Source organism: Beta vulgaris, chromosome 1, assembly GCF_026745355.1.
Source record: "Beta vulgaris subsp. vulgaris cultivar EL10 chromosome 1, EL10.2, whole genome shotgun sequence".
Lineage (NCBI taxonomy): Eukaryota > Viridiplantae > Streptophyta > Magnoliopsida > Caryophyllales > Amaranthaceae > Beta > Beta vulgaris.
Genome location: NC_079202.1, coordinates 33,118,583 through 33,190,671, shown reverse-complemented (window position 1 = coordinate 33,190,671; position 72,089 = coordinate 33,118,583). Strand labels below are relative to the sequence as shown.

At 34.6% G+C, this 72,089-nt stretch overlaps 3 protein-coding genes and 1 long non-coding RNA gene across 6 annotated transcripts in view; all 4 read right to left on the bottom strand.

Moving 5' to 3' along the window:
* Window positions 1-8,577: 8,577 nt before the first annotated feature.
* On the bottom strand, window positions 8,578-12,669 carry LOC104897862 (uncharacterized). Of its 2 annotated transcripts, XM_010684822.4 has the most exons (3): window positions 12,009-12,669; window positions 11,272-11,327; window positions 8,578-9,650 (listed from the first exon to the last, which is right to left on the bottom strand). In XM_010684822.4, exon 3 carries the CDS (start codon window positions 9,648-9,650, stop codon window positions 8,925-8,927), a length of 726 nt encoding a protein of 241 aa, XP_010683124.1. In that variant the 5' UTR covers window positions 11,272-11,327; window positions 12,009-12,669; the 3' UTR covers window positions 8,578-8,924. The 2 variants fall into 2 exon arrangements, with proteins under 2 accessions (XP_010683124.1, XP_048500441.1); XM_048644484.2 differs by lacking the exon at window positions 11,272-11,327.
* A 3,755-nt stretch (window positions 12,670-16,424) lies between these two features.
* On the bottom strand, window positions 16,425-39,504 carry LOC104897872 (imidazole glycerol phosphate synthase hisHF, chloroplastic). 2 transcript variants are annotated; one of them, XM_010684834.4, is made up of 19 exons: window positions 39,165-39,504; window positions 38,978-39,060; window positions 35,571-35,665; window positions 34,583-34,686; window positions 34,000-34,169; window positions 33,798-33,912; window positions 33,644-33,702; window positions 33,518-33,556; window positions 33,097-33,195; window positions 32,095-32,157; window positions 31,950-32,012; window positions 31,500-31,582; window positions 30,259-30,367; window positions 30,128-30,181; window positions 28,702-28,789; window positions 27,093-27,130; window positions 24,945-25,050; window positions 24,042-24,208; window positions 16,425-16,800 (listed from the first exon to the last, which is right to left on the bottom strand). In XM_010684834.4, the coding sequence occupies exons 1-19, from the start codon at window positions 39,358-39,360 to the stop codon at window positions 16,741-16,743; spliced, it is 1,791 nt and encodes a 596-aa protein (XP_010683136.1). In that variant the 5' UTR covers window positions 39,361-39,504; the 3' UTR covers window positions 16,425-16,740. The 2 variants fall into 2 exon arrangements, with proteins under 2 accessions (XP_010683136.1, XP_010683144.1); XM_010684842.4 differs by having other exon boundaries at window positions 33,647-33,702; window positions 39,165-39,503.
* A 9,813-nt stretch (window positions 39,505-49,317) lies between these two features.
* Window positions 49,318-57,898, bottom strand: LOC104897885 (11-beta-hydroxysteroid dehydrogenase B). Its single transcript, XM_010684853.4, has 6 exons — window positions 57,541-57,898; window positions 55,480-55,672; window positions 55,251-55,336; window positions 55,025-55,156; window positions 54,723-54,887; window positions 49,318-49,821 (listed from the first exon to the last, which is right to left on the bottom strand). The coding sequence occupies exons 1-6, from the start codon at window positions 57,721-57,723 to the stop codon at window positions 49,522-49,524; spliced, it is 1,059 nt and encodes a 352-aa protein (XP_010683155.1). The 5' UTR covers window positions 57,724-57,898; the 3' UTR covers window positions 49,318-49,521.
* A 10,005-nt stretch (window positions 57,899-67,903) lies between these two features.
* Window positions 67,904-72,089, bottom strand: part of LOC130590645 (uncharacterized) — a 6,145-nt gene continuing 1,959 nt past the window's right edge. The window contains exons 2-3 of the long non-coding RNA XR_008968486.1: window positions 68,907-68,963; window positions 67,904-68,128 (exon numbers count right to left, since the gene is read on the bottom strand). This is a non-coding gene — a long non-coding RNA (uncharacterized LOC130590645). The remainder of the gene's footprint in view (window positions 68,129-68,906; window positions 68,964-72,089) is intronic.

The following is a 72,089-nucleotide window of genomic DNA, read 5'->3' as shown; positions in this document are numbered from 1 at the left end:
AAGGAAGGGCTTCGGTTAAAAAGGCCCTAGCTTAGGGCTGCGTTTTTTGACAGCAGCCCTTTCCATAGCAGCCCTTCAACATAAAGGAAGGGCTGCGGTTTTACACACAAACGCAGCCCTTTTGGTGTAAAAGGGTTGCGTTTTTGGACTAAAAACGCAGCCCTTCTTCAAGTGAAGGGCTTCGTTTTTAGTTCAAAAACGCAGCTCTTTTAGACAAAAAAAATAAAAAAAATTGAAATAATGTAGCCAATCAATTATGCTGATGACACAGACATATCATATGAGCTTGCAGAAGTAAATTACGTTTGATAAAGCAGCAGCAACAACCAACTCCGTGTAAATGCAATTTAATAAAACTTCAATCCTGAAATTAAAATTTAGATTTTTATTGATTCTGATGAATATCATACAACTAAAGTACTGTAATATACAACTGAAATTAAATAACAGATATAATTAACCTAAATCTTTAAATGCTAACTTGAACTTCAGCTTCTAACTTTAACTTGAACTTCCATCTTCAACCTAAATCTGTAAAAACCAAAATCAAAACAGAAGCAATGAACCCAAAATTCCAGAAAATTCAGAAAATGGAGAGTATTTTTAAGAAAAAAAATCCACAAATTCAAAATGAACGAAAATGAAGAAAAATAAAAAAAAATGAACGCAAAAACAAAAGAGAAAAATTATAGATCTGAAATTACATGAACATTAATCAAAACAAACATCAAGAAATTATAGATCTGAAAAACGAAAAATCATCACTTGAGTTCGACGATGACAAAAAGATGGTCGGAGTTCGACGACGATGACGATGAAAGGACGAACGACGAGGAACAGCCCGGCGCGGCAAGGTCAACAAACGACGACGACAAAAGGTCAACGAACGACGACGACGAAAGGTCAACGAACGACAAACCCTTGCAGCGTGAAGGAGGGAATTTTAAGAGATTAAATTTGTCGACAATCAAGTGTGAAGAGTGTTGAGATTGAAATCGAATTCAAAATTGAAAAGTTAGGGATCTGAAAAGTTAGAGAGAAAGTGTATGTGTGTGAGAGAGAGAGGAGATCTTAGGTAAGTGAAGCTTCAATGGCGATGAAGTGAAGTGAGGAGGAGGGGTTTGGCGTTGTAGAGTGCAGTGTTGTTGTGGAAGGAGGGAGGAAGGAGGGTGAGAGAGAAGGACGTGAGAGAAGAGAGAGAATGAGGAGAGAGAATTTAATGAAAGGAGAGAAAATTTAATGAGGGAGAAGGAACCGCGTTTATAGTGCTGCGTTTTTAAAAAACGGAACCCGATAAGCCATAAAGGGTCGCGTTTTTTTTCAAAAAAAAAAGCAGCCCTATAAGCCATAAAGGGCTGTGTTTTTTAAAAAACGCGACCCTTTATGGCTTATAGGGCTGCGTTTTTTAAAAAAACCGCAACCCTTCACTAAAAGGGTTGTGGTTTTCTTTAAAAACGCAGCCCTTCATAAAAGAAGGGTTGCGTTTTAGAGAAAATGCAGTCCTTCCAACGCATCCCTTCCTTTTTTTCCCCTAGTGACACCCACAAAACTTCACCTCGAACGCTCGCAACCCTCGCCCCTCACTCGTACCCACTCCTCGAGTCTCGCACTCGCTTCGCACACACACATCGCAACACCCTCTGATGCTCGCACACCACTCGAAGGCTGACGACAGTTCATGGGAGTGAAGAACAAAAAGTGCAAAGGAGGAGGAAGAAGAGTGACGAGGGAGAAGAAAAAAGGAGAGAGAAAATTTTGAGGGAGGGGAAGAGGAAAAAGGCTGCCTCGTAGTAGTTAGGGTTTTGCTGATTTTTTTTATTTTTATTTTCTTCTTCTTCTCTTCTATTTATAGGATGGTAAACCTAGGTTTTATAGGATTTGTTCCCAAATTAAATTTCTATTTCTTATTTTATTTTTTTCGAAGATAAAAAAACCAAATCATAATATAATTAGGTATAATAAGTAGGTTGTATAATTAAGTTATAACTTTAGGCTTACCCAACTTGTTTTATTCTTTTGTAAATAATATAAAAATACTTTTCACTTTATTCTTTATATTATCTTATTTATAATAGAATAACTCCCAAAAATACGGAGTATTACAGGCTTTCCCCCTTATAGGAAGTTTCGTCCCGAAACTTTGAGGTAGTTAGTATTAACGACAATCTTTTGCACTTCTAAATCCCAATATTTCACAAGTGTTTTCTAACTTTCGCATGTAAGCAATAAATACACATAATTAACAGACTTTAGGTTGAAAGCGCGAAATTCTATCACATTCTTCCCCCCTTAAAAGAAAAGTTACGTCCCCGTAACTCACTTACCTCTTTAAAAAGCTCAGGGTACTTCCGACGCATCGCATCTTCTGATTCCCATGTGGCTTCTTCAGTATTTTGATTTCTCCACAACACCTTCACAATTTTGACGTCCTTATTTCTCGTACTATGCACCTTGTGGTCTAGGATCTTGATGGGTTTCTCTTCATAGGACAAGGTTTCATTTAACTCGATGTTTTCAGGTTCTAGAACATGTGACTCGTCGGGTACGTATTTTTCGGAGTTGGGATACGTGAAACACGTTATGCACCCTTTCTAGCTCGTTGGGTGATTCCATGCGATAAGCTACTTCGCCTACTCTTACCAAAATCTCATATGGTCCTATGAACTTAGGGCTTAGCTTCTCCCTTTTTTCAAATCGCATCACTCCTTTCATTGGGGCCACCTTGAGCAACACCTTTACACAAAATTCATAATTCTCTTCCCTTCACTTTTGATCCGCATAGGATTTTTGTCTGACATGTGTTGCCTTAATCTTCTCTTGAATGACTCGCACCTGATCCACAGTCTCTTGAATCATTTCGGTACCTAACACTACAGTCTCACTAATGTTGTTCTAACACAAAGGACTACGACACTTTCTCCCATATAGTGCTTCGAATGGAGCCATTTTAATACTAGCATGGTAACTGTTGTTGTTTGAGAACTCTATGAGGTCCAAATGATCTTTCCATGATCCCTGGTGTTTTAAGCCACATGCTCTTAGCATGGTTCCATGGTCTATTAAGGTCTTTCTGTTTGATCTCTATCGCTGGGTAAAAGGTTGTACTCATCAATAGCTCACTACCAAATGCTTCCTGGACCTTTTTCCAGAAATTCGAAAGGAATCGTGAATCCTATCCGACACTATACTCGTGGGTACTCCATGCAATCAAATGACATGTTTAACATATGCTTTGCCTAAGGCTTCCACACTCCAGGTGTCTTTCATGGGTATGAACCTCGCAGTCTTGGTTAGTTTGTCCGCTATTACCCATATTGTGTTATTGCCTCCCCAACTCCTAGCTAAGGCTACAACGAAGTCCATGGATATCGAATCCCACTTCCATGTTGGAATATCTAGATGTTGAATTTTTCCTTGAGGTCTTTTGAGTTCACTCTTAACCTTCTGACACGTCGAACACTTGGAAATAAACTCGGCTACTGCCCTCTTCATCCCAGGCCCCGAAAACATCTTTTTGAGGTCCTTATATAACATATTCCCCCTAGGTGGATGGAATAGTTCGTGTTATGACCTTCACTCATTATCTTTTGCTTCAACCCCTCACATTTTTGCGGTACACACCACCGACCCTTATAGTGTATACTCACATCTTCATGGATTTTAAACCCTTCTGCTTTGCCCTCCTCAAGTTTTGCTTTGACTCGCTCAAGTTTTACATCCCCAATCTTACTCTCTCTTATTTCATCTAGAAAGTTAGGCTGAATGGTTAGGGCACTCAATAACTTTTCTACTTCCCCTTCATTAACCACTTCTATTTGAAGTTCAAAAAATCCTCCCAAAGTTTGTCGGCAACTACCAAAGTATTCAGGCTATGGCTAGATTTATGACTTAATGTATCAGCAACGACGTTGCTTTACCCTCATGGTATTGTATGTCTAAGTCATAGTCCTTAATGAGCTCTAACCACCTGCGCTGTCTCATATTAAGGTCTTTCTGGGAGAAAACGTATTTGAGGCTTTTGTGATCGGTGAAGATTCGACAGGTCACCCCGTAAAGGTAATGTCTCCAGATTTTTAAGGCAAAAACAATTGCGGCCAACTCTAGGTCATGTGTTGGGTAGTTAACTTCATATGGTTTCAGTTGTCGGGATGCATAGGCTATGACTTTTTCATTTTGCATAAGAACACAACCCAACCATTCTTTGACACATCACTATAAACATCATATCCCTCATTCCCGTTAGGTGAGGTTAGCACAGGTGCTGAAGTTAATCTCTCTTTGAGCGTTTGAAAGGCTTTCTCACTGTCCTCATTCCAGTTGAACCTACAATCTTTCTTCATTAAGTTGGTCATGTGCTTTGGTATTTTTAAAAAGTCTTTCATAAACCTCCTATAATAACCGGCTCAACCCAAGAAACTTCTTATATCTGTGACATTCTTATGTGTAGGCCATTCACTCACAACTTTTGTTTTTTTCAAGATCTACTGACAACCCTCCTTAGAGACGAAATGACCCAAAAATAACACTCTTTCTATCCAAAATTCACACTTCGAAAAATTTGCATACAGCTGGTTGTCCCTAAGTGTTTGTAAAATAACTCTCAAATGACCCTCATGTTCCTCCTTGCTCCTTCAATAGATCAATATGTCGTCTATGAACACGACTACAAATTTATTGAGGTAGTCGAAAAATCCTATTCATGAGGTCCATGAAAACAGCAGGTGCATTGGTTAACCAAAAAGGCATGACGGTAGTTCCCATACCTAGTTCTGAAGGTAGTTTTAGGTATATCTTTATCAGCAATCCTCAATTGATGGTAACCCGACCTTGAGTCTATTTTGGAGAACATCCCTAAACCCTGAAGTTGGTCAAACAAGTCATCTATCCTAGGTAATGGATATTCGTTTTTCACAATGACATTGTTCAACTCACGGTAGTTTATACACAACCTCAAAATACCATCCTTCTTCTTCACAAATAAGACAAGGGCTCCCCATGGTGACATACTAGGTCCAATATACCCTTTTTCGAGTAGTTCTTCCAACTGGTTTTTCAACTCGTTCATTTCTGCTGGAGCCATTCGGTATGGGGCTTTGGAGATAAGTCCAGTCCCAAGTACTAGGTCAACAGTGAACTTTACATCTCTCCTTGGAGGCATACCAGGTATTTCTTCAGGAAAAACATCTTAGAACTCTCTGACTATAGGCACATCCTCACGTCTCAATGGATCATCCTCAACCCTTCTTACTGAACACATAAATAAAGGTCATTCTTTGTCCATATAGCTCTTAAGTTGCAAAGCATTGATTTAGTCCGCAATTCTCGAGGTATTCTCCTATATGACACCCTTTTTCCCGAATGATCTCTCAGTTGTGCATCACAATCTATCATAGCCCTATACGTCCCAAGCCAATCCATTCCAAAAATGATGTCTAGGCTCGATAAATTAAACTTTATTAGATCGGAAAGAAAGAAACCCTCCCCTATTTTCAGCGACACATTTAGGAATCTCTTAGAGCAATTAACAATATCCCCATAAGGAATAACTATAGGCATAGAAAGTGACTCGGACTCAACCAGTGCTAGAGTTCTAACAGTTTTATGGGCAATCAAAACAAAATGATGCTCCAGAATTGAACAATACTTTAACAGGAGTAGAGTTAATGGAAAAAGTAGTTGTGACAACATCCGAGCTTCCTCTTCGCTAGTCGTTATCATATACAAGTTCCCTTTGCCATTATTATCATTGTTGTTGGTCACATGGTTCCTATTTCATGTCTGATTGTTGGTGTTGGTTGGTGGTTTGGAATGATTGGAGTTTCGTGACCCATCGTATGCATTTCCACCATTCTCATTCTTAGGCTTGTCTCCGTAGTTCCCTTTCTTTTGACCATTGAGGTTAGCTTTATTTTTTGAGTAACACTCATACGCTCTATGCCCTAGTTTCCCACATTTACAACACTCCACCTTACACTAGTGGAAAAAACCCCCACCTGATGCGGTCAAAATTGGCCTTTCAGATGCGTTTTTGGTCCGCATCAGGTGGGGGCGCAACAAGTGACTAATCATTTATGATGCGGTCCAAAACCGCATTAGAAAATGATAATCTGATGCGATTTAGAGGGAAAACCGCATCAGATTAGGTGCCTTTGCCAAAACTCCAAAAGTTACATGCTGCCTTTACCAATAACAATAGCCTAAAAACAGATTTGAGTACCAAAAAACCATATACATACATATATACAATAACAATACATATACATATATATAACTGAAAAAATACATACACAATTCCAATTGAACAATGAAAAAAAATACATATATATACCTGAAAAAATACATACACAATTTCAATTGAACAATGAAAAACACGTACTAAAAACATAACGAAAAGTAACAAAAATTACAGAAATTAGAGAACCAAAATAAAAATAACGAAAAAAAACTAGATGTAACTAAAAACCATAAATTACATAAATATTTCCAGTTTCCAGAAAACTTATATATATTATATATGTATACATACCAAAAAATATATACCAAAATTTCCAGTTCAACAATGTAAAAAAACCAAAATTACAAAAAAACGAAAAAAAAAATCAGATCTAACTAAAAATTACAAACGAAAAAACGTATTTAAACCAACTAAAAAATCAGATCTAACGAAAAAAACAAAAAAACGTATATAAGTGAACGAAAAATACAAAAAAAAAATGAACTAGATCTAACTAAAATTATAAACTACAGAAATTGAACTCATAAAAAGAAAACTATCATTAAAATGCTAAAAATCGATTAAAAAAACCCTAAATGTTACTAAACACTTGCCGAAAACGACGAAAATCGAGGAGATGCATCGTCCGCTTCACTTGCGCAGCTTCGTTCACGAAAATGAATGGCTCGTAGCGGTTCGTGGCGGAAACGACGAGGAATTACGGGTACTTGCTGGAGACGACGAAGAAACAACGAACCATATACAAGTCATAATACGACGAGCCATATACAAGTCATAATACGGTGAGAAAGAAGAAGAGAGTGAAAGAGGGAAGTGAGAGTGCGTAGATCGAAGAAAAGGAGAGGAGAGGAAGTGAGATTGGGAGTTTGAGAGAGGGTGGAGGGTTGGTGGCTGGGATTTAGGGTTTCATAAGAGAGGAGAGAGGGAAGAGGGTGGGTGAGAGTTTGGGAAGAGGATGAAAGAAAACTGAAATGGGATAAGAGAAAAGGCCACACGTTTTTTTTTAATACGACGAATGGGCTCAAGGGAAATGGGCCACACAAAATTAAAACTGGGCCACGCGGTTTTTGGGCGATTTTTTTGAGCGAAAATTTTACTGATTTTCTGATGTGGTCAAATAAACCGCATCAGATTTTTTAAAAACCGCAACGGTTTTTTTAATCTGATGCGGTTCAACAGGACCGCATCGGATTTTTCTGCCAACTTTTCCTTCTCATTTTTTGGTTGCTTTTCGGATGCGGTTTTACGAAAATCGCATCTGTTACTAAGTTACATATAAGGTTTTTTGCACTAGTGTTATTACCCTTGCAATCTCTCCCGGGATGGTTGTTTGGCACTTCTTACACCTGTACACACGCTCAGATCTACAGTTGTTGGTGTTATTGTTGCCGTTATTATTATTATGGTGAGTGTCGTTGTTATTGGGTCCCTTACCAAAGTTTCTTTAGGAGTTTTGGTGGTTTTGGTTCCCATGGTGTTTCTTTTCAATCGATGAACCTCGGAGTTTGGATTCTCCTTTCGTTTCTCACCTTGTTTATCCCCTTCCTCTCGTTTCCTTATGGCATATATATGAGCAGCTTTGCCAAAGACACGGTCTAACGAGATGAAGGTATCTCCCCCTAGTCTCCCTTGCTAGTCAAGGGTGAGCCCTAATTCAAAATGCGAGGCTTTAGCTTCCTCGGTATGAGTAATTTCAGGAGCAAATCTCATTAGCTTGATGAATTTGCGGTAATATTCCTCAACAGACATGTTCCCTTGTTCTAATATCATAAACTCCTAGGCTTTCTGCTTTTTAAGGTATAGTGGCTAATATTTATCCCTTAGGGCCTTCTTGAAAGCTTCCTACCAAAGCTAGGTTGTTTTGAAAGGTTATCCTTAGCTTGAGTCCACCAAAAGTGGGCATTTCCCTGCAGGTAATAGCTAGCTAAGGGTACAGTCTTGTCATCTGGGCAGGTGAGGGTGAAGAAAAGCTTATCAAAATTCTCAATCCAATTTTCCAATTCCTCGACCCCCCTTTCTCACTCAGGTGGGTTCCTACGGGCAACCTTTTCAGATAAGTCCATATCCCGGTTATCACCTTGGGCTAGGTTAACTGTAATTTGCACTAGGTCGCGTATTGATTGCTCGACATTCAGAGGAGTTTTAGATGTGCCTCCCGATCGAACCATTCTGCGCTGAAAATAATGCAACGGCTAGTTCAGTGACATACACATAATCATTATTCACTTAACCATTACACATTTGCACATTCATACAACACGTTTTTATTGCGAACAAATATTAAGTCTCTATTAACTTGCAATATAAACATCTCAAGTAAGACGTCACATCCAATAATAAAATAATGAAAAGAAATTTATTATTATTGAAAATGGAAAATCTATTGTTTCAAGGAAACATAATATAAATAAATAAATAAATGAATAAACAATGTTAACTTACTACTTAGCATGCAAGCCTTATTAAAACTGAAATAAATAAATAAAAGAAAAATAAAATACTATAATCCTAATTATATTTTCAGAGAAAACTAGGGACTATAATGGTGAGCTTCGTCATCTGACTCATGATTGTCAGTTTCGTCCTCAACAAGCTCGTCATCCTCTATAAGTTCCTCTTCCTTCAGGGGTTCTTCCTCTTCTTCCGTAGGCTCCTCTTCTTCTTCTACGGGATATTCATCCTCTACGAGTTATTCAACCTCTACAGGCTCTTCCTCAATCGGATCCCCTTCAGCAGGCTCATCTTCATTAGGATCTCCCTCTTCCTCGTTTCCTACATCCAGTACAGGTGCCACTTGATTTTCTTCAATCACTGCAATAAAGGTCCTAGTATTCTCTTCATCATCGAAAATGTAGGTAAGAGTCCTAAGGTCTGATGTTGTGTAGTAATTCTCGGGTATGAACTCATCCTCAAACAATTGGTACCTTGCTCTTTTCGCAGCTCTAGGTGGCGTTTGTGTCTCACGCTTAACTCCAGGATTCTCAGAATTCCCATCTACAACACTAGCTCCCGAACTTTCCCCCACATGATAGGTTCCTTGAATTGAAGGTGATGAGGTAGAGGAGTCACAACCTCTTTTTTCACGGATTTTCCACTCATTCTCGCAGTATTTGAGGTCGGTAATGAAATGCTCAATAGTAGGAAGGTATTGGTTCCGGTAGGTATGCTTCTCCCTGTTAAAGTTTCCCTCTTCGGACCATAAATCCCCATATCTATGATGTACGAAACGGTAGGGTTCTACGTTAGGGACATAACGAAGCATGAAATGTATCTTCTCCGATTCAGTCCTTAGCCTCGTATCTCCCTGCATGATCCTATAGTCCATAGCAGCTTGCATTTTATAGGCCCAAATGTCCCAATCTTCGGCTATTCGGTGTTTCATCAAGTATTCCTTAGATCCTATGTCGTAAACCATCTGCGAAATTAAAGAAAGGAAATAATCTAAGTTTTGGTTAATTAAAGGTTTTAAAAACATGTATTATATATATACATATATAAGAGATAAAACGATTATTTTAAACTCTAGGACTCCTCGAGCACGTTCAAAATAATTTCAACAATTAAAGGATTTCGTGCTAAAATATTTAAAATAAGGTTCTACAATTCCCTTTTTGAAACATCTTTTATACCAATTCAGAGATACTTAGTGCTCCTAACCAATATATTTGTACCTATTCTTGTACATCATCATAATCTATTCATATTTCGACTTAACCAATTCAATCAAACATACACAAAATTTCATATAATTACGATTGCAAGGCAAGAAAAGAGATTACAAATAAAATCATTCATATGATATAATGCACGTAAAAGTAAGCTATATGCTCCTATCTCATACTACCGATTTTAAAAATTATTTTAAAACATCTTTGAAAATAGGAACTTCTGACTCTGATAATAGTTTTGTAACACCCCAAAATCCATACACGTCTAAACTACGTTGCATCAACTTTAGGAATGTTATCGCCGCGGTGAAACGCAAGACTTTTTGAAATAAAACATTATTATGAAAACTAAACTGTAGCGGAAATAAAATGTTAACCACAACTCGAGAATCATCATTGACCCCTTTTATTCAAACCGCAAACTAAGTAAATTATAATATTTCTATAATGTTCAATCAAAACATGTAAAAGTTTAAAAATCGGTGAATATCGCACGTATGCCCAATCTCATGCAACAACACCAGCATACTTAGTCTCTCCCAATTGAAGCATCAACGGTTCATCACAGGTCAATAAACAAACATAAATAACAAACAATCAGCTATGCTGAGTACGTACTAAAACTTTAATTTGAGATAATATACTAAGCATAATCGAAATAATAAGAATCGTTCCTAGACATGATACTACGAAAGTATTACATTTATAATTTAGTTGGCAGCGAACGGACACCATCATCTTACTAGAATGATACGGGCAACTTAATCCTTGATAGACAGTTTGGTCTATTAAATGAAATGCAAATACGATTTCGTTCCATCCCACATCCATCATCTTTGTATGCATATCCCCAAAATTGTATGGAGCCTTCCAGCTACTTAAATTATCAAAATTTATAAGGACACTATTGTCGTCACAGTAGGCTTGCATAGGAGTGTAGAACAAATCACACTCCCACCATTGTTCATTATTTGTAAGGTGTCCGATTACAAAATTATTGCCAAAATCCTTCCTTACTATTATCCATTCACATAACATTAAACACATAATCATTTAATGTTCTTTCTTAAATACATTGCTTAATTCTTTAATTCTTGTAAGATCCTTACTACACAATAACTCAAAGTATTTCAATCCAATACTTTTCATGCTTATGATAAAAAGGAATTACACATTCCAAAAAATCCAAATCACAAGTCATACAATTAGGAATACATACAAATTTTCAATCCATTTCATGCTACTAATGAACAATCTCATCAATCATAATCATATAATCATTCTCTATCATAATTCTAGGTTCCAATGAAAGAATTCATAAGTTAACATGATACTAAAATATCCAACTGAACTAGTACGTGTACGTACCTTGTAACGAAGAATATTCGCTGACTATTTAAATGCTCCGCTTATAAAATTAAGACCTAATCGAATAATGAAATATTTCAATGCTACATCCTTGATATTATTAAAATAAAAACAACTTGACTAACTATGTAAAACTTAGTGTTTCGAAATATAAAAATAATCCATCTTGTTGTTTAAACTTCCTTTTTCATAAACATTATTTAAACTAACATCTTTGAAAACTAATAATAATATGTTTACAAATATGATTTTAGTTAGCTTACATCATACTTATTCATAATACCGAAACTTAAATCAATATACATAGGTATAATTTAAATCAGAATTGAGAATTAAAATCTTCCTAAGAACTAATATTATAATCAAGAATATGATTTCTTTAACTTTTACTATATTTCATTTACAAGCTCAAATTAAACCATTATATCTTTAACTTTTACTATATTTCATTTACAAGCTCAAATTAAACCATTATATCCAAGTATTACCAAAAATCAAATTTGAATAACAAGATTATTATAAGAACTATAACTATAGCTAAAAATCTGATTTCTTTTACTAATTTTATAATTTAGTTATACTTACAAACGCTAATCAAATTTACAAACTTAAATCAACTTACAAACTTAATCAAATTACCAACTTAATCAAATTATCAACTTCATCAAATTACAAAATCAGTTTATACAATTTAATTTAACGTAGAAAAAAGAGAAAAGTTATATTTGTTTATATACCGAACGCGCTGGCGACAGAATCCGGCAACACACTAGCCACGCACCACCGCTCGGACGCACGGCACACAACTCGACTCGTAGCCTCGCCTCGAGTCTCGCACAACCCGTCGCACTATGAGCCTCGCAGCGTCGCACGCCCAGCACACACACGATCGCAAACACGAACCTCGCACAGCCCACTGCTCGCTCGACGGCGCACACACACCGCACAGCCTCACACTCTTGGTTTGCCTCGCCCGCACACACCCACAAAACTTCGCCTCGAACGCTCCCAACCCTCGCCCAGCACTCGAACCCACACCTCGAGTCTCGCACTCGCTTCTCACACACACCTCGGATGCTCGCGCACCACTCGAAGGCTGACGATAGTTCAGGGGGGTGAAGAGAAAAAGTGGCGAAGGAGGAGGAAGAAGAGTGACGAGGGAGAAGAAAAGAGGAGAGAAATTTTTTGAGGGAGGGGAAGAGGAAAACGGCTGCTTACTAATAGTTTGGGTTTTGTTGATTTTTTTTATTATTTTTTCCTTCTTCTCTTTTTTTTTTTTTTTTTTTGAGGGGCCTTCTTCTCTTTTATTTATAGGATGGTAAACCTAGGTTTACTAAGGGTGCGTTCTATTCAACTTATTGGCCCTGAATTTATTGGACCTTATCTGAACAGAATTTATTGAACCTGAACTGAACTTATTGGAACTTATTAAACCTGATTGGACCTGATTCAAACTTATTGGACCTGATTGAACCTGATTGGAACTTATTGGACCTTATTGGAACTTATTGACCTTATTGAAACTTATTAGACCTTATTGGCCCTGATTGAAACTTATTAGACCTTATTGGACCTGATTGAAACTTATTAGACCTTATTGGACTTGATTGAAACTTATTTGACCTTATTAGACAAAAAAAATTGATCATTAATAACATAAATATTACCACTAACGTAAATACTATCCCTCAAAATTTTTTATGGAGTAATAATTATTATAATTCGTCCTTTAAAAAATAATGATTATTAATTATCTCTTATGATAATTAATTTAACAAAAAAATTTACTAATTATATATTTGTCTATACATAACTTTCGCCACTAATATATCTAACAGTTTTGTTTTGATTTTATAAAACACTAGTAGAAAAGCAAAAATTTTAATATGAATAATAAAATAATAGACATAATAAAAATAAATAATAAAATAATATACATAATACAAATAAATAATAAAATAATGTAATTATAATTATTATTGCAAAATATTGTAATTATAATAATAATTATTATTGTTAACCTAATTATTTGACCATGATTATAATATTATTTAATATCAATATGAATAATCAAATAATAGACAATAATATAAGTATAATAATATACATTGTGGTACTTTAAGAAAAAATTCTAATAATAACATAATCAACTAATAGTAATATGAATAATAAAATAATAAACATAATATAAATAAATAATAAAATGATAGACATAATATAAATAAATAATAAAATAATAGATACTAATACAAGTATAATACTATATAATCATTGTGGTACTTTAATTAAAATTCTAATAATAACATAATCAGCTAATAGTGATATGAAATTATGAATAACAAAATAATGGACAATAATACAAATGTTTATTAAACATTGACATTTGGACCGTATTGGACCTTATTAGACCTGATTGGAACTTATTGGACCTTATTGCACCTGATTGGAACTTATTGCACCTGATTGGAACTTATTGGACCTTATTGGAACTTATTGCCCTTATTAGACCTTATTGCAACTTATCTGAACTTATTGGACCTGAAACTTAATTTTTTAAGTTGAACAGAACGCACCCTAAGATTTGCTCCCAAATCAAATTCTTATTTTCCATTTTATTTATTTCGGAAATAAAATAAAATGAAAGCATAATATAATTAGGTATAATAAGTAGGTTGTCTAATTAAGTTATAACTGTAGGCTTACTCAAATTGTATTTTTTTTGGTAAATAATATTAAAATACTTTTTGCTTTATTCTTTATATTTTCGTATTTATAAAAAAATAACTCCCAGAAATACTGACTATTACAGAAATGGTTGTCATTGACCAACTAAGCTAAGTAACCTTTACATTTTATAGGTTCAGTACTTCAGTAGAAACTATTTGCAGTTTTTAGATCATAAGGCTCCCGCTTCAACCCGCATTATTGCATCCTGCCAACAAAGAAAATATTACTTGCTCCTTCTAAAACAATTGTAACATATATCATTGACACATTTTTTAAAGAAACCTATGTGAAGAGAAAATAGAGATATTTTCCGTCCCATAATAGTCAGAATACTTTTCTTTTATATTTATCCCAAATTAGTCTGACTACTTTCATATATGGCATGATCCCACTATTAATATATTATGTCTTTTACAATCCTTTGACCCACTCTCTAACTTTAATCAATAAAAAGTTACTCAACTTTATCTCTACTCTAATAAAAAATACAGTTTTTTCACCATATACCCTGACAAATTTTTTTTACACAGTATATCCTTTCAAGTTTCCAAATTCATCATATACCCCTCATTCTTCGAAAAATACATCAACTCACCCTTTTGACTAATGGTGTTATACTTTCGTTAGTCATTATGCCCTAATTCTCTCCTAATTCTATTAACTACCCTAAATCCTAAATAACCCTAAAAACACTAAAAAAAACCCTATACTAACTATTCCTAAAATCCCACCACCCCCACCCACCGGATTTTCGCACCCCACCCTACTCCACCCCCACCGGATTTTTGCACTCCACCCTCCCCCTCCCTCATCCCCACCGAATTTACGCACCCCACCCCAACCGGATTTTCGCACCTAACCCTACCCCCGCAGTCATGCACCTATGTCCCCCCTCCCCACATGCAGTCGCGAACCTGTGTCCCCCCTCCCCACCTGTGGTGGCTGGTGTGTCGGCGTTCGTTGGTGTTATAGGGTATATTAGGGTGTGCCGGTGTTCGTTGTCGGGGAAAGGGGAGGGGGTGGTGTTGTCGGGGAAAGGGGAGGGGTGGGGTTGCCGGGGAAAAGGGAAGGGGTTGTGGCTAGGGTGGGGCCTGGATGGTTAGGGTAGGTTTAGGGTTAATTAGGATTAGAGGACAGATTAAGATAGGATTTAGGATTAATTAGGCTAGAGGGGGTTAGGGTTTAGGTTAGTTAACTTAGGTTAGGAGGGGATTAAGGGTTAATGACTAACGGACATTAACGTCGTTAGTTATTAAGGGTAAGTGGATGTATTTTTTGAAAAGTGAAAGATTTATGGTGAATTTGGAAACTTGAAAGGATATATGGTGCAAAAAAAATTTGTCAGTGATATATGATGAAAAACCGTAAAAAATATCACACAAACTCCTATTACCTCTACTTTTTAAATAAAATAATATTTGATAACCATGCTACAACTTATCACCTTAAAATATGTGTCTCAATAAATGTTCACATATTTATGAGACGAAGAAAATAGATAAAACATAAAACCCGTGTGATAAGAGACAGATAGATATAAAATATCACCATTTAAGAAAATGTTACGATTAATATCTAACATACAAGTAAGGAAAATATACAATAAGAAAAGAACGGAGGAAGTACTAAATAGAGCCTATGCTAACCAACATTTTCTTAATGCGTGCATTGTGCTCCCGGGAGCACAATGAGAACTGTACTCCCACAATACAAAATAGAACATTTACGAATACGAAAACGAACATTTATGAATACAAAAACGAACATTTTACTGTTAAAGTGAAACATTATAAAATTCATTTACGAAAACGAACATTTTATTGTTGAAATGGAACATTACAAGAATTCATTTATGAAAAAGAACATTTTACTATTGAATTGGAACATTACTAGAATCCAAATACAAAAATGAACATTTTTTGTTGAAGCGGAACATTACTAGAATTCAATTACTTAACTAGAACATATGCTTATCAAATATAGAACTTATTTTTTAGTGAAAATAGAATATAATTTTTGGTGGAAAATAAGCTTTAAAAGAACATTTCTTAAAATTGAACATTTGCTTATCAAAAATAAAACAGATTAACAAAATATAGAACATAATTTTTTGCTGAAAAATAAACTTAAAACGAACATTTGTTGAAATAGAACATTTGTTTATTGAAAATAGAACATTTTTTACGAAAACTAGAACATATTTTTTTTTGCTGAAAAATATACTTAAAATAAACATTTATTGAAATAGAACATTTACTTGTCAGAAATGGAACAAATTTACTGGGTGCATAGTGTGCACCGTGTTCCCAGGAGCACAATAGAATTTTCAACATTTCCTGCTTAGTTTTTATTAAAAATACCAACTTTATGCACTACTACAGAAGTGGGGAGCCGGAGAGGTAAGAAATTTTGGGTTGCACAACATAAAAACCGAAAAGATGTAAATCAATATCATAAATTCACGCTACCAACTCGGAACTACTGTGGTGATTGATTATGAGTAATTCAAATTGTACGAAAAAAGAAGACAATTACATGTATTAGTTTACAACATACAGCGCTTTTATAGAAATTCCCATTTGACTTCTACACAAAAAAGAACCTTTCCTTGCAATTAGACAAGGCTCACAAGCAATGGAGCATCTTGGTCAAAAAAATTATAGAATTTCCCATTTGACTTTTACACAAAAAGGATTCTCCCTTGCTCATGGGGTTCCAACATGATAATAGGAGGATTCTCTTTCACATTCTGACTTCAATGCGTTCATTAATCAAGTGCTCCTTCACAGATTGAATAGGTACCTGCAGACAAATACCGTGTCTCAACATGCCCATGGACCAAGAATTAAACAAATTAAAGCAGATTAAGTTGTAACGTAAACAGCAAGAGACGTGAACTTCACCAAGATGGGACCTTTATTAACTAGCTTTTACTTTGATTATATAAATACTATAAGGGGCCGTTTGGTTCACAGGGGGGAAAGGGTAAGGGTTTAAGAAACAGAAACAAGGAGAATGGAAAGGCAAACCCTTAGATTTACTATGTTGTTTGTTTAGGATAAAACCCTTAGATCACCACCTCTCCACCTCCACACCTCCACCACCACCACCACACTTTTACTTCAAAATAAAATCAATTTGCTGCTACCCCCGCCCCTTTTTCGGCGCCGCCTCCCCACCACCGTCCACTCTTTTTCAGCGGCGCCTCCCTCACCGCCTTCTTCTTCTCTTGGCGTTGCTTCCCCTTCCCCTTCCCCTTCTCCTTACTTCGGCGTTGTTGCCCCACCCCTTCTCTTTTTCGCTGTTGATTTTGGTTTAGGGTAGTGAGTGGGTTTTCGAGGATATGGGTTTTCGGGTTTGGTAGCAGTAGTAGTGGGTTTTTGGGAATGGGGGTGGGTTTTTGGGTGCGGTGGTGGTGTTTTCGGGAATGGGGGTGGGTTTTTGGGTGCGGTGGTGGTGTTTTCGGGAACGGGGGTGGGATTTCGGGTGCGGTGGTGGTGTTTCGAGAACGGGGTGGGTTTTCGGGTTTGAGGGTGGTGTTCGGGTGGTCGGCGTGGGGCTGGTGTCAGACGGTCGGCGGGAGCGCGGTTTTGGTGGTGAGGGTGGCGACGAGAGGTGGTGTCGGTGGCTGGGGGTAGTGGGTCGGTGGTTGGGGTGGTGGTTTAGTGGTTGGGGTGGTTGTTCTAGTGGTTGGGGTGGTGGTCAATCATTGGTCAAAGTGACCATGGAGTAGAGGAGGGAAAGGGTAAGTGAAACCTTGGGGGGTGTGGGTAATGGAAGTAGAGGAGTTTGGGGGAAAGGGAAGGGTAAAGGGAATGATTAAAATGTGCTAACAAACAACAAGTAAGGGAATCAACCTAGTTGATTCCCTTACCCTTTCCTAAAAACCCCAAACCAAACGTCCCCTAAGTAGCTTCTACATCATCCAAAGTGGTGGATCACAGGAGGAAGCAGTGAGCTACGGTTATTGAGGTCCAATCTTTGTGGTGGTTGAAGGGAAGTTGGAGGGATTATGCAAGGGTAGATCTTGGTATCTTTTCACTCGCTTAGAGCTCCCGAAATATATTAAAAGGTGATTGCTTGGAAAGCATCTACATACTACCTCAGTAGGGAGCCATGCAATAGGAGAAAGAAAGAGAGAATATATTACCAGGTAATGTAATGTTGCAATCAATATGGAATCGAGTTGCCCTAAAAAAAATGTAATTCTGGGTGCAGTGAAAGCTAGTCTTTTTTCCTTTTTGTTTTAAATGAGGGGGAGAGTTTCTCCATAGTTATTTCTACCATTCTCCTTTTGTCCTCCATCGGAATCCCTACTGATTTCCATATTGTTTCTGCCTTCATGGTCATATTTAACTAGTCAACAAAAAAGAAACCTCAAAATACCCTAAAGGATTCTACGGGCCTTTCATTGAACAGATTAATTATAATAATGCAAGCTTTGACGCATTTGCAACTGTTGCTACGAATCACACTATGCAACAAATATAACACTCTTGACTTTACTACTGCCGCCCATGCTCTCCCAGCAAATCCAATACTTTATAATAATGTCCTAATTTTCATCGAACTTCTATAAATATTTTGTTAGAAACATCAACCAAATATTAATAACAATGTGTTTCAAATAGAATTACCGAACATTTTGGTTTTAAAGGTAAGTAAGTGGACAAATAAAGATCTTGTTGGAAACTTTGATTCCTAAAAAGTGGCTCCTGAATGAAAATGTATCAAAATTTATTATATTCCTTCAGCATAATAATTTGTTCCTAGGTGGGCATATTTAATAGGAGGGAGAGATTATTTTGCTAGAGATTTACATAATGTAACTTGTAAGAGTGAACTTCTGGATATGAGGTGATGTTCAATGATAGATGAGGTGCTTTTAATGGTCTAAATATTATACTCCCTCCCGATTTTTTTATTTTTGACACTATTCACATACATGACTTTGACTATCTCTTGTGATTTGTAGAAAAATATTGTCATGTGTGATCGTGTTAGATTCATCCCAATATTTATCCATATATTAACTTTTGTAATTTTTATTTATTGATAATTAGAGATATTAAGGTTCAATTTGTGCATTAGCAAATGTGCCCCAAATAAATGGGTAAACTAATAAAAACTACATGGAGTACTATACAAGAATGTGTGTGCACTGCGCACACGGATGGCAATGGTAGGGCATCTTTCGTACTGTGTACGGCTAGGGGTGGGTATACAATGGTGATGACTTGACCTCCCAGGGAAGTCTTTCAAAAATTAATTTTACAGCCACAACAATTGGAAACCACATACCCTCTTTAATCACAACTTTTGAGTCGTTTTTTACCAGTGCCACCAGAGCCACCACGATTCCACCAGTCAAAAACACCATGTGTATTAGAAGAAGAAGATGGGAAAAGAAGAGATGGGAAGAAAAGAAACTGTGGACACGAAAGAAGCCTGACGCTTCATCTTGTCCATTAAGCCCGAGGCACTAACCATTCTGTCTTCCCACTGTTCTCTTCTCACTTTCACCTTCTCTTTTCACTTGGAGTTATGAATTTTTAAACTTTGACCACATATTACTACATAATCCTGGGATCATAAACTCTACATTTCTAAAATTTCTAAACATGAGAGCAAATTTCTCGAACCAATATAAAACTCTTGAACACAGAGCTGAAACTTCATCTAAACACCTTAGCAACAAATAGATCCTGAATGTGTAGCAAATTAACTTTTGAGCAAGGAAAAGAGTTTCACTAGTACTGTAGTAAACATTAGCAACAAACAGAATCTGAACACATATAAGCCTCTTAAATCATAGAAAAAACATCATCAAAACACACATCAATAATGCATTCATGTAAAAGTTAGAACATTTAAAGAAGTAAATTTTTAAATTTGGAAGGTACCTACATGTTCAAAAGTTTTACCAATATGCTCAAAATTTCACCCATATGTTCAAATGGATTAACCTATGTCCAAATATTATGGTCCAAATCAGAGAAAGCATAGACCAACACAAAAAGCCAACAAACCTACTAAACATTTTGGAAATTAATACATCACACTACTGGACATTGAGAAATTGAGTTTTACCAATCATGAATCCCGACTTTATAATTTATTGCACTATCACATTTAAATACATCCTGGGTTTCTGAATGTGACATTTTAACTTTCACTCTCCCCAAAAACTCAACTTTAATAAGGAAAAGTGATTACATTTACTAAAAATTAGAACCCATTAATGTTTTGACAATATACATTGAGACACATCCAACATCTTACATGATACGATTTGTACGATGTGTTTCTAGTTCCTGTGTTTCAAGATCCTTGCTACACTTCCCTAAAATTGATGTCTCAATACTTGTTACATACTATAACTGGACTTCTTTTTACCCCCTTACACTTTTGGAAGTACCCGAAAAAAGTTGGAAATCCACCACTTTCTCCTTTAAAATACCAATATATTTTCCGTAACAAATTTTTCTTTTATTCAAAAAGTAATGCTCCTCTGCTTTCTCCCTCTACCTTTCTTAAAAACTCTACACTTTCTCTATATAACAAGTATTATGAAACAAAGTATCCCCTCTGTATTTTATACAAGTAGTTTATATATATGATGGACGAATGGAATCACTAAACCTATCATCAAACCTGTCATGATATCACTAAACCTATCATTATATAACTCTTACACTTTCTTTTATAAGTATTTTGAAACTCTACACTTTCCAAACCTGCCATGATATCACTAAATCTATCAGGGTTGTTTGGTTTGAGATATTTAAAAAAGGGTAAGGGAATCAAGTAAGCTGATTCCCTTGATGTTTGTTTGTATTATTCTATCATTCCATTTACCCCATCCTTACCCCCAAAGTCCACTACATCCATTCCCCACCCTCCCCTAACGTTTCACTTATCACCAACCATTGACCACCTCCTTTACCACCCACCACTACTTGACCCCACACCAACACCACCCACCCCTCCACTCTAACCAACCAACTGCCACACCTCAACCACTATCACCACCAACCACCTGCTGGAAAACCTCCCCCAACCCCGAAAAATCACTCCCATCCATCCCAAAACCTTCCACCACCATCGAAAAACCACCCCCACCCACCAACCCATTAACACCCTCGAAAAACCCATAACCCACCACCCTTGAGAAACTTCCTCACCCCAGCACGAAACCAACCATCGACACATACAAAACCTACTCATCCACTTACAAATACCACCAATAGATCTACAAGAGAGGAGAGAGAAAATTCCTTGGGCAAAAGCAACACCTGCAAAAGAAGAGAAGGGGACGACTGAAGGGGTAGGGAGCGACGGCCGAAATGAAGGGGCTGCAGCCAGAAGGGGGAAGGGGTGAGACGGCCTGGAACTCCACTGGCCAGAAGGGGGCAGCGTTTGTAGAGGGGGAGGGGTATTTGAAAGGAAAGGATGGTGCTGGTGGTTGTACACTCCAAAAGTTATGGTGAAATGTTAGGGTTTTTTAGATATATTAAAACAAACAACATAGTAAATCTAAGGGTTTATGTTTCCATTCTCCTTATTTCCCTTTCTTAAACCCTTTCTCTTTCCCCTTTGTAAACCAAACGCCCCCTCATTATATAAAGGGGTGTTTGGTTCAAAAAAATAAGGTATGAGGTATGAATTTAGAATGACTAAAACCTATACCTAGTGTTTGTTTGCAAAATATTGAATTTCTAAACCCATACCTCAAACCCATAAGGTATGGGGTTTAGAAACCCAAGGGGGAGGTGGGTATGACTCATACCAAACCTTCAAGTATAAAAATAAAAAGGAAAAAATTCATTCCAATATAAATCCAAACACATGCAATCAAATATCAAGTTCCAACCCATACCACCTCGGTTTTGTTTATTATTCCAAATCTATACCACTTTGTGAACCAAACGCCCCCTAAGTAGTTTATATCTATGATTGATGAATGATATCAAGTAATGTTTCATTAATTGCATAATCAAAAACTGAAATGTTTTTGCCAGCTTCAAGAACAGACATAACGAGATAAAAAATTCTAACATGGCAAGTTACCGTTACGTTACAAAGGACATGGCATGAAGGACATGACTCTTATAGGAGCATTTTGTAATAGGGTCCAACAAAACGACAAGTGCAAAATCTGTTTCAATTAGTTTTTGTTCCATGATATAATGTGATAAATAGGCATACAAAATATTTTTTTACCACTTAGAAAAGGAACTTCATCATAAGTGTGAGGATTGTGCCGACCAGGCATTTGGGTTTGGGGTCATGCAATTTTTGATTTCCTCTCATTGTTGCTGATAGTTGTGCTCTTAAATTTATATCTTACTATTTGAAGTTGTATGTTCTTCACAACAAAGGGCCTGTTCGGCAACAGCTTTTGCACTAGCTTTTAGCGTTTTGACTAAGTCAAAACACTAATCGAGTGTTTGGCATGATAGAGTTTGGAGTAGTGGTTAGAGTTTGAAGTAGTGTTTAGATAGCTTTTGGCAAACGTCATAATTTATAGCGTTGGAAGAGGGAAAGTAGCGTTCTCTTTTTTTTTCTTTTTCTTTTTTTTCTTTTTTTGAAAAATTACAAAAAAATTCCTTCTCTCATCTTCATTCTTGCTCTGCCTCCATCGAAATCTAACACAGTTCAATGAATGTTGAGGCATATTTTGCAATAATTATTTTTAATCGAACATCATCACCAATATGAACTGAAGGTGTTTAAGCGATCAAACTTCTCGAATTCGTCAACGGCAGGTCGGCAGCGGAGGTTCTGGCTGTGGTGGTGGTTGAGGCAGTCGTTTCAGCCATTAATGGAGGAGAGGACATGGTGGTTGCAGGTTGTTAATGGTGACTCCAAAGAAACTTAGAGAGAGGGGAAGAGAAATAGGCGAAGAATAAGGAGAAAGGCATGCCTGGCATTCTTAGCTTACCATTAGACTTAAGTATCTTGGGCCCTTCTACTTTATGGCATGTTATATGATGAGTTTCATTATAAAAACATGTGAGAGACGATCCCATAAATTATTATACTTCCTTCGTTCCAAAATATAGTTCCCAATTCATTTTGCACAGTCTTCAAGACGTACCTTTGACCTACGATATCTTCTATTTCTTATTAGTAAAAAAATATAAAAAGTTGATATTACGAATTTATACATCGAGACGAATTTAACAAGACCCCTCATGAATATGTTTTTTTTAATACATTAGTAAGAATATTTGGTCAAAATTTTTAAAATTTGACTCCCAAAATAGAAATGGGAACTATATTTTGGGACCGAGGGAGTACTTGTTTAGTTGTATTGAGAAGCTAAATTTGATACCTATATTGTGGTGATCGTATGTGTAATTAGTAGTTGTATAATTTTGTTCTTATCTAGATCTTGGGCTGGATAAAGTATAACTTTCTTGACATTGAATAAGCTACAGTTTAATCATTTTGATCTTAATATAAACATTGAATAGAATTTATCTAGTATAAAAAGAAAGTAACGCATTGTGCATGTTCATAATACCGTGCAATAATTATTTATGTTATTGAAATTAATATTATAATGACAATCTCTACATCTACTTTTACCAAACACATATATTCTAAACAGCTACTTTCATAGTTAAAAGCTGACAGCTACTAGCACACAGCTAACAGCTACCCGAACAGCTAACAACTACTCTTACAGCTACTTTTGCCGAACAGGCCCAAAGAGATAGCAAGATACTCTTTCAAACACTTATGTGGGCTCAAGGGTTTTAGGAGATAAGTTGTTATTGGGTGGGTCAAAGTGTGTTAGCAAGAAGCCATAAATAGTGGGTCCTTTCAAGTTTCAACAATAGGAAGTATTCAAACTCATATGGGACATACAGAAAAGGAAAGTCTTCAAACTAATATGGGACATTTGGAACAGGAAAGTCTTCAAACTAATGTGAGACAGAACTCACGACTACATGAGAATAGTACAAATATCATCAATCTGCAACTGATTTAGAAAAGCTTGAGCAAATACATAGAGAATTTAGGGTAAACTATACCTCCTTGCGGTGGAATATTCCAGCAGCAAGAGCAGCAGAAGCATTTGTCTTCTTGAAAACCTCTGAGAAGTGGTCAGCCGCACCAGCCCCACTGCTTGCAATTACAGGGATGTCAACAGCATCACAGATAAGTGTTACAAGATCTATGTCAAATCCCTTTCCTTGACCTGATATGAAAAACAATTAAACAGGAGGTGATGAGAATTATGAAAAACAATACAAGATCTATGTCAAATCCCATGCCATGCATTTTCAAATCCTAGTCAGAATAAAAATCTCTATCACTCATAAAGAAAACACTCAAAAAATGTTGCATAGTCGCAAATTTGGACTTCAAAATTTTATTGTAATTGATGAAGTCAGGAAAAATAGGAACAAAAAGGAAAGACGTCTTCATGTGGAATACTGAATCAAAAACAATAGCTAATGCAAAATTTTTAAGATCAAGCCAATCTAGACAATATGAAAGCAAAATGATATTCCAGACAACGAGAAAATGTAAGTGGCAGTCTTTGGATACAATATAAGATTGAAAGATGATTTTTCAATTTAGGAGATATTTTGTGATTGAAGATGCTACTTAAGAATTGTTTTCAGAATGATCCCTAATCAAAGGAAGTCCCTTAATAATAAAAGAGAGCACAGTCAATAGCTACCAATAATCAATAATGTAGACATGGCAAAATACTAAATTAATCCCAAACAAGGAAAGAAAAACATATCGGTAATATTAGTTAGAATTACTAACAAATATTTTCTTCCAAAGTTTTTGAGTTATAAATACTGTCCAGTTTATATTACAATTTTATAAGCTAGAAATGTCTCTGTTAATTGCATCATATTTACTGCCAAGCATAATGTTCACGAAGACTTTAAACTTTTCTGACATTTAGGAAGGCCTACCATCACAATCTATGCAGTTAAGTAATATTTCACCAGCCCCTAATTCTTGCACAGCTTTTGCAAGCTCATAAGCTCCAATTGGACGACCTTCTCTCCCGCCGTTGACCTTTAGAAAAAAAGCATGTCATCATTGTATCTTGAAGGAAAAAGAAAGACATAAAAAGAACAACATAATCTAGACAGTAGGTCATAGCTTAGGCCTTACACAACCTAGATTATAACCAACATGAGACCATGGAAAGGACCAATTACCCAGATTGGTATATAAAAACGAGGTCTTTACCAATTCGGTATAACAAAAAAAACTTCTGACCACTGCGAGGTATTTGAAAAGATGATGGGAAGCATATAAAATCTCTTGGCTGGATTTCATTACATGGGAAGCTTGATGAGTCCTGTTTTATAATTTCACCTACTTTTCTTAAATTCTTGAATTTATCTAAGTCCTAGAGGCTCTTCACCCAAGTTTGTTGGTTTTGCCATTTTCTTTTTTGTTATATTCTCACTTCACCCCAACCAAGAAGAAGAGAGAGTCAAGACGGAGCATATTTTGTAAATCTCTTTAAAATTGGTGCATCAAAACTTGAAAGAGACTAAAACCAAGGAGTGATTTTTGTTGGAATACAATAATTTGAGCAAAAAATAAGCATACTATATGCTTTTCAATTCAGCATTATGGGACTAAATAGGGTTTTATGTGGATGTGTATAAGAACATGAATTACCTCGTTTGAGCCAAAATTCTCCAAACGCAAAACGCTTAAACGCCTATGAGTTGCATTTTGATTTCTCAGAATTCATAATCTATTTTCAATTCCTCTTGTTATTGTTTAAAATTATGACGAGTTCTATGATATGTTTTTCATTAAAGAGACTTTGGGGAAATATGCTTAGCTTACTGTGAAAGAAGGACGCTAATTTGAAGTCTTTTTAGATTTCTTAACCTAGCATGAGCGCATGATTTGTCAAGTAGTCTGGTATTCCTTGATGTTCATAGTGTATGATTGCTCGAAATTCATAATCTATTTACAGTTCCTCCTGTTATTGTTTATAATTACCAAGAGTTCTATGAGAAGTTTTTCATTTTTGGTTAAAGAGGCTTTGGGGTAATATGTATAGGTTATTGTGGAAGGAGGACGCTAATTCAAAGTTGTTTTAGATTAATTAACCTAGAATGAGCACATGACTAGTCAGATTAATCTGGAATTCCTATATGATTCAAGCGTTGGAAAAGGGCCTCTAGCATGAGAGTTAATATTGATGGGTTTGCTTCTTTACCCTCTGAACTTATAGTAAATTCTGCGTAGTTGGATTTTTTTTATGGATGGATCATGATGACAGCTTTCGTGAAGGTAGTTAGACTTTGAGTTCAATTTTTTTTCTTTAGCTTACTCTTGCATTAATTAGTACTACCTCTGGCTTTTCAGATGCAACATTTGATTATTTTAATCCACTCACCAAAAAGGAAAACGTTGCAACTAAAAGAAAACACAAGTACCTAAGTCTAAAAGTGTGAAGTTTAGCTTGAAAAATTTGAGATTGATACCGTTTTAAGTTTTAACAATCTACTGGTTTTGCAACCATTTCACTATGTTATAGGTTCAAGCATGAGTTGAACTGTCTGGCAGCTTGATAGTGATGATCTTAAGGATTTGATTCTCTAGTTGAAATTATGTTTCAGAAGAATCTCAAGAATCCTATATGATCTTAACCCAAAAAAGGGATGAAAAATGTTACATCTTATACTTATAATAAAATCTTTCACCCATTAACTTGACATAACAACTTGAGGGATTGTGAGCATTACACAAGCAAGCCAACAACTAGTCATGTGATACATGAATAGCTAAGAATACCATATCATTAACCCCAATGCCTTTATCAAGGGTCAAGCCTAGGTTAAGGTAGGAGGCTTCAGTCTTCAAAATCCTAGGATATCTCAGTAAAATGTCTCCTTAGTCCCTTATGCATCTGAAATCAATAGAAACTTTTGACTACCATAGTATGATAATGCATATCTATTATCCATGAAAGTCCCTTGTTAGAAAAATGTGAGACATATGAAGGACAAAATCTGACTCCTATATTTCGAATAAGATTATAATAAGATGTCATCTAATAATATTCATAAGGAGGTCAGAAATTTTACTGTGCACTGATACCAAGCATATGCTTCTCCATTTGGACCTGAAAAATGAGTACAGTATATGAAAATGAGAGGACAAAACATAAACTTTAAAAACATTAAAATATACCTCACATATAGCACTTCTGACAATTCTAAACAGCAATAAACGAGAATTATATCAACAAACTTTCACATCCCAAAAAGTCAGTTTGTTCGTTATCGTTTTTTGTTTTCAGTTTTTTATAAAACCAAAAACAAAAATATCAGAACCAGAAAAAAGTAATCCAGTTTTCTGTTGTCTGTTTTAAAAATTGACATGTTTAGTATAAGTATAACTAATTTTGAGGTTATACTCCTTATATCATATGAATTTTACATTTGTAAAATCAAAAACTAAAAGTTTTCAGAGATGCCGAACAGTCCCTCAACAATTTGGTTAGAGGATGAAACGGAGTTTTCTATCCCCATGACGATTTGATTACTAGCATCTGCATTAGACTGATACGGAATTTGGATCAATATATTATGATACAGAATTTGGGTCAATACATTTTTGACATATAAATCCTAAGATATCTCAGACCGATATGGAATTTGGATCTGGAAGTAGATGGGAGTATGGGACACTAGTACTTATGTGAGCATTCAAGTATTTGGTAGAAGAATTGATATATTGACCTGGATATCTCACCCGAGATGGTGGCTCTATTGGAGAGCTCATATGCTCGATCAGAATGTACATATAAACAAGGGTGAAGGGATAATCTTATAGGTCCATCTTTTTTATGCAGGTCTGGGTGTTTGTCTTTCAAGAAATATCATGTTTTGGATATGAATATGACACATGCATAAGTTGAGGTGGATGCATGGTAACAAGCAAAAGAGATAGAATCTGTTATGAAGAAATCCACAACATAATAGAGTGATTCCACAATTATGATAACATGAAAGAGAACGGGGTGCAATGATTTGGACATGTGCAACACAAACATTGGAAGGCCTTGGTTCCCAGAATAGAGAGTTGGAAACTTAAAGTATAAGGAAACCAAAAGAAGTCGAGAAAGACCAAAGATGATCTGGATAGCGCGGTAACAAAGGATACATAATATGGGGTTTCCAGGATCATATTACATAAAGAATATGGCTAAATGGACAAATATACATGAGGAGGACTTGTGGAAATGACTTTTTGGTTCATGCAGCCAACCCTAACTATTAGATTTACCGGTGTTTCTTAGAAAAGAATTGCCGAAACATTCCACATGAATTTGGGATATTAGAATAGAACATATCTAGAAGGGAGAATCAACCGTTATTCATCATAAAAACCATGAACATAAGGTATATAAGCCTATACTAGAAACAAAAGGCAATCATGATCTTAATTAGGCTTAAAAGAGCTTTAAAAAAGCCCATATAATCAGTTTTAAACATTTAATTTTAGCAACAGAAAGAACTCCAAGCCACTGAACTCCAGAAACAATACTAAAATTTTAATTGTAAGAACTCTAAAATTGAAATTATCAATAAGAATAATTAGGTATTCTTACAGCTTATCAATGAAACGATATGCAAAACATGTAGTAGACTTAATATTAAACAAGTAATAGACATGCAGAAGATAGTCTACCTGGATGCGTAACCTTAACAGCATTAAATGGTACATCAGTAGGAGTATTTATGTACACTCGACGAGGATCAATGCTTACAACAACAGCCTGCAAAATAATATTTAAGTATCTTAGATTATGTAGTGTTAGTACAAATATACCAGAAGCAATTAATAGGGATATCATGCAAGTGCACAAAAGCTTCTATATATAAAGATACCAACTCACTATAGCCTTGTTTAAAAGAAGTACGACGCATAAGGCCTATCCATCGTCATTTAAAGAAGCATTTTTATCTATGTATCGATAAATAGAACCTGAGACATAAACATACAAGGGTTCCAACTTCAACTGCTTCACAATAAAACTCCAAAGACAACCCCAAAAGTAAGACATATATCCACTACTGGAAACTAGTGAAACAACAGTATGGTGGGGTGATAAGCCCTTAACACTTAATGATATATGGTGTATCTCAACTCCAATTTTAGATCTAAGTTTAGAAACCACCGAGTCTGCTTTCTCTCTTCACTATCCGACCAATATTCTTTGTCCACACCCCAGTCGTGTCGTGTCGACTCCGGTCCGAGTATCACAGGATTCACCACCATGATAGTCTAATCCTATGTTACTCATATTTTGGTACTAGTGTCCGACATTAATATGTAGGAATGGCAATGCAGTCCGAAACCGAAGCAAAAAATCCGACCGCCTCCGAATAAAATAATTTGAATCCGACTCCGAGTTGGAAGAGGATCGTAATGGAATCCCATAAAAATCCAATTCATCCGGTCCAACTCCGACATAATCCTACCCGACATCCGGATCCCACTATGACTTTGAGGCAATTAATCTTATTTTTTGTATAATGTATTATGTACGTATATTGTGACTCCAACTTTAAGGCAATTGTATTATATAAGATTTTTCTATTAAAAACAAATGATTATTAAAAAAAAGTAATAATGATTAGATTATATATATTATATAAGATATCGATATGATTGTTAAAAACATAGTAATGACTATATTATTTGTATTATATAAAATTTTTCTATTTTAAAAAATGGGGCAAAAAAATCGAATTGGGTCGGAGGCGGATGCTAATATTAGAAGTCAGATCGGATTCGGATTTTTGTAGTCGGAATTGAATTTAAAATTCAATTTCTTGTAGGGTCGGATTCGGATTATGCATAACTTGGTCCAAGTCCGACCCATTGTCATCCCTACGAATATGTGTCCAAGTGTTCGACTCAACTATTTTGTGAAACTTAGCCATGATTTTGGACCAAAATGAAGTGATCAAGTGTCCTACCATGTCCCCGACACAGGTACTTGAGGTGAAATGAAAAGTCCGAGTAACATTTGCCTGATGTGATATAGGATCATTGTAACAAAGAAGGACGATTTAAATGATAAACACATAAGTAACAAATTACATGATACCTGATTGCCATAAACTTTAGAAATCTGTTCTAAGCTGCTCCTTCCACTTTTTACCTAGAAAAAAAAAGTCATAAGGTACTCCCAACCTATAATGAAGGAGAAAAACAATTCTAAAGTTAGATATGACATACTCCGGTTCGCAAATACTCTTCAGCAGCATAAACAGCATCGCTACCAATAGAGATTTTATCAGCACCTGACCTGAAATATTCTGAAGCGACTTCCAAACTAGTGTAGTGCCTGCGTGGAAAGGAACAGAAACAAATCTGTTTATATGCTCCCAAAAAAAAAATTCTAAAAGGACATGCATGCGTTAGTCTTTTTTGGTTTCCTTATGGGATCAAGTGGTGTATTCAGCCTCTTTTTGGGGTCCCACTCTTGTGTTACTCCCAGGTATCATGTCCCTGTAATGTGATGCGAGATTGGAGTTCTTTTTTCTTAATCCCTGATTTATGTTGGACTCCTGATCTGTAAAGCTCAATAATGTTTGGAGGGAAGCATTCTTTTGTAGTGGCGTAAAGGGAAAAGGTCGGGGAAGTCGAGAAGCGCAATAAAAGTCTACAGCAAGAATCCTAGGAGTCTGAAAACTTTTGTTTATCCAAAATGCCAAACCTCCTGTGCAAGATTCTGGATATTGTCGCCATATTTGCTCAGAAAACAATTGGAAAAAATTGAAACAAATTAAGATGATAGTTTGCGATCTGTGATACTGGAACATGCCATACATAAGTATAAAGTTTTCACTGGAGTTCATTTGCCATCAAGAAAAGAAAAACGAGAAGAGAAAAAGGAAATAGAAAGTGTAGAAAGTCAAAGCAATAGAAGAGTAAGAGGAAGAAACGGGAAGAGGAAATATATAGTGTGCAGATTAGAGCTGGCTATGCTTACTTTTGAGTTTTGACGCTTGACTTACCAGTTATATGAATTTGGGGTTGTGGATAGGAGTTGTCTTGTGTTCTAATCTTATAAAGATCTTTATGTTTTTCAACTAGGTTACAATGTTTAAAAAAATAACCTTCTGTTCATATAAAGAAACACACATTTTTTATTTTTTGGGATATGATACTATATATCTAGAAAAAAAATTTACAGCAGTATATATACATTTAATAAAATTTTTAAAAAATTATTATACATTTTCAAATTTCACATTTCCTACTTTTTACAAATGTTGTTTTCGCGCACGTGTTTTCTTCTCCATTTACATGGTACCTAGCTTTTGCTCCCCTTCTTTTCAATCCCTTTACTAGTTCGTTAATGAATTACTTTCCTCGTCCAAAAACTTGGGCATTTCTTAAAAATATTGAATGACCTCCATTTAACTTGCTACAATAACAGAAGCAAAACATTAATAAAACGGATGGAGCCATACCTTCCATTTGCATCAGTAAAATCTCTAATGCCACCTCCCACGGTTAATGGAACAAAAACATTCTCTGAAGCATATCTCAGTACCTAAATACCCCAGAAAACCGTGTAAACAAAAGAATAAGAGCCATAGAAATGGAATATGAGTCACTAGATACATAATCTATCAATGGAGGGAGCATAGAGATAGCTACAGCCTAAGTTGCACAGAGACAGGTACGGGGAAAGAATACGGCAAGATTTCAACATAATCGGACATGGGTACGCGTATCTGTACAAGATATGTATCCTATAGGGTACGGGTATGGGTACAAGCATGTGACCTAGAAGACGTACCCATGCTAAAGAGGCTACAGCCAATTCATCTTATCCCAAGAACCAAAAAGTAACACAAAAGGCATAAACAAAAGAAAGGAAAGAAAAGAATGACAGTAAAAGAAGTTCAAAGGAAAACCTGCAACATTGGCAAGTCGCCCAACGGAAAATCCCTAAACCCTGTGATATTCAGAAAACTGATCTGCAAAATGAGAATTAACTTCAGCTTCAACCTCCTAAGATAAAACATTGCTATCATATACATTCAACAGTATAAGGCATACCTCATCAGCACCATCCTCATAGTATTGTCTGGCAAGTTCAACTGGCTTGCCAAGATTTCTTACCTAAAATAAAAGGAAAAAAGATTCTATCAAAGAACAGCAATTGCTAAAAACTACAGTAAAAAGACAACACTGAGTCTACCATTTAAAGTGGGAGCATCATGGGAGGAAATGGACCAATAGAGTATTCTTAACACTTATTTTAGGTTTAAGCATAAAAGACAACACTGAGGTACCATTTAAAGTGGGATTAATATGAGAGAAAATTGACCAATGGCGTATCCTTAACACAATTTTAGGTTGAAACATAAGAGATAACACTGAGTCTACCATTTAAAGTGGGAGTAACATGGGGGAGGATGGACCAATGGGTTGGCAAGATTTCTAAACACGAGAGAAACAATACAGAAGGGGATTTAGAAAGTCATAGAAAGATATGTTGTGAGCACTGGGAGCATCATTAACGAGGACATCTGCATAGCTTAAAATTCGAAACTAACATGACATGGTCAAATGGGTTTGCAGTGAGCTAGCCAAAGATGATGACATGACAAGATATGCAGGAAGCAGCTAAAACGTAATGCAGACCAAATCATGTTCTTTGATATGTATATGTAGGTAGTATGAGGTGAATGAGTTAGCTTCTCCTATTATAGTTAACTCACACATACTTTATAAAATGCATCAATAATAGCAACTACAGCCAACCACGAACGGACAAATTACTTTACATCGCAGATTAGATTTGGTTATTATCCTCCTTTTCCCCTGCTTACTCTCCATTCCACAACAATTAAAGCTTATTTCTAATCACCTCTTCTAATAAATTTTTTAGCTTAGGATACTTTCCAATTTAACTATCTACTTTTGAGGAGTGAAACAATTTTAACTTTTATTAAATATATTTCTTCTAGAGCACAGCCATGAAGGATTAGACCACAGTCACTGCAAAACCATATTGTATTGCATTATGAACCACGACAATAAAGTCAGATACAGTACCTCATTCTCATCTGTCTGCTCTCTAACATCATATTGATCTCCTTTAGTCACAACAAGATCTCCTTCGTCATTAGCCCTCACATCAAGACAAGCAATCACCTAGACCATCACCCCAAAAGAGAAAGGTTAACCAATTCAGCATGTCATATGGAAGCAAAAATTATCCAAAAGATATACTATGCAGAGTAAGTTAACTATCCAAAAGAGCATAGTTTTTTCAAAATTCATCCAGAATTTTGTTAAATATTCATAAACTTATATACAACCTGCCAATTAATGTAGAAACAACCTTATTGAGGATCTAGTATGGTTTGCAAGCAGGAAAATCCGGGCAATCAAAGAAAGACAAGCATTTCATTTAGGGCTTTGACATGTGATATTAATGAAAGAAACAGAATATAAAAAAAATTCAAGCCCATACCCTTTTCGCCAGTTTTGATGCTTTTCCTACAGCTGGCCTCTGTCTAAGCACCAAGCTTCAAGTTCTTAGATTCACGGTGAGCAAAGAGATAAAAGACAAAAAGTGTACTTCAGAAGCTTTACAAGCTACCTCTGATATGGAAGACTCTGGGCATAGGAAACGACTTAATATAGAAAGTCCAACATCTGGAAGATTCAAATGGAGGCACATAAGCATAAGAAGTTGCATAAGTAAGCAATTTAACCTAATTCTAAGCACTGTAACAGAGAAACTATCTTGCCTCCACTCTTCTCTGGGTGAAATTGAACTGCATGCACATTCCCTTTTCTGACAGAAGCGATAAATTTGTCTCCATAGTTGCAAGTTGCAGTCACCCACTCTTCATTGCTATCTGACTGAGAAAGGGTTACAGATAAAATAGCTGAAGGGAAGAGTAAAGACCTGTACTAATGATTCATTAAGTAACAGAGATAAGAGCATACAGGCATAGCACGATAAGAATGAACAAAATAGACATGACGGCCAGCGACATCATCCAAGATTTTTGCATCCTTCTCAATTTGCAAGGAGTTCCAGCCAATATGTGGTACTGTTAAACCATCACTGGAATCAAAGCGTCCAACAACACCAGGTATCAAACCCAAACCCTTCACTGAGTAAAAACAAAAAATTAACTATTGATGCACAAGTGGAAAAACATTTTGAAAATAAAATGATGATACTACATCCATCAAAATCAGACTCCGATGCTAGATCTCATAACATAGAAAGTGAATATTATGTTGAGAAAGTAATATGCCAACAATCTTATGGACCACATTTGAAGACATCAGATACACACCTAATTACGAGCAGGGGTAATCAGCAAACAAATCAAAACTAAAAGCTGTTTATATCACCTAGCTTGAATCATGAAGCAATAGTTTACCAAAATATGACCAGGGATCTGTAATCAGATAGAGGAACATAATGTTCATACACATAGTATCATATTTCTATGTGTAATAATATAAGCAGCCACAAGGTACAAAATAAGCGCTGGAAATTGAGATACGAAATAGATACCTGAACCCTTTTCTTCACTAGAATCAAAAAGCAGCTGCAGTCCCAAACAGATACCTAAGAAAGGGCGATCATTCTTGATGTAATCACATAAAGCCTCAGCCATCCTATAGACGATAAAAAAATTAGACAAGAAAAAAATGCTGGCCAACCATCTGAAATTCAGATGTAACGTAGCACATTAAAGAAACCAGCCTTGACATGTACCAGGTTGTATATGTAGTATCTGGACTTTCTATAAGATCACAGGGTATGTACACAGCTAGACATTCCTGTTTACAAAGCTAAGACAAAGGAATTAAGGTCCCTATGTTGGACGAAACAACCAAACCCCTAATGATTTATACAAACTAAGGAGAACAGAAAATAAACAGAAACAATAGCTAAAGATGAAATCGAAAATATCAAAGGGCATCATTCATGGTTCAGCATAGAATGAGTCTGGAAAACAATTGAAACAGCAGAGCCCAAAAAGATGGGAATTGCTATCTGATAACCAGAATTTAGCTTCCGGTCATTGCAACAAGTGTTTGTTCAGCTACCATAAATACTCATTCTCAAACATGTGTATCGCCATAGTAAACTGAGCAAATTCATTTTATTGAAACACTTAAGTTGCAATAGTAATGGTATGAGAATAGACATCCTGAACAGAGTGAGAATCATAATACGCATAACTCAAGAACAACACACGGCACTCCATACAGATATAGGAAAAGAAAGGAACACAAAAACTTGAGATAAAAGACTTGGGTAAAGCCTAGAACTAAGGAAGTCCTTTTAAATCCTCAATAGCGGAATTAGACCATCCACATCAGTCATTCAAACCTTAAGCATCCAATTCAATAAACCTGTTGAGCTGATAGATTCATGAACTACCCAAGGGAAAAGATCCGTAAATAATGAAACAGTCAACATAATAGCAACAAGAAAAAGCAGAAAGAATTCTAAAAAGCCTTTAAGAAACAACAGACTTCGCAAGACAACTCACCCCTTTTCATTAAGAATGTTCATCGCAGCAGCGAATGCTCCGACACCAGGAAAAATAAGGCGATTTGCTTTCAAAATATCATCAGGTGTTTGGACCTGAATATTTTTCGAAGTATAAGAAAAAGCCAGAAGAGTGACTAAGTTATCATAGAGGTATATAAGCTATTTTACATCAATGCCTATCCTCATAAAATGTACAAAAATAAATTATGAGACGGAAAGAATAACCACATACACCAAACAATATTTAACACACTAGTAATAGCCTCATGAGTTGCAAAAAAATCTAAAACAAACTAACCAAAAACAGATGATTGGCAATATTGCCCACTATCAAATTAAAACACGTAAACTAGAGATATGGCTGACCCAGGGAAAAAAAAGGCGTTCGCGGTAACGGTCACGTTTTCGCGGGAACGGCCCGTAACGGCCAAATAGAACGTTTCACGGCCGTAGCGGCGTGAATTTTTTGGAAAAATTCACTTAAGTGGCAATTTCATCTTGTTTTATGTTTTTTCACTTTATGTTGTGTCTAATAGTATTATAAACACTGTTTGGGATATTTACAAATATATTTTAAACTTATTTTTTTATTTAATTTGATGTTTGTAGTTTTGTTATTCACTACAAGGCTTATTAATCGATAAGTAAACTGGATAATGCTTTCTTTTTTAAAACAAAACCTTTGTTTTTACAGATGGAGGAGAAAAATAATTTAAAAGATCTGGGAAAATGGACAAGCGTTGAATTCTTGAATAGATGGAGGAGAAAAATAAGGTTCTAGAAAATTACCTGTCTCACCGGCAGATATGGTGCCAGAGCCGACGGACCATCTCTTGCCGGCATATTCTGCCTTGACAGACGACGTAGTGGCTGTCAATTGCATCCCTTGTGTCACGCATATTAGGGTTTCTATGAAGGTGGGATCTAATTTAGGGTTTAAAAGAAGTATTTCAAAGAAATTAATTGAGGGGTTTTGATCGAAATTGAGATTTAATGATCAGGTAAGATTTAAACTTTCAGTTTAAGTTAGATCTAATGATCATGAGCCTCTTTTCTCTTTAACTTTTTCTTCCTTTATCTTTTTTTCAAATATAACGAGCTTTCTTATATAAAACCCGTTACAGAACGGCGTCGCGGCGAGTTTCGTGTGAATTTTAACTCCCGGCGTTATAACGGTGTTTCTCGGAACGGTGGGTCTGAAATCCGTTACAGAACGGCCGTTCTGTAACGGAACGGACGAGTTTTTGATCCATGTATGGCTCTGCACCCCTGACATGAAAATTCTATTGTGCTCACAGGAGCACGTTCCACTCGGTGCACCCAGTAAATTTGTTCTATTTTCGATGAGTAAATATTCTATTTCAACATATGTTCGTTTTAATCATATTTTTCAGCGAAAAAATATGTTCTATTTTCCATGGAAATTGTTCTATTTTCAATAAGCAAATGTTCTATTTCAACAAATGTTCGTTTTAAACATATTTTTCAGCAAAAGATATGTTCTATTTTCCGTGAAAATTGTACAATTTTCAATAAGAAAATGTTCTATTTCAACAAATATTCGTTTTAAACATATTTTTCAGCAAAAATATATGTTCTATTTACCGTAAAAATTGTTCTATTTTCAATAAGCAAATGTTCTATTTCAATAAAGGTTCATTTTAAGCTTACTTTTTGCAGAAAATTATGTTTTATTTTCCGTGAAAATATGTTCTATGTTTGATGAGCAAATGTTCTATTTAAATAATTGAATTCTGGTCCACTTCAACACTAAAATGTTCGTTTTCGTATGTTCGTTTTCATAAGTTAATTCTTGTAAGGTTCTTGTTCAACACTAAAATATTCATTTTAGTTTTCGTAAATGTTCTATTTTGCATTGTAGGAGCACAGTTCTCATTGTAATCCCGGGAGCACAATCCACGGAATAGTGCACCCCCCCCCCCTAAAGGCCTATTATTTGCCAGTGTTCTTAATTGTGGTATTATACTTCCTTTGTTTTTTAATACTGACTGTCCGCACTTAATGAATACCGATACACAACTTTGACCATTAATATCTATAATTATATATTGTAAAAAATAACAAATATATATCTTGAATATATACATTGAGATTTGGTACTTAAATATGGTCAAAGTTGATATCATAATAGCATAAAAGTCAATATGATGGGTCTAATCTAACCTGAAGTCTCTCTTGCATCCGCTTCACTATTTCATTCAAAAAAAACTTGAATTTTCGGAAACTCTCCATACCATACTCTTAGAACCTATCAAGGCATTGCAGGAGACCAGTAATGACACCTATACTACTTTCACCAGATCAACAAAGTCATCTAGTGACTGGAATTCCTTTATCTACAATAGCTATTATTCATATATAATTAGCATCGCTATTGCATGTGCATTGTGCAGCAAAGTATTCATATAAGATTTACATAGAGCTTCTAGTTGTAGGCTGTCCAGCAAGTAGCGTCGTAGTCCAAACAGATACTTCAGCCACTTTCTAGCTAGCTTTAACCCCTCATTACTTAATAATTCCCTCTATACCTTCATCAGTGACATCTTTCTTGACTGGCTGCTCCCTATCTCTCAGCAACTTCAATCGATGACATTTGCTGCCATGTAGTAGCTCACAGGAGCAGCATATAAGATCTGTGCCAAAGAACAGGAGGGTAGAGCTCTATAACAGGCATATCCTGTAGCTCCTGATTCAGAATAGACTCCAAATGATATTTTACCATCCACTTAAAAGTCCTCAACCTACATAACCTTTTATGAGTTGGCATGCTCTATTATATTGAGAAGAGAGTCCTTAAGTTACAAACACAAAATCAAGGAGCATGTCTAGCACTTCTACATTTTGTTTCACATTCTGTAATTGCAAACAATAGGAAGATACACACTACTATAAATAAAAAATACACGGGCAACCACTTAATTAAACAGGTTGAGTTAGTGTCAAGGGGTTCCGACACGATTGGTTAAACAGGTTGGGTCAGAGGCTTTTTTACACGATTACTACATCACACAAACACAAAATAGACACGACACGACCAATTTGACAGCTCTACATGGGTCTCTCTTTTTCTCTCTTTATCTCCCTCCTCTGCTTAAAAGTCAAAACTTGTGCCTCCCCTCCAATGTTGCAATTATTTGGAATGGAGGAAGTATACTTTACTAAGAGCCATATAGAAAATTTCTACATGGAGCTAGGAAAATGTACTATAAACCAGCATAAACAATAAGCACATTAGTAAAAGTGTGTCACTCATAGAGAAACGGAAACGGAGGAAGTCTTTCAAAACCGAGGAAGTACATAATTCCACGCTACAGCCACTCAATACTATGATCATCAAAAGAAAGCAAGGTTCAAAAAACTCAAAAAAAAAAAAAAAAAACTCACATCTTCAATGTCGAAACCTAGACGACGAATCGCATTCTTCAAACTCCGAACATTTCCAGCACCGTAATCAAGCACAGTCACAACTGTTTTCTCCGGCAACAACGTCACAGACAATAGAAATCAATATACTGTCAAAATGCACCAAATTAAGGAACAATAAGTAGAAAAGAGGAGAGAGAAAACGAACCATTATCTCGGCTACCAGCAGCGGCGCGAACAGAGAAATTTGCAGGTGACTTGACTCTGACATTGTTGTTCTTGATTGCGAGGAATCGGCGATTGAGAAGGAGTCCGCCATAGCCGGAAAATGAGGAGGTTGAAGCTGAAGATGATGAAGGAAATCCGACTATAGTGGAAGAAGTTAAAGTAGGCGCCGCCTCCATTTTCTCTCTCTCTCTTTAGTGTCACAGTGGAAGTTGAAGAATAAAATTTGGAGACAGAAAATGAGAGAGAACAGAGAGTGGTGTTTGAAGGTTTTAGTAGGGATCCTATTCTTTTAGTGGCGTTTTGGTTTTGTCTTACTTTTGAGTTCCTGAATAGTAAGTTGTAACGATGTTAGTAGTTCATACTTTATTATGTCCAAAGAATTTTAATTAAAAACATTAGCGCGTCTTGCGTGTGACCGGTCATACGCGAACTTATAGGTAAGGTCGCGCACGCGACATCTTGTCAAGCTATCATCTCATTTTCAAATGGTCATATCTCATTCGTTTCTCATTAGAATCGAGCTTTTCACCAGGCGTTGGAAAGCTATGGAGCCAAATTTTCATCTCCAACTTGAATCATCTCCATAATATTAAATGTGTTGTGAGATATGACCTTTTGAAGTTGACCCTTATGTACAAACCCTTATGAACATGTGGAGTTACTCTTATGAACAGTTGGAGTTACTCTTATGAACATATGGTGTTACTTGTATGAGTATATAGTTACTTTTAACAATAAAAGGGTGTCACTCCTACAAAAAAATATAGTTATTCTTATAAGCAAAATGGGATTACATATGTGAACAAATAGGGTTACTTATATGATTGAATGAGTTTACTAAGTAAATGGGGTTACTCCTCACGAACGAATGAGGTTACTCGTATTAATAAGCGGGGTTACTTGTATGAACAATTGTGGTTACTCATATGAATAAAATGGGGTTACTTATGTGAACAAAATGGGGTTACTTATTTGATTAAATGGGGTTACTAGTATGAATAAATGGGTTACTCCTTATGAACGAATGAGGTTACTTGTATTAATAAGTGGGGGTTACTTGTATGAACAATTGGCGTTACTAATGCGAATAAAATAGGGTTATTTATGTGAACAAAATGAGGTTACTTATATGATTAAATGAGATTATGTAATCCCCCGAAATTTATGAATTTTATAAATATATTTTAGTATATGAATTTATATTCAAAGATAATTTAGTTTACAATAATTTATTTATTTAAAAGGTTGACTATTTTAAAAGTCAAAGGATTTATTTTGAGGATTTAAGGAAGTTAAAATATTTTGTTAAGACATGCTTTGAAAAATATATGAAATACTATTTGGATTTAAAAAAAGAGTTTAAATGGGCTTGAGTAATCCAAATACTAATTGGACTAGGAAAAAGACTTCTAGTGATGTTAGGAGTTTTAAATCATCAGTCCTATTCATCATTCAATCCTACTTAAAACCCCGGTCCATTGCCTTTTTTTAAACCCAAAAGGAAAACATACCTATAAATACCTTTAAACCAAATATTTTACCTACACTAATTTTCTCTCTCCTCCCTCTCTCACTCAAAGAACCGGCCACCCTATATTTTTCCTCTCCTTCACGTTTTTCCTTCTCTTGTTTTCTTTCTTTTCTTCGAAGAACCACTTTCTTCTTCAACAAGAAATTCCCCAACTCCACACCATCACCACCACCACCACCGACCACGTGTTGCGCCACTGCTGCTGCCCTTGGTCAGTGCTCCTTCCTCTTGTTCTTTCTTCTTTTGTTGGTTTAATTACTTTTCTTCTTCCTCAAGTTTTGATTCAAGATTATGTTTTCATGTTTTATTTTAGCACTAATTATGTTTAGAATCTTTAATTTACTATTTTAATGATGTATCCATGATTATATAAATTATGTATCGGAAAAATAAAAATTCAGATTTGATTATTATGTTTAAATTGGGGTTTTAATTATTAAAGCATGGATTTTTAGGGTGTTAAAGATTGAAAAATTATAGTAGCATGTTATAATAAACTATGAAATTGATTAAACTTATGAATTGAAGCATGTTTAAATATATTTGAAGGGAGTTTTAATAAATTATAAGTTGCTGGAATTTTAGAAAGGTTGTTATTAATGGAGTTTTATGGATTTTAATGACTAGTATAGTAGTACTATGCTTGGGAATATAAGTAATTGAAGTTTTAATGATGAAAACAACTTTTGAATATTTTCAAAGGAGATTTAAAGTATTGTAAAGTTGTTGGAATTTATTTGGAGTATTGATTATAAATTTTATTGGTTGTTTTAGGCGGAGATTTCTCTGTAGGCGACTTCTAAAGTGTAGTTAAAGTGGCCTATCAATTTATCTCCCCCCGTCCCATAATACTCTTGACACTTATCAAGGCACGTAGTTTTAGATGATAAGTTATTGTTAGGTTATCAATTGTTATTTTTATTAAAAAGGTAGATGTAATAAGAGTAGTAGGTAGTAGGAGTAGTATTATTTTAATTAGAGAAGAGAGAGTGTGGACCCAAAATTCCCATTATTTATTGAGAGGCCAAATCAAACCTTACTTTCTAATGTCAGTAGTTTTATTTCCACAAAGGGAAATAGCTTTCTACACTTTCCAGTTTCCACCATTCTTCCCCCCCCCCCCAAGAAAAAAAGTTTGATAATGAAAACATGCGTGAAAATAAACAAGCTGGGAAAATATCCCTCCAAAAGTAGTGTGTACATTTATTTCCCACCAAAAAAATTAACAAAAAAAAAAATTTGAACTACACTTTGCATCCAAATACGTGAAATAATTTCCCTCCTAAATACAATACACTTTAAGATTGAATCTAAAATGAAGATCAATTATTTCCCCCCAAGTTCTTAGAGATAAATCACTAGCTCTCCATAAATGCCTTCAATGCTCCCTCTCTCTCACTTTTACTAGAGAATAGCAGAGACAAAGAGAGACAAACAATAGTTAATTAATGGGAGGGGTTGGGGTTTGAGGGTAGTTAGGAAAACACCAAAACCAATTCTAAATATTCTTTTAACCCCTCATAAGTCATAACAATATCATTATTTAGGTTTGTGGAAGATTCTTAATTGAGCCTCATTAAATTAAAAGAGTGACTTTTTAGCATCTATAATTTTAATTTAGTGCCATTCAAAAAGAGGTTTCAATGTGTCAACAACATAAAAGTAGGCCAAGTAGGGAACTTGCCATTAAAGAAAGGCAAATCATCATTGAGTGGCTACTCAAACAACACAACAATAATGTTTTACGTAGAGGTGCTATAACAGAAGCTTCAAGAATTTTCGAAGTCAGCAGGCAAACAATTCACACCAGCTGGAACATAGCCCACCAGCAACAAAGTAATGGAGATGCAGTGAATGTTAACACAAAAAGAAAGGAAGATGTGGACAAAAATGCAAACAAATAGATGTTGGGAGAGTTGTTGATATTCCACTACAAAAAAGACAAACATGTAGATCGTTGGCGGCAACATTGGGGGAATCAAAATCAAGTGTCCACAAACTAATCAAACAGGGGCTGATAAAAGCTCACTCAAATGCAATTAAACCACAACTCACTGATGCAAACATTGTTGCAAGGTTGTCATTTTGTCCGAATACCATGAATGGGGATTCACTCTACTCAGACTCGATTTTTGATGACATGTTTAACACTATTCACATAGATGAAAAGTGGTTTTACATGAGAAAAGGCAACCAGAAGTATTATATACTCCCATCCTAACTGAGGCCATATCGATCATGTAAGAGCAAAAGATTTATTCAGAAAGTTATTTTCCTCGCAGCTGTTGCAAGACCACGGTTCAACTGGTGAATGTACATTTGATGGAAAATTGGGTATTTTCCCATTTGTGAGGTGGGTGCCATCAAAGAGAAACTCAAGAAACAGAAGATCAAGTACATTAGAACTCAAACCTATCACGTCAGTCACAAAAGAAGCATATAAGAAAATTCTTATAGAGAGACTCCTTCCAGCAATAGTGCAAAAGTGGCCTAGTGATGATCGAAAACCCATACATATTAGCAAGATAATGCAAGACCACATATCCAAGCTAATGATTTAGGTGGGTTGCAAGTAGTTCAAGCATCTAACAGAGATATTAGGTTAGTTTGCCAACCTCCTAATAGTCCTGATTTAAATATTCTTGACTTGGGTTTTTTTCGAGCAATTCAAGCATTAAAAGACCAAACTTCACCAAGAAACTGTCAAGAACTTGTTAAGAATGTCAAAGATGCATACAATGACTTTTGTCCAAAAAAAGGAAATAGAGTTTTTTTGAGTCTTCAACTCGACATGATAGAAATCATGAAAGTGAAAGGAAGCAACAGGTATGAACAACGGCATGTTGGCAAGGCAGCATTAGAGAGGCACAAAATACTACCATTAGTGTTCTCTCCTTCCCCTAAACTCATACAAGAATGTATTCTTTATCTAGAAGCACTAGAAGTTGTTGGGACCGAGTGAAAACGAAGCCACTTCTGATGAAGAATGACAAGTGAAGCTAGATTGTTAGTTTTTGTACTCCTGATTTTCGAAAACTAGTAGAGAGCCCTCAATTGTGAATTCCCATCAGTTAACGTTTTGTAAAGGGAATATTTGAAATGTATTTTTAATCATAGTAGGCAGGAGAGAAGGGAGTAATGTTTTGTAAAATTTTCATGTAGAGTTTAAAAGTATAATTTTTGATGTTATGAGAAATTATAGAAACATGAATTTTTACTCCAAGCACGCCAATAGAATAACATCACATTCAATTTTTTTTATTCATGATCGTGTCAAAAGCAGGGACATTTCAATCATGCATACTTCTAAAACAGGGATACTTGCCATTTTTTTTTTGATGTTGTTAGTGGTGAGGTGAAACAGGGGATACTCTTATGTAATCCTCGAATGAAAAAGTTGAGATCTTATTCGGTCATAATCCATGAGCCGAAACCGTAGCGATTTGTACGCTCAACTATACATAGCAACATGCTTAATTGATTATCATACTTTAGTTTTTTTTTCCATCATTTTTGGTTTTATGGAATTTTAGGAGAGATAAAGTGAGGAAAGTTTAAATTTGGTATTCATGGGTAAAAATTTTGGATTAACATTGCAGGGGAAATCAAAAGGTGATTTTGGGAATTTAAATTTAGTGTTGAAGATGAAGGGTGAAAATGGCAAGAGTTAATGTTGGTGAAGATGAAGATTAGAGGGGGAAAAATGGAAGAGTGTGGAGAGAGAGAAAGGCACGCATGATATTACTTAGGTGGGTGCCTGATACTTTCTTTTTTTCATGACAGGAGGTGGCTAATACTTTAGTGTTTCATTGCTTTCATACACACAAACCGGGGGAAGGGGTATTAAAATAATATAGTGGTGGGCCAATGTTGACAAGGTATAACTATTAAAATAATGGTGGGTCATGATCAAAAATAGAAGTGTAAAGAGTATTTAAGGACAGATGAAAAAGGAAAGTGTAAAGAGTATTCTGGGACGGAGGGAGTAGTATCATGATTTTAGGAAGGAAAGTTATGTAGTATCATGTATAGGAACTTAGTGAGTTCACATATGATTGTTATTATGTTGGATTTTACGTGTTTTATGCATGTGTGCGAACATGTTAAGTATGAGATTTATATCATGTTTGTATGGAATATTGATGCAAGCATGTTGGTTGGGAACTTTATTTATTAATTCACATAGGAAACTTAATATATTTATTAGTTGGATCATGATTGGATCATGTGTTCCCTTTTGTTATTATTTTCACTACTCTATGAGGACTGTAGGCCTTATTTGGTAAGTTAACAATTTATGCCTTTGAAAGGTAAATTGGTTGTTGGCTAGGTTCAACAAATAAGAAGGATTGGATTAAAGAAGGAATTGATCTTGGATTGTAAGTTGTATGATCACTTATTTAATCCTAAGATAAAAGAAATTAAATTGTGGATGTTTGATTATATATTATCTGCGTGTTGCTTGTGTGTCACAACAATTAATAATTGGTAAATAATGTAAAGTGAAACTTGGATAGTAATAAACTTTAGACTGGTGCATGTCTGAAGTTGGACTATCAGGAGTTATGGTACATGGTGAGCGTACCATGGCTTTTTCTGGGAAATGGATTGATCACCGTTCCTATTTTTCAAAGGTTTCTCGATATCGCAGGTCATTCTGGAATATGGAGTCGCACCCGTATTTTGTCTTCCGACATGTTTTGGGTTAGACAACTCGGTCCAATAACTATTCCATTAAATTAATAAAAAGATGGTTAAAGTTTAGTTCAGAATGATTATATTTTTCTTCCCTGATAACTGTTTATATGCTTGTGCATATGTTGTAGGTGGTAACTACTTATTGTTTATTGTTGGGAATTGCGTTCAGAGAGAGTACTAAACATATTTATTGGAAGATATTTATTTGTTGTAGATCCATAACCATGTCTGCCAGGCGAGGTCATAGAGTAGGAAGCTATCATAATTCCATTATAATAAGTGATGATAAAGGTGATGGGAATAACTACACCAGGCTAAGAAATATGTCTACTATAACACTGAGGACATAGATGAGTTTGAAGATGAGATCTTCACGCCTGAATGGTACAAGAAAACTAAGGACAAGAATGATAATGTTGCACCTTAGATCACTATTTATGTATTTATGTTAAAAGAAAAAAATATATAATAATGTTGGATAGTTGGCCAACATTGATCGAATTTATTTTATAGTACTTTTTTTTTTTTTAGGAAAATATAATGTTATAGTTACAATAATAATTTAATAAAATCGCACAAATAAAATCGTCGGCAACCAATCATCGTTGAAAATCGTCCAGATTTGAAAATCCAACCAAAATTGAGAAAATTCGAAAACAAAAATGAAAAAATGGTGGAAAAAAAAACATAACGTCGCGCCAGAGTTGAAGAGGCAGACAAGGAAAACCAAAGTCATGAACTCACCGGAAAACCTCGCACGAAGAAGAGAGACAGATAGAGAGCAGAGGAGTGAAGGATTGAATACGGTAACCTAGCGCCGGAGATGAAGAGGTGCACGTGCGAATGAGAGAGAGAGAGAGCGCGCAGGAGTTTCAACAGTCGCGCGTCCAGAACTGCAAACCCGCGAAGGAGGTGAAGAGGGTTTAGAGGGAGAGGGAGAGGGAGAGTGGAGAGTGAGGGAGAGGCGTGAAAGAAATGACAGGGAGAGGCGTGAGGGTGAACTGAAGAGAGGGAAAGGAGTGAAATGAGGCTCAAACAAATAAACTCTTTTTATATTAATTTAAAAGCCTATTGCTGCAGTTAGGGGTGTTCATGGGTGGTTAACCGTCCCGAAACAATATTTCGGTTCGGTAACCGGAAGTTTCGGTACGCTCTTTTTGCGAACCGTAACTGTTTAAACCGGTTACCGCCTAAGCGGTTAACCGTTTTTTCGGTACGGTTTTTCGGTTAACCATTAACCGTTGTTTAAGTTATACTATTATGTTTTACATAATGTACATACATATTTTCAATTTTTTTTTGCATATATTTTAATATTATATATACTCTAATATAAAATGTATTATAAAGTGGATAATAAATCAATTGGAAAACATAACTAACACTAAGAATTCACTTCATTTCCTAATTACAGTGTTTATATTAGTACTAGAGTTTCTAAATAATTACATACTTCCTCTAATTGTTGTAACTTAGCAACAAATGTTAGAATTAATGTAATTGTTTGAAAATGTTTCACAACAATTAAATAGAGAAAAAAAGATTTCGGTAATTCGGTTGACCGTTTACTCAAAAATCATAACCGTAACCGTACCGTTTAACCGCTAATCTTTTCGGTTCGGTAACCGTACCGTTCAAATTTTTTTTCGTCGGTACGGTAACCACCCATTTAGACCGGTTTTTCGGTATTTCGATTTCGGTTTTTTATGCACACCCCTAGCTGTAGTTTTTGGTAGGAACCGCAACAATAGGTCTAAATAATATTTTTTATATTATTTTAATATATTGCTGCGGTTTTTGTCATAAACCGCAACAATATGTTTGATCAAATGATAAAAAAATTTCAATTTTTTTCCTCTAAAACCATATTGCTGCGATTTTCGGCAGATTCCGCAGCAATATGGTTATTTATATTTTTCTTTTTCTTTTTATGTGATATATTACTGCGTATGGGTAAACCGCAGCAATATCACCGCAGCAATAAACAATTATTGTACGAGTGTCTTGAACATATCAATCTTCCCAAAATCATTAAGAGTTTGATCTTTTTGAAGATGACAAAGGAAGAAAATATACTAGAGGAACAAACTAAGTTGAAAAAATTAAACTCCTTAATCTGCCTTATTAAAACATTATAAAGTATTATTTTATTTTTGTCTTTCATTTTATTAAGTTATTTGTTATTTCATTTTCCATAGTTTGTAACTTTGTTGTCATCATCAAAAAAAGAAAAATTGTTGAACCCTAATTTTGATGATGACAAAGGAACAAAAATACAAACTAAGTATTGAACTAACAAGTTGTTAAGCTAATGAATTTTACAAGGTATCAATCAAAGTAGCAAAGAGAATACTAAGTCAAAGAAGAAATCAAGTTTGAATTTTGAAAACTAAGTGAAGATGCTCAAGGAATTGGTACTGGAAAGCGTTAGAACAAGAAGACCAAATCAAGGCTTTCATGTTTCTAGTTCCAATGTAAAAGAACGAGTAATAATTGGTAAGAAATTATGGCAATTTAGAATGAGAATGAGAGTATGTTCACTTGTAAGGAACAAACGACTGACACTGCCATATTCAGTTAAAAGAACCAAAGGAACTTAGATATAGGATGAAGCAGTATTAATAATGTCGTTTGAGTGGTTTATGCCTAGATTCTAAGACATCGTTTTGTTTAAGTAAAAATCTGATTTTAAGGAATATCATTTTAAGAAAAAGATTTTAGTTTTATAAGATAAAAAAAAATCCTTTTTGATTTTTAAGAAATTATTTTTAAAGATAGTATTTTGTTAAAAGGATTTATTTCAATTTTATTAACTAAAATACTTTTAAATTAAATCAGATTTTTGGTTTACTGTTTAAGTGGTTGCTAAAATTAAGGAAGCAATAATATTTCGATCTTCCATGTCTAACAAAGATCATCGCTGTAAAAAGGAACGTGTTCCTCTAGTTGAGGAACATCATGGGAAGATGTTTTTACCACGTACATAATTTTATCCCATGTCCTAAGTAATCACTGTTATAAATACTAATGTCTATTAAGTTTCAATTTATGTCTGACCAAGTGATTTAATGAGTTTAACTAAGTAAAATATCAGTGCCTTCATTCTCTCATAAAAGTCGTTTGTTCTTTGCCTACTTACTCTATTCCACTAAGCTATTATTGATCATTGTAATTTTGATTTTTGGGTAAGAGGACTTTAAGTGAAGTTATGTAAGAGATAAGTTTTGAGTAAAACAAGTTAAAGTGAAAAAACTTCAAGTGAAATTAAGAGGAACAAGTGTTAAGAGAACAGTTGTTCAAGAATTTAAGTTTAGGAACTCAAGATATGACCCGTGAGTAAAATTAGGTTATAACAAAGTTGTTTGACCTAATTAGTGAAAGTGTTGAGTTTAAAATCTCAAGTGGTCGAGATTGTTTCTTCTTCTTGGGTCCAAGAAGTTTTTCCTCGTAAAAATCCATTGTGTTCTTTTAGCTTGTATTTGTTTAACTTGTACAATTCTGCAAAAAATTACATTTATTTCTACATATACAATTCACCTCCACTTATATTGTTCCTAGTGAAATAACATAACTATTCATCCTTCATATCTTAAGTATAATTATAAAACTAAAGTAGATAATAGAATAATAAATTTTAAAATTAACACCCGCGATATGTTATCGCGTGCATATATGACGATACTATTATATATGACTACTATACTATTATAGGAGCAATATAGGTCATTCAAAAGAGTGGCTACTATTTACGAAAAGATTTTAACTTAACCATTTATTGGAAGTGATATATATTCGATACCACTCATAAAAAAACACTAGAATAACATGTATTAATGAATGAACGCAGTATTAGAAAATGACACTTTTTCTTGGTCTATTTCTATTGGATTAAATGCCAATCATATTATCCAAATTTCAAAATTTTCCATGGGGATTTTGATAAGGTTAAGAAGGCCTGTTTATAGGAAAAGAAAACAAATTCTGTCTCTCTTTCACAAAATACAAGTTGATGCATGTCCCTCAGCAAAACATGGTTATTGTCAAATTCAAGACCAAATAGCAACCTCAAAGAAACCAAATAACATGTATAAATCCCTAAAGACTTCTCTTATTCCACTTTCATCTGTTGTGGTGCATATGCGAGCCTTGAACCTGTCATTGGACTGGATGGTTTTTTAGGAGAAGCAGATTCCAACAAGGGCCTGCCTACACCAACCAGTGAAGTTTTCCTACTACTATCGGCGCCCAATAAAAGGCGAAATGTCCAGCCTAGAACCTTTGGTGCAAATGCCTTGTAAAGAAGGAATGCATCATACCAACTAGGATGCTTCACATAAGGATCTCCACGGCATGCACCTGCTACTATTAGCTTCGCAAAATCATCCACTGCCTCACTACTAGATTGTACCTACAAATAAAAAAGTAGAATTTGGAGTTGGTAACAACATAGAAAACAATATTTCTATGATCTAAGTAATAACGAATATGAAATTTTCAACTTCTTTTCTTTTCTTATCAATTAAGAAAGTGGAATTATAAAAAAATTGTTTGATTGGATGTAGAAGTAGTATATTTCAGGAAATGTTTTTCCCCACGGAGTTCTCTAAGAAGTGGCAAAAGTAGTTTGATTTATCATGAGAAATTCCAACTTACTTGGAGAAACTTCCTTCATTTTGGAAGAAGTAGAACTTCAAAAGTAAGTGCAAGTTCCTCCATTTTGCTCAATGGGACAACCTCACCATTTTTTACTTCCTAAGAAGTTCCACTTCCTATGTATTTGCATGTTAACCAAAGTACCAAACAACCTCTAAATTAGTAATAGCTATCTTCTAACAACATTATCAAAGTTTCCTCCATTTTGGTCAATTGGACAACCTCACCGTTTTTTACTTCCTAAGAAGTTCCACTTCAGGTGTATTAGCATGTTAACCAAACAACCTCTAAATTAGTAATATCTAGCTCTAACTAACAACATTATCAAAGTTGCACAAGGATTGTTTTTACTCCAACCATTGACACAAGCAAATGGAAAAGACTACGGGAAAGGGGTACTCAAAACAGAGAAAACTTGGCTTACCTAGTGGACAATTTACCGACTAATAATAGAATACAATGCATGGCTGGATCCAACACAACATCAACAATTACATAGAATGCAGACTTAGTCATGGTTTTCGAAAATAAAATTGCACAATTACTGGTCCACCTATGCTACGGTTCTCTAAACCCCAAAGGACCTTTCCAAATCACTTTGCTTAATATTTTTCGTTGCAATTAATTGCTACACTCTACATTCCATGAAGTAGTAGCCCCGTTAAGCACTTAAGGAAAATTGGTGCGAAGGTGTATAAAGGTGGTTCCTTTCTTTACTTTATTTGACGAGAAGATAGTGTGGGGATTTATTATATATGATGGGAGATAAACATCATGGAAAAGAGAGACCATGGTCAAGGATGATTAAAGTGTTATATGAATAAAGCATCGTGGTCCTTCTTTAAAAAGTGGGGATTTTTCATGGAACGAGGCGAGTATATCCTAATAATGTGTTCTTGATTACCATCCTAATCAGTTTATTATTATGTATAATTATATAAATAACCCCTCCTTGGACGCCAAACAAAACAAAGAAAAAAATTACATCTCATTATTGTTTCAAAGTTAATATATAATTGTTCGCACAACAAACAAAATCCCCTTGATTATGAGTATATTACCATTTTATATCTATTGGACCCCACATATTTTATAATATTATCATTCACATAATGGTCGTCTAATCAGAAACATGTATTATTGATAGAAGTACAAAAACTAGATTGAAATCTTATCTTTATGACGTACATGATACTTTTTTTATATGTTTGCCAACGCACATCTTTGACGATTAATATCTTTGATTGGATTTGAGTAAAATTATAAAAATTAAATATCATGAAAAAGTATATATTTCCACCGTTTTAAAATAAGTAATACACTTCTCTCTTTTATGTAAGAGTTTTTGAAAGAAGAGTTTTATTTATTTCAGAATGGAGGAGATATACATAATGCGATAGATCTAATAAGACCCACACAACTATATTATCCTTAGATACAAATAATATAACAAGATCAACGTGTGGTATATGAATAGCATCAAAAGTCAAATTGTCCATATTGTAAAAACAGATTTATGAACTACAACAATATTTAGAGCATTATCATTGGAATAATATAATATGACAATAATTTTAATCAGAATGATATAAATTTAAGATTCTAATAACCTTTTGATCATATATAATCAAATTATTTGGCACGGTATTTGTATGTAAAAAAAATGACAAACATAATAAGGGAAAATCTTTTGATACTGATGTGATTTAGTGGACAATGTTTATACCCGACAAAGATATTTGACCATATAGTTTGCCCTATGTATTAAGGTTACAACATTTATGAGAGTATGTTATCATGATCGTTATATTATATTCATAACTAATATTTTTGCCCGGGAGATGCCTCGCGTCAGTTACAATAAACAAATATGTTATAATATTTAAATTTCATAATTTATTTTGCTACTTTTCGTATTTTTTGTCCATTAAGAAATTGAAAGTTCACGTCACAACGTGATAAGTAAGTAAAAAAAATTGAAAGGTTTGAGTTTGAAAACAATACCTTAAAAGAAATTGTGGTAAGTTATGTAATAAGAGTGTTAAAGATGTATATACTTGTTTAAGTTTTTTAGTTAATTATAGTTATTACAAGACTTCATCATATTTTATTAAAACATTAGACAACAAAGTCATAGTGTATTGATGGTTAAGCTCTTTTTTTTCATTCCAAAGGTTCACTATACTTTTTTTAAAGTGAGGAGTACATAGACATAAAACATTTGCATTAAAAATTTGAGAGGAGTGCCACGTGGCACATATGCTTTCTTTCGTACGCCTTTTAATATATTTGCAAAGATAGATTATATCACTATTGGGAGACTCAGAGAAGCACTTGTTACAATTTACAAGGGCTAATAATGAATTAATTAACATTTACGAAATAATAAGATAGGAGGTCATTTTTACTTCTAGAACTACATCCTCATATAATTAAATTTAAGAACTACATCCTCATATAACTAAATTTAAGATAATGTTCTTACAAACTGTATCTAATTAAGACGAGAATTCTAATCATTAATGGACCTTTGACACAATTTGATATATTTAATTTAAGTGTCGTTATAATCATCATTAAAACTAGTATGACATGACGTTAGATAATTGCAAATTTATCAAAACTATTCCGTTTAGCTTTTCAACATTTTAAATCACTCATAAGTTAGCACGAACACAATCTAGTTGTTATTTTGTTAAAATGTGAGATGTGTAGAAGTTAGTGTGGGACATTTTATTGAAAGAGAGAAAGTGGCTATTATAATTGAAATTGGGGATTCTGATGCCATAAAGGAAATAGGAGAGTTCAAATATTAGTTTTAGTAATGTGTCAGGAGAAATTGGTACAAGATACCGTCAATACACTTCTTGATAATGGAATCCGTGGATAGCCAATGCGGGATGGTCATAATAAAGTTTACAAGTCATTTTCAAATGTAATTGAAGGTAAAGGGGGAAGATTTCGTGAGACTTTACTTGGTCACCAAAGTAGAATTGTTAAGCTCAAGAACGAAATTGATGACAAGTGTAAATTATTACCACTTTCAACAAAGAAAACCTAATTTGATAGAAGTGAATTTGATAGAACAAATCAAAGGCAAAATTATATTATATGTCTAATCAAATACTTTTGCATTTAATTCTAAGCTTATTAGGGGTAAAAATGGTTTTACAAGGAGTTTTTTTTTCACACCTTCATTAGGGGTATCATCGGAAAAGCACTTGAAGTCGAGATGGCTTGGATGCTTGTGCACAAAAAGAGGGCATATATTCTTTCCAATAGCCATATATTTTCCAATTTAGGTCCCACAATGAACGTGATAAATTATAAGAGTTAATATCGTGACAAATATGATGAACAAAGAGCATATAACATCCATGTCATATCCTCCCTCTACACTCTACTAACCTTCTTTGCATGTGATGTGTGCGTGAATTATTTAGGCGATTATTATTAAATTTCATCTAAATGTAATTTTGAAGGATGTAATTTACAATCACTAGTTCTAATAAGATATTATTTGGTGTAAATACAAAATATAGAAATTCCTTGATGAAGAAGAAGTTTTCTTAGTATTTTTTATAACTTGTTAATGGATGTTGGTATTGTTATTGCATTTCAAAGTTTAGGTAAAACTAAAATTATATGTCTTTGGCTTTGTAATTGATTTGAAAACTGCTTTATTTATGTTAATTTGTTCTTCAATCATAAGCTTTTTCGTTCACTACACATATTTTTATGAAAGTTTATTTTAGCTACTTTGAACTTCCTTTGATAATAAACATATTTTAAATTAGAAAGGGCTATGATTGAGGAAAATCTCAATAGCTCCCCCTTGGCTTATATAATAGAGATTATATAGAAATTTTCCCTCTTTCCATTTTAATCTATTTACTGTAACTCTTCTCTCCTCCGTTTATTTCATAATTGGTAAATTTTTTTCCCTCTTTTCCCTCTCCTCCGTTTTTATATATATATATATAATATATATATATATATAATATATTATAATATATAATATATATATATATATATATATACTAGCCTTCTATGCACACTATGCATGTGTCGATCGCTTGGACCTATTCTAAAATTTCATCTAAATACAGTTTTGAAACTGTAATTTATAATCAGTATAGTACAAACTGATGTAATCTATAAAGTAGTGTGTAGAAATTGTGATGAACATTTAGAGGTGAAATCTTATAGTCAAATTATATGTGTAAAAGCTATTTTTGTTATTAAGTAGCCATTTTTCTCATTATGTCAAGTTACTTTATAAATGCTTATTTGGTTTATTATTGGAATTTTAATGAGACACCAATACACACCATGAGTCATGACCCCATCTTTCAATTAGGAAGGACAAAAAAAGACTTTTTATAGGGGAACACCATAGCCCTCCCTCGATATATATATATATTTTCTCTGGTCTCCTACCCAAAAGATCTCGAGCCCAAGTTAGATAAAGAACCCCAATTTCCCCTTACTCTTTAGTTTCAATCTTGGTGTTTGTATGAGTTGTATCTATAGTAACGTGGAAGCTATTTTTGTAATGGTATGGAAGGAGTAACACATAGATGTATCAAAATAATATAGATACTTTTGAGATATTTGGAGAAACAAAAAGTATAGTAATACTCAAGTAGGACTTGCCTCTCTTTCTTCTCTCCATTGCATGTCCGCGCCATTATCTACCATCAACTTTCCTCTTGTAACATCTGTCCCAATCCATCCATGGGTTGCAATTGTTATTCCTACATCCTCTTTTACCTCAAGTCTCAATGTTTCATAAAAGTTCACCAAAGCAGACTTTGCTGCCTAATTGTTAGTCAAAAACAAAAACATAAATTAGAACAAGGAAGCAAACTTCCAAATCGAAAACAAAGGCATGTTCGAAGAATTAAAATGAATAAATTCTAAAAGATGATAATGATAAGACAATTTAGAACACTTACAGAGTACAAGCTCATTCTAGGCAAAGGAAACCAGTTCTCAACAGAAGCATTAACAATGATTCGACCTCTGGTTTGTCGTAGGTAGGGAAGAGCTACGTAAGTAGGGTAAACATTTCCCCAAAAGTTTATATCCTAAAAAAAACATTAGAAAAATTACCTTTTAGTTCTCATATCACATGAAAATAACAATGACAACAAGTGTTAAGCAAACCCAACCATAACTAACCATCAAATGAGGAAATACGGACGTGTCATTCGCTTCTTCAAAATAGAATGTATGACCCAAACTTGTAGCATTCACTAAATGATCAACTGTTGAAGAATAAGAATAAGAATAAGCAATAAGTTAATGTAGTACGAGAAGTGGTAATAACAAACTTCATAAATTAAATTATGATGCAATAATTAATGTTGATCTAAAAGAAAATCCCTTGCATTGTGTGCATGAAACTTACCACGACCGTAAAAGGTCATTGTTTCATTTATGAACCTGCGACACTCATCTTCTTTCACCACATCTGCAGCCACAATCATGACATGCTTTGCACCCATCTGTCTTGCATTCTCACTTATCCCACGAAGCCTTGTGTCTCTTCGTGCAACTAGCACAAGGATGGCTCCTCTTTTTGCATACTCATAAGCGATTTGCTGTCAAAGTTGAACAGTTTGTTTAAAAATCAATAAGATTATATACATTTATACTTCTGTGTTCTAATAAATGTACAACATAGGGAGAAGCACAATAACCAAAGAGATAGGAGAGAGAGATAGAGAGAAATAGAAAAAGGGAGCCATATTATTGACTTATGAGGAGAGACAGAGAGAAAACTAGGCCAAATTATCAAATTGGTACGAAAAAAGGGCAAGTGTTCACCAAATTAGTATAGAGAAGTCACCGGCCACATATTAGCACGAAAAATAAGAACATTTTGACAAATTGGTATAAAAAATAACCCCGACATCATATAAGCCTTAATTTGTTACCGAATCAAAAATTTTCCATCGAGCTTTAACATAAACTCAAATGTATGTTTAATATATGACTATAAACATCCTCTTTTCACCCTTTTTGCACCTTTAACACCCTTATTGTTGTTTTTCCTTAATATGCCTCATCATTTTTTTTATTTTTTTTATCATGAAAGGTAAATGGTCCAACCAACCACTGCTAAGCTACTAGCAGACATTACACACCAGAAGACAACAGGGCTAACAGTCCACTGCCACCATAAGTGAAATCCCCAATATATTACACGCATAATTTTTGGCATAATTTTTTCATGCATTGCACTAATTTAGTATACTTCCCCCGTTTTTTATTAGATGTTACACTTTTCAAATCACGAACTCCTAGGTAATTTTTGGAGAGGAGAGAGATAGAGATAATGAAAAACAAATGGGTCCCATGTGAACATGTGATAGGAGAGAGATAGAGAGAAGTTATTACCCAAAATAAAAGTGTAACATCTAATTTAAAACTTCCTAAAATAGAAAGTGTAACATCTTAAAAAAAAAAAAAAAAAACGGAGGAAGTAGTAGAATTCATGATTTCTCTTGTTGAGTCTTTTGTTCCTTGTTTCCCACCATTTTCATTCAAGGAGACACAGACTTTAAACAAATTTGCAAGGCAGACATATGAAAAGCAAAGAGGCTTTAGAAAGACCTTAGCCCAAATAATTAGAACTCATACATCTGACCCCCGATTCAGCCCTCCCACCACCAAATCTGAAAAATTCATTTACCTCCAGAATTTTTCGTTTCCTTTTTTTTTTATAAATAATGCTATTGTGAACCTCTGGAAGCTTTTAATTTGGATGACGAAATTTAATACTATACCTTTTGATCTTTGAGGACTATCAATAGCATATAATTACAGCAACCAACTTAGAAAATGACGGTATTTTCTCAGTTGTTCCACTAAATAATAGAAAAGTAACACCCACGCACTTCTGACAATCAATTTATACCTATAATTATGTTTTTCAAAAGTTAAAAATAATAAGACAATGGAATACACACATCAGAAAAATCTAATGAGAGCTCACGTGATAACAACTGACATGACTATATTAATTAACATGTATATCATGAGTTATAAGGCCCGAAATATGTCCTAGACTATAATACTTTATGATAATAACACTAAATATAACTTAGTCTAATGATCAAGATTTTAGTATATGTACGTGAGATCTTAGAATCAAACCTTATACTACACAATTTTTTGATTGTACATGAATTAATCTTAGAAAAAAGTCACACATGACACAGTTTCTTGTTTATACACGTCTTTTAATATATTTGTATAGATATTATTATCATTGATTTAAACGGCGGCCAAACGAAGAGGGGTTGGCATAAGCCATGGCCTCCCCAATAAGGCAATAATTTTAGATGTGTATGTAAAGTTGAAAGTAAAAACACTAGTTATCATCCTTTGGAATAATATCATCATATATTCCTAAAAGAATCCTGAATCCGCCAGTGTGAATAACGAGGGTAGCTACAGAACGTACCTCGCCAAGTCCAGAGGACGCTCCAGTAATGATGACAACTTTATCTTCCATATTCTCGTAGGAAAACAAGCCATAAACCCATTCACATGCATTTATAAAACTTAAAGTTGGCCATGCCATAGCTAGCATTACCAAGCTTGCCGGAGGTACCACAAAATTCATCAAAGAATTAAGAACATCCATGATTTTGATCTTTAATCTTCAACTTAATTATGATCAAACACTACCTTTTTTTTTTTTTTTAATCAGACATGGAAATAAGAAAGTATTGAAGGAAGAAAGAAATAAAAAGTTGTAAGAAGTGAAGATAGAGGATGGGATGAGTGTTAGTAATGTTCGGCATTTAGTTGGACATATTTTAAAGAGGTGCTACATGATCAACACTATGTTTTCATGCAAGGGTGGTTTATGGCACGTGTCTTTTCTCAGAAGTTTATTATGATGACTGATGGACTACCATTTTGTTTGGCGTTTTTTGGCTTAAGCATTTTAGATATGTGGTTTTAGCTTTGATTTTGGCGTTAAGGATTGGTCGCATCAAATTCATCGGTTCACTGTTTGGTTCTTCTATTAGATAAGCTCAACGAGCTATAATGATCTCAATAGAAAAAAAAGATACATATACTTTGATTCTTATATTCACTCATGCACATATATAATGTTTGAAAAACATATATAAAGTTGTGTTCAAGCAGCAACTCAATAAAAAAAAAATTAAAAAAATTGATGGTTAAGGTTCTAAAAATAGTTTTATATTTTATCACGTCTTCTCATGCATAAAGTATTTGTGCTTCAAGTGTGTTTGTAGCATAGACATCTCTCATATTTAGTGATTAATATTCCACTTAAAAAGCATGTGCTAGATATGATTTGAACCCGTGACCTTTATGTCACCCGAGCTTTAATACTATGTCAAAGGATCCAACTCAACCAAAAGTTTAAGTTGAAGGTTGAGGCCTCATAAATAGTTTTATACTCTATTAAGTTGTTAATTTCAAAATATATATTTAGACAAAGTTAATAATAATTTTATTTCATACTTTTTGCGTTCTTTTTTATTGCAACAATTGGGTTTGTACACTATTCACCCACTATCTTTTGACTATCTTTTAATATGTTTTTGTGCATGAAAAAATATGGTCATGTGGAGTCTTGTTAGATTCTTCTAGATATATACTTTTGAAATATATAATTTTAATAATTTTTACTAAGAAGTAATTAAAGATATTAATAGTTACAGTTATGCATTGGCATGTGCAAAACCCAGTTGTTGTAATAGAAAAAAAAACAAGGAAAGTAATATTTATGTTTATGCTTCATAATTTCATTATTATAATTTAAATTATTGGATTTTAACACACAAATCAATATGAAGATCATGTGACGAAAAGAGAAATAGAAAAAGTTAAAGACAAAGAAACAAAAGGGACTCATGTGATATTGTAGAAAGAGAAAGAATTTATTATTAGATAATGTAATGACGCAATCAAAAGTCGTTAAATGAGAATTGATACAAGTATAATGAAATGGAGAAAATATTGTTAAAAACATTAAAAAATAAAAGATGGTGAACATGGGTATGTGCAAAGTGAATAAGCCGAGGTGGAACCACGAAAAATGGAGGGAACATTTCTTTAATTTTGGGCAAGATGATAACATCATTCTCTCGGTTGGAAGAGGCCGAGTAATTAATGAGCAGCCCAAGCATAAGTGTGGATAGAGCTGTCAATTATTATGACTCAATCTAGTAATAAATTGACCAAATAATGACTCGAAACCTATATTTTGCACAATCAAGATTAAGTTTCATATCATTTGTAACAAAACTCCATTATTTTTCCAATACGGTAAATTAGCAGGCCAAACAAAGGTGTGGATAGAGCTGTCAATTATTATGACTCAGTTCAGTAGTAAATTGATCGAATAGTGACTCGAAACTTATATTTTGCAGAATCAAGATTAAGTTTCATGTCATTTGTAACAAAACTCCATTATTTTATACGGTAAACTAACTTTAAATTAGGTTTGTTAACTTGGGGGTAATATGAAAAGAAGGCATACTCTTTTTAACTTTTTGGTAAATTTCTTGCTTTCATTGAATTTTATTAATATAAACAAATGAAAAATTAATAGTAAAAACAGCCTAGTGAGGAAAATATTTGAAAATTTAGGACAATATGAATATATGATTTTTAAAAAGGCTATAGTGAGAAAAAATTTGAAAATTTTCGATTTAGGTTAATCTATATTTATTATCTAGAGTAAAATCATAAATCCTATGTGGCAAGCTTACAATCACCAACAATCCTAGAGCAAAACCAAATCATGGCTATCAAAAACGGTGTCCACGTGGCACTTATGAGTAAATTAGTGATTTAAATTACGCAATTAATATCATTATCCCATATATTAATCACCCCATTCTTGGTTAATTTTCGAATAATATTATACGTCAACTATGGTAATGATTTTAATTTCTCAATCAACCTTAATTGTTTCCTATGTTAATGATAATTGTCAATCAATCAAATAATAATCCAATTTCAAATTAATAATTAACATTTCTACCAGAAACTCTTAACATTGATTCGTAAAAAAATTTCAAGTATAAATAAAGATTTTAAAATAACATGGAACAATAAAATAGTCCCTTGCGTTGTACACGATTTTCAAAGAGAGATTATTATCAAATTCTGTCGTGAATTTCGCCTGTAATTGAGTTAAATTTTGTAAAGTAATTATTTGCTTCACAATCAGATCCACTATATATGGCAATATGTTATATGTTCTTCGGTTATTGATATTCTATATATTTGGCAACATTACATCAACATAAATGAACCGAGGAAACTATATAGAGAGGAACTGAGCTCTATGAGACCACTTCTTCCTACGACGGTGGTGCATCATTTACAATATCACGGTGGTGCACAAGATGGAAGTAGCAGCAGATTAATGACTTCAATAATCACATCAGCTCAATGTAGTGTCGAATTGCAGTAGCAGCAACTCTGGCGACATATGGTTCTGACGCAGTAGCACCGTGTCACAACAACACGCACTTTGGAGAGAGAGAACTGAAGGTTGCAGATATATAACGGAGGAGAGACAATTGGAACGATGAATCAAACAACCAGATTAGGGTTTTTGGATTTCTTCTTTTTGATTACTTGAATCACAAAATTACAACTATAAAAATGAGAGAGGGAAGAAAAGAAAGTTGGGGCCTTGGTTTTTTTCTTTAGCAATATACTTATGTATCATCTAATTATTTGACAAATAATCATACAATGTATGATAGAAAAAAATTTCATGGATGAATGGTTGAAATCCTGTTGATCTTGGTGGAATTAAGCTTACTGATTTTTAAAAATTTTGTTACTTTAGGAGTTTAGAAACCGAATGTATGTGGAGAAGAAAGATGAAGGATGCGACAAGGGACATGAGAGGTTTTAGGGAAGGGAGATGTGAATTGAGTTATGTGACAAGAAAAATCTAGCAACGATTTGGAGAAACAAAAGGCAATAGGAGAAGAGGAGGAAGGTTGAGTTTCTTTTTAGCTTGGTAATCTTCTCCACGCATTTGAGGATGATTAAAGAGAGTGATTACAATATTTTGATGACAATAAGACACTAATGTGTCATGTGCACATGGAGCCACAACAGGGAGAATAAAAAAATGGATTGCTTTCCTTTTTTTTCTTTTTTTTTTTAGCAAATGGGCAAAAATTGTAAATTCATATTATAAGCAAAAACCTGGACATCTGGTGGTGGAAAAAAACCTCAGCAATTTACTTGACAACGCCAATGATTTTGTTGATTTTTGTGAGAAACTCAATGACCGAAGTGCCCCAATATTTTTACCTAATAATTTGTTGAACAAATTTATAAACCTAAGTAATAGTCAACATATATTTGTTGATGTTGCTGTAGAAGTAGTTGATAATGATGATGAGAAACAATATATTTGGTGTTATTGTAAATATAGTGATGCTTCATTTGATATGAATTTGGCTGCATCATCAAGGTTTCTGCAAAGATATGAAAACTTCATAAAATTACAAGGGAAAATAAGCTATTATGAATTTCAACAATTATCCCAATCCTCCTCCAATAATCCGAACACGGAAAGTAAACGATATCAACTTTTTTTTCTTCTTCGACTCCCGAAAATTCATATTCACTCAAATTTGTCGACATAAAAGATATTATTTACAAATTATTTCCTTTTGAGATGTGTAACATTAAAATAATTTTTTACTTTCATTGAAAGTTCTCCAATATCAAGTAGGATTTTGCTATTGAAAAAAAAGCAAAGGAAAGAATGAAGATCTAGAGACAAAAATATAGGAATTTCCAAGCCTCTTGGATTTGAGCTCTAAATATAAGGTTACTCATTTTCATTTTTTTTTTCCAATAATTAAGCAAAATTATTGATCAAAGTTGAGTCGTATGCATCACATTTTATTAAATTCAATTTTAGTCCATATCGGAAAAGATGGTTTCAAATAATGTCCAATAATACTACCTACCATCATATGAATGAAAACAAGAGTATATTACACTTTTTGAAAAACCTAAAATGATATGAGAGTTAGATTCTTGGTTTGTTATAACATACATTATGCTCTTAATCTATGAGAACAAGAAGCTTTTGATATGAGAAATTTTGTTACTCAAAATATCACACAAAAGGACGAAAATATATACGTTTTCTTTTATGTGCTAAATCTATGAGATTTGTGTGGTAGGGCGGGTAGATAGAAATTGACATGTATGTTCAATCGTTGATTCAAATCAAAAGGTTATTTGGATATGGATGGTAGAGATCAGATTAGAAGATTTACAAATAAAAAAGAGGCAGTAATGAAAAGGTTATCATAGTAGAAATACTAGATTATCAACCAAATTAATCAATTAGCACACACAAATCTAGACAAAAATTATAGACAAGGAGTTATCCGCATCATTACCCAAACTTGCAGCTATGGTTTAACCAAATTTGTCAAGATGCTTTTTTTCTAAAAAAATTTATCTTGAGCAGACGAGAATCTTAGGTGTACAACATCTAGATCATAAGCCCGTTATAATTTTCTCAAAACAAGATCATAACATCTAAAGTAGAAGCTATTAGTTTTGAAATTTACATAGACTTGTTCTCATGAAGTTCTCAAAGTATAAAAACATTTACTAATTTAATGATATTGATGGCAATATGTAAAAGTATTTCATATCGCCAATTCAAAAGTATTAAACAAAATTTTCAAATATCAAGCACAATTTAAGGAAATCATAGTTGTACAATGTTTGGGTCATAAGCCAGTTTTAATTATTCTTAATACGAGATCATAAAATATAAAATCACAAGCTATTAGTTTTGACATTTAGATATAGTTGTTCTCAGAGTTCTCAAGTCCAAAAGCATTCACTATAGTCAATGACATTGATGGTAATATATATGTAAAAAGTATTTTTCCTTCTCTAGAATGTTCATTCACTTTTATTTCAAGGTCCAGATTTTGAAAATTTTAATATAATTTTATCCTAATACTCCGTATGTGTTAAGAATATCGTATAAGATATGCCTAAATCCATTAAATTTGTTAATGATATATTACAAAAAAAAAAATTGATGATCAAATGTGTGCATTCAAGACTCTGAATAAGCAAAGATAACAACATTAAAGAATTGATCCCAGTTTGACCAATGGCTATTGTGACACACAAAAAAGGATTGTGCGTCATTTTCTATTTAAATAAGTAAATTATCATGAATCCAGCCATTGATTTTCTGTAGCTAACAACTCATGATTTAGAAAACCTGTACATATGGTTAATAGCAAATTAAAATTTACTTTCACAAAATTTTATGTATATATTTATTTCTTATATTCATAACTTTTATATTATCACTTTTATAGATCAACAGATCAAATATTTAAACCCTGATTTTAGGGGAGATAATGTATAAAATCCTAAAGTTATAAAACAATAAATTTCCTGTGCAACTTGCATGGGTCTAAAATTAAAAGCATGGCTAGAGCGGTGGCTAGCCAAACATGGTGCAGTGATGGTGCAAGAAGGAAAGAGAAATGATGAACGGGATTGTCAAAAGTGGGAGCGAAAGCGAGTCTATGTCTTAGTGTTAGTGGTTGTGCGGATTGTAATTTAATTTATACTCTAAGGGAAGGAGTAGACAAAGCAAGGATTATTTCAATCAACTCTTTTTGAAAAAAAAGGTGCGACACATGATCCATCATGACATTAACTACATCAGCCACTGAACACATGGGTCAGAAGTCTGTTTTAAAATATTCTAAATACATGATTATAATATTTCAAAACACAATTAATATTCATCACCATGATTTTAGGAGAAGCTTCTTAAAATCTTCCATTCTTAAAACAAAAAACATACAGCGCCCAAACCAAGGAAAACAGAGAGAATTGTCATCTTTGATTGCATTTGATTGGAGAAAATAAAGATAAAATTTGAAGGTGATCATGAGAGAGGAAAGCGATAATGGTTTTTGCAGAGTATGAGATGGAGAAAGTGAGTGTGGTTGTTGAATTTCAATTGCCAAACAATAATGTTAATATAGGAGCAACTTAATATTGCCCAAGCGGGATGAGCACTTATTCGTATTTGACTACCCTATTGTAAATGTTTTTATATTAAAAACGTTTTTGAAGTCGCCAACAAGTGTTTAAAGAAATAATCATAAACCTAATTGGATATGAAAAATCATAGGGATAAACTAGGGACTTATCCAATGTAGATTTTCCCGTCTAGACTCCATAGATGGTAAAAATGAACCAAAGTTTTGAGTTCGGCAAGGGTACAATACAGGAACCATATTGCCCATTGCTGGTCTCTACTTAATATCGATTCATGTCAATTTTTAAGCAATAGAATAACCAAATGATGTTTTATGCACCCTAAAAATAATTAATCTAGGTTGGTTCAGAAAACACATAAAAGACTATTTTTTAGCAAACATGTTATTATGCAGTCAATTTATAGGGAACCTAACAGGTTGTCTAAATTAATTTGATTAATATTAGAACAATTATTTAGGTCTTTGATTAACAATAATAACATGTGGGTGATTATAAGTAGTAAAGTAGGACAATCATGAAAACATATAATGCTAAGATATGGATAATAATAATATGAATATAAAATAAAGTGTAGAAAAGGGATTAGAATATACAGAGGCACGATTTTTATATTAAATATCTACATCATGAAAGAACTAGTAAGTAACTACAATACAAAAATAATTAATTTATTTAAGGAGCCTCAGGATTATACCGTGGCTTGGGTCTATGAGACTGGGAACCTTCAGGACGAGCAATCATGAAGCTTGGAAATTTGAATGTATGAAAGTATGTAGATTGAATGTATTTGTGTTTGAAAGTATGAATTTTGTAGGGAGGTTTTGTAGTTCGTAGAGAGGTATTCATCATATATTCGTCGAGTGTTATGTGAAAAATCCGTTTTTGAAATATGTACGAAAATCAACCCTATTTATAGGGAAAATGACACTACGGTTCACGCGCAAGCCGCGTCTTGTGCAGGCTGACGTGTCAAGCGCATGACGCGGCATGCACATTAGAAAGCGTACACGTGGTAAGCGTTTTGAAAAAAATAAGAAAGAAAAGTGGCGTCTAACACAGAGCTATGCCCTAGACGCAGTGTGGCACAGTGTCATATGTCAGGAAAAGTTGTGCCTGACGTACAGATGTGCGCCAGGTGCAACACTACAAGAAAAATCGCCTACAAAGGCAAGGTAGATTTGCCTCTAAAATCAAAGATGTAGTCTCCAATTGCTTTTTGAAGCAAATTAATGGTTGCCTCTAATAGTTTTGTCGCTGCTTAATTAATGGTTGCTTTTAAAAGTCTCTTTTTGAGGCAATATAACTTGTTGCCTCTGAAAGGCTCTACATTTAGAGGCAACCATAGACTCTTGCCTCAAAATATAACTAGAGGCAACCACATATTCTTGCCTTAAAATATAATTAGAGGCAATATGAAACATTACTTTTAAAAACTAGGGTTTTTCTACGTTATACCCTTGTGTTTCTTCAATTTCTACGTTTTACCCTAGCTTTTTAAAAATTCCACACGGTACCCTCAAGCTTACCTTTTTTAATGCACGATGCCCAAACTACTGATTATATGTCATTAATTTCATTATTTTTTTAAATTTGTTGGAACTAATTTGACTTATACATAGTTTAACCCTTAGAAGGTTATTCACTAATTAGATTCGTTCCACCGGATTATAAAAAGTAGACGAAATTAATGATGTATAATCAGTGGTAGGGGCATTGTCCGTTGAAAAAGGTTAGTTCAAGGGTATTGTGTGGAATTTTGAAAAGTTTGGGGTACAACGTAAAAATTGAAAAAATACAAGGGTATAATGTAGAAAAACCCTAAAAACTACATATATATATCTAGGGGCAACCATATAATTTTGTCTCACAATATAATTAAAGGCAATATAGAAAGTTCCTTCTAAAACCCATATATATCTAGGGGCAATCATATGATTTTGCCTCGAATATAATTAGAAGCAATATAGAAATTTGTTTTTGAAAATTTACATATTTATGGACAACCATATAATTTTAATTCAACACATAATTAGAGACGATGTCTTATTTTCCAAATAATTATATTCACATGCAATTTGAGACCTATTGTAATACCCCGACAATTCTCTAATTTTCAAAATACCGTTTCAATATAAAACTTAGAGAATTATCAAAGTATTATCACCCATGTTTAACGTATCGGCTTATTCAGATTTTTGCATCGGAAATAATAATAAATAAACTTTGATAATAAAATTTAGTCGACCAAAAAGTAAACTCCAAAAGTCAAACAAACACAAAAAAGTCAACCTCAAAGTTAAAAGTCAACCACAATAGTCAAAGTCAACTATGAAAAGTATAAAGTCAATTGTAAAATGTAAAGTCAACACAAAATCTCCAATTCCCAAACCCATGATGCATCATCTTAAAACCTGTGACGACGATGTTCTATTGATCCTGAAAGACTGATCACCAATTGGGTCATCCCAAGATCAATAAGGCATATCCATGATCAACACATAAACACAAAGCATGTAATCAACAAAGTTGAGTAATACATAGTAAATAAATAAATAAACCTAACATGATACTAATAAATATTAACCAGGGATAAATAATAATATAATAACATCGCATACTACTTTTACTGAACTTAACTCCACAACTAATAAGTTAATTAATTTAGATGGAATAGTAATGGAACGAGTTGTCTAAACCAAAACCACTCTTCTATCTAGAAGACAAAGTACGGGCGCGACTCCAAACTCGCCTAACCTATGATATCGAGGAACCTTTAAAATAAAAATAGGACACAGTGATCAATCCGGTCCCAAGAAAAGCCATGGGCTACCCTCATGTACTCCAACTGATACTTGTCCAATACTTCAGACATGCACAAATATAAAGTTATTGCTATTCACATTTAACTTTACATGATTAATATTTATTCACTTATTATGACGCACAAGAAGGACAAATGATATAATCATCAAAGAATCACAAACTTTCATTTTTATCTTACACCTAGATAAGGTGATTAATAACTTAACAACCCAAGATTAATTCCAACATTAAGCCCATAACCTTTTTTATTTGTTGAGTCAAGTCAAAAATCAACCAACTTTTCATAGGTGAAAAACAACTTACCAAATAAGACCCTTGGTCCTAATAAAGTAATTAAAATAATCAAAAGGAACAACATGATTCAATCATGATCCAATACCAACATAAATATTAACCCCTCATGTAAATTAATAAAGTAAAGTTCCCAAATCCCATATGCTTGCATCAATATTCCATACAAACATAATATCATCATAATCAACATGCTTCACACAACGGCATAAAACATTGTAAATCCAATTGAATATAAATCACATATGAACTAAGAATAGTTCCCTATACATGATACTACAAAGATTCCATCGTTAGGGCATATTATTAATTCAACTAACACATAGGTATGTACGTACTTTGTGTAGACAAATCGAGAGGCCACTTTCACAAGCTTAAAAGTTGCCTAAAGAGAATTCTCTGCCTAAAATAATCAAATATAACCACAAATCAATACTCCATAAATTTTCACCAATATTAAAATACTTTAAACCCCCTTTAACTGTGTTTGAAAACCTTTACCATCATGAAAACTTACTTATTAAAGCTTCCTAGTATAGTACTACTGTAACACCCCCAAAATCCATACACGTCTAATGCTACGTCGCATCGACTTTGGGAGTGTTACCGCCGCGATGGAACGCAAGGCATAATTAGAAATACGGTAACTCAAATTCATTGTCTCAAAACCAAATTGCAGCGGAATAGAAAATGTAATTACAACTCGGGAATCATAGATGACCCCTCTTTATTCAAACTCAAACCATGTAACAATGTTCTATAAAATTCATTAATGATCAAACCAAAAGTTAACTTCAAACTACAGTCTAGCCCCCATATGCTTGATGTCATGCAGCAGCACCAGCTCACCTAGTCTGCTCCCCATTGAAGTATCAATAGTTCATCACAGGACAACAAACACATAAAACACACAGGTCAGCTATGCTGAGTACGTAATGAACCATGAAACATATGAACATAAATGAGCATACATTACAACTGTTATATGAACCTACGTTATCTCACATCCTTTAATCTTTCATTATTTGGCATCGAACGGGCACCGTCATCTTACTAGAATCATACGGGCTACTGAATCCTTAATAGACAACTTGGTCTATTAGATGAAATGCAAATACGGTTTTGTTCCGTCTCACACCCATCACCTTAGTATGCATACCCCCAAGATCGAACGGAACCTTCCGCCTACTTGAGTTATCAAAATATAAGGACACTACTGTCGTCACAGTAGGCCTGCGTAGGAGTGTAGGACAAGTCCTACACTCCCCCCATTGTTCTATACTTGTAGGGAGTCCAACTACAAGTATCGCCATAATCTTCTTTTATTACCAATCATTCTTTTATAACTTTAAGGAGTCATTTACATACTCTCTTAATTACCAAACTCAATCTTATCCCTAGTAACACTCTTGTTACTCTATAGATCAGATTAATAATGCTGATGTTACACTACGATAGAACTTCGCATTTCAATGCAACATATTTCAATGCATCATATTGATTTCACGTTATAAACGTCTAACCAAACAATCACAATCAAATGTTCCCTATCATGGTACTAGGTTCCAATAACATGAACTGCAACCTAAACATGATACTAAGCTTTGAAAGTAAACTGGTACGCGTACGTACCTTGTAACGGAGAATTTTCGCTGACTTAATAGAACGAGCCGCTTATGAAATTGGGACCTAAATCGTTAAAACAAAGCTTTAGTGTTACGTCCTTGATAACACTAACAACTACTACGTACTAAGACCATAACGATCTAACGATTCGAATTACGCAATAGTTAAAACCTTATTCCAGAACTTTCGTTATAATTCTAATCTAGTGAATTTAACGTCTTTTAGAAGTCAGAGTTAGTGAGTAACTAAGTTAGTTAGTAACATTAGTCCACTGTTTTACCCATCCAAAATGTCATAAGTCCAGCCTGTCTTATGTCCAAAAGTCAAGTCATATGTCCAAAGTAAGTCATATGTCCAAATATAAGTCAATGTCCAAGAGTAAGTTCCATGTCCAAAAGGTAAGTTCCATGTCCAAAGGTAAGTCATGTCCAAAGTCAGATTTCATGAAACAGGTTACTCATGAAACATAATAATGTAACTAATAATAAGACACATTTTCCTACTTCCAACTTATTCCAATTACAAACCTAACCAGAATTTATACTTAAAACAGAACAATAATTAATAGTTAACAATCTAATAAATTACTAAACACTCTAATTATTAATTATAATTACAAACCTTCTTAACTACGAAACAGTAAATATAAGAATAATTAATAAACTGACATACTAAGTTAAGTACAAAATTATACCGTAGAAATCGCCGGCGAAAGAATTCCGGCGACCGAAGACCACACCACACACGCGCACGAAACCCTCAACACCACGACTCTTGTCGCAGCACTCGACCCACTTTTCGCACAAGAATTCCGGCGGAACTCGCACCCTCGTGCTCAAAGAATTCGCACCACACGACCCTTCACCAACACCCCGTCGCTGCGTACGTCGCCCACACTGCGCGACACTCGCGAGCCTCACACGAACCACAGCACTCTTCGCACCAAAACTCCCGGACAGAACTCTCGACAACTCGCGCACAACTCGACCCCTTCGACGAAATCGCGCAACCTTTCGACCCTCGACGCCTGCGCACCCTGCGCGCGCTCGAACCTTGACCTTCGTCGGACCCTTTTGCACGAAGCCAAAGAAGAAGAGTAGCGAGCGAAACCCGCGAGAGAAGATCCGAGAGAGAGAAAGAAAATTCTGAGAGAGAGAAGGAAGAAGGTCGGCTGAGAGAGAGAGAGAAGAAAGTCGGCTGAGGAGAGGGAGAAGGAAGGGTTTAGGGTTTTCTGAAATTCCCTCTCCTTTTCTTTTTATACTCCCTTCAAAAGGTAGTAACCCTAGGTCAAGTGATGATTAGGTTACTCTTTTAAAATTCCGAAAATTCCTAACAAATTCATACTAACAATAATTTATTCCTATTAATTTGTAAATAAATTAAAATACCTTTTTATTAATTCTTTTATATTTTCTTAATTAGTACGAAATTAGTATTAAAAATACGGAGTATTACAGGCTTCCCCCCTTAAAAGAAGTTTCGTCCCGAAACTTTGGGTAGCCCGTCTTAACGACGATCTTTTGCACTTCTAAGTCCCAAATTTCACAAGCGTTTTCTAACGTTCACACAATAGATAAGCATTTTCACACATAACTAGCATATAACTAACATAATCAACATAATTAACATACTTTAGGGTGAAAGCGCGAAATTCTATCGCATTCTTCCCCCCTTAAAAGAAAAGTTACGTCCCCGTAACTCACGTACCTCTTGGAAAAGCTCAGGGTACTTCAGACGCATTGCATCTTCGGCTTCCCATGTGGCTTCCTCGTAGTTTGATTTCTCCACAACACTTGACAATTCTGACGTCCTTATTCCTCGTACTTCGCACTTTGCGGTCTAGGATCTGGACAGGTTTCTCCTCATAGGACAAAGTTTCGTCTATCTCTACGTTTTAGGTTCAAGGACATGTGACGCATCAGGTACGTATCTCCGGAGTTGGGATACGTGAAACACGTTATGGACCCTTTCTAAGTCGTTGGGTAAATCCAGGCGATAAGCAACTTTCCCTACCCTCGCCAGTATCTCATAGGGTCCTATGAACTTAGGGCTTAGCTTCCCTTTTTCCCGAATCGCATCACTCCTTTCATTGGGGACACCTTAAGCAACACTTTTTCCCCAACTTCGAAATTTTCGTCCCTTGCTTCTGGTCCGCATAGGATTTTTGCCTGTCCTGTGCAGTCTTAATCTTTTCTTGAATGACTCGCACTTGATCCATCGTCTCTTGAATCATATCAGGTCCTAACACTACAGTCTCACTGATGTCGTTCCAACACAAAGGGCTACGACACTTTCTCCCGTACAACGCTTCAAATGGTGCCATCTTAATACTAGCATGGTAGCTGTTGTTGTATGAGAATTCTATGAGGTCCAAATGGTCTTCCCATGACCCTTGGTATTCTAAAGCACATGCTCGCAACATGTCCTCTAAGGTCTGAATAGTTCGTTCTGTTTGACCATCGGTAGCTGGGTGAAAGGCTGTACTCATTAATAGCTCACTACAATGCTTCCTGGACCTTTTTCCAGAAATTCGACAGGAATCGAGAGTCTCGATCTGATACTATACTTGTGGGTACTCCATGCAATCGAATGACATTTTTCACATAAGCCTTGGCTAAGGCTTCCATACTCCACGTATCTTTCATAGGTATGAACCTTGCTGTCTTGGTTAGTCTATCCACTATCACCCAAATGGTATTATTGCCTCCCCCTAGGTAAGGCGACAACGAAGTCCATGGATATCGAGTCCCATTTCCATGTCGGAATGTCTAAGGGTTGAATCTTTCCTTGAGGTCTCTTGTGTTCACTTTTGACTTTCTGGCATGTTAAGCATTTGGAAACAAACTCAGCTACTGCTCTCTTCATACCAGGCCACCAAAACATCTTCTTGAGGTCCTTATACAACTTATCTCCCCCTGGGTGGACAGAATACGTCGTGTTATGACCCTCGCTCATTATCTTTTGTTTCAGCTCTTCACACTTTTGTGGCACGCACCACTACCCTTATATCGTATGCTCCATCCTCATGGATCGCAAACCCCTCTGCTTTGCCCTCCTTAAGCTTTGCCTTGACTCGCTCAAGTTTCACATCCCCAGGTTGACTCGCCCTTATCTCTTCTAGGAAGTTAGGTTCGATGGTTAGGGCACTCAGCAATCTTTCTACCTCCCCTTCATGAACAACTTCTATCT

Excerpts from the sequence above, each read along its gene's own strand:
- LOC104897862 (XM_010684822.4), bottom strand. The coding sequence starts at position 9,650 with ATGGTTTACGACATAGGATCTAAGGAATACTTGATGAAACACCGAATA.
- LOC104897872 (XM_010684834.4), bottom strand. The coding sequence starts at position 39,360 with ATGGAGGCGGCGCCTACTTTAACTTCTTCCACTATAGTCGGATTTCCT. Across the intron at positions 30,368-31,499 it reads TTTACTGATGCAAATGGAAG|GCACTACACTAGTTTGGAAG; the intron begins GTATGGCTCCAT and ends CTTTCCACGCAG. Across the intron at positions 24,209-24,944 it reads TAACTGCATAGATTGTGATG|GTCAAGGAAAGGGATTTGAC; the intron begins GTAGGCCTTCCT and ends TTTTCATATCAG.
- LOC104897885 (XM_010684853.4), bottom strand. The coding sequence starts at position 57,723 with ATGGATGTTCTTAATTCTTTGATGAATTTTGTGGTACCTCCGGCAAGC. Across the intron at positions 55,673-57,540 it reads CGTCCTCTGGACTTGGCGAG|CAAATCGCTTATGAGTATGC; the intron begins GTACGTTCTGTA and ends CAACTTTGACAG. Across the intron at positions 49,822-54,722 it reads AATGGAGAGAAGAAAGAGAG|GTACAATCTAGTAGTGAGGC; the intron begins GCAAGTCCTACT and ends TTTTATTTGTAG.